Below are 72089 nucleotides of genomic sequence, written 5' to 3'. Positions count from 1 at the left end.
TATCAATAACAATGACTTGTTGATTTTGCATCTTATTATGAAAATCCAATAAACGCATCATTGGCTATAGTTTGAATGTTGTAACTTTATGTAGTGACATAAACAGGATCAAGTTGACAGTATATAGCCTAAATGGTCTAATAAGTATATAGATGAAATTGGGTATCTCATCCTGGTAACACTATTGGATGCGACCCACTCTATAGTTGTTACAAGAAGTTGTAAGGTGTTACAAACGATGTGATCCACAAATCGTTCATGTTGAGACATGAGAATGAAGGCATCCTATGCAATGAGTTTGCATATAGACTGGACCACAAAAATAGTCACTTTTCTTTATAACGATCGTTTACTGTTAAAACTGACTATTTCATTTATTATATAACCTAAGTTAACCCAATCTTAATCCCGAGTTAGCTGTGAACTCCTGTTTGTTCGGGATTATCCTTTGATTTGAAAACGGTGAGAGTAGTCCAACAGCACTGCTCAATAAGCTTACCATTTTGGGGATAAGACCGGGGAAAGAGATAGCAAGGGAAAGGCCTTACAACACAAAGTCTTTCTCTGGGGACATAGCTTTGCAAGATGGAATTCACTCCTACCCTATTTAGGGTTAGTAGATAGGTTATTCTCTTAAGTACTAACTCCAGGTCTTGAAAAATCGAAACCCCACCTTCTCATGATAGAGAAAGGTTTTGATTCATAGAGATTATGAATCAAAATTATTCATTAGAGGATCAATAGAAACTTAAGGAACAAGATGTAGTCACAGGGGTAAAACGATATTTTTGACCTAGCTGGGATTACGAACAACCTGTAAAGGATCGACTTACTGATTATGGTTATGAAGTGGACATAATATATCTACAGTGAAGGGAGTTCAATTTATGAACTATAGTGGAGTGTCCTATTAGTTAACGAATGAGGGTTAGATCGAACTAATGAGTTTAGCCAATTAATCTCGAATAGTTGGAGCCCATGATCTATAGGTCCACGAGGTCCCCCTACTAACTCATAAATGGATAAGATTTAGGGTAGCTTGAGAGAGTAATTTGAAATGTTCAAATTAAACGGAACAAGAGAATAAATATTTAAATATGATTTAAATATATAAAGATGATTATTGTGAAAAAATTAATTTAATATTTGATATTAAATTAATTTATGAAATTAATTTAAGAAAATCAAAATTTTAACTAAAATGATTTAATATCATTTTTTGTTTTAAAAAGAAAATGGAAATTCGTTTGCATGGTTCAGAAAATGGAAAAAGAGTTTTCTCCATTACCATCATCTTTATGCTCACACAAAATGCATTATCTTCTCTACTTTGATTCTCCAAGCATGAGCTGCAAGCCATGCACTCCACATCTTTGCATGTTCATCAAATATATATAAAGAAGATTGGAGTTGTTAGAGAAGGGATAATACAGAATTTCGAGAGAAATTGTTTTGAAGAAGAAGTTGTCTTCTTCAGTTGTGCTGCTGTGAGTTTTTCTGGTTTCTTCACATTTTCAAGCTGTTCTTGAGTCCCACAACTCTGCCTAAAGCTCCAAAAACATATTTGGAAAGGCTTTGAGGTGATTCACGTTGATATCAAGTGAAGACAGCAGCTGGACAGACATTTTCTTTGAGAGTTCATCAAAGGTATGTTCTGAAATCCCACTTTTTGAGAAGAGCATGTTTTAGTTTTTGCCAAAATTAGTGAATTAGAAAGCTTATGGATCCTTGATACTTTCGCTGTATGTTGTTTAGCTCTTTCAATTGGTATCAGGGCATCTTTTAAGCTTTCAATTCGGTCTAATTTTGGCAAGGTGGGTGTTTTTTCATGAAATATATGAAATTGATACACTGCTATGGTTTTCTCTGTTTTGGCATTTTAATTCTCTTTAATTTCTCAATTAAATTTGTAATAGGCTCTTGTTTGATGAACATTTATGTGTTAACAAGAGTTTGTGATTTATTTGGAGTCATTAGAGTTGAAATTAAGATGTAATTGAAGAAACAAGCAAAGGAGGTCACTGCTGTTCGAGCTTTTTCAGCTTCTGCTTAAATTTGTTACTGAGGTCCAGTTGCTAAACGATCGTTTAGCTCTAGACGTTACACGATGAGAAGTTACAGCATTCAAACTATAGCCAAGGATGCGTTTATTGGATTTTCATAATAAGATGTAAAATCAACAAGTCATTGTTATTGATAAAATAGTATGTTTAACACGAACTGCAAATTCTAGGACATTCCCAATAAAAAAACAGAGAGAATACTCATCGATTAGCATCGAGTCAAGATTAATACTCATCAAGTTGCATCGAGTAAACAACAGAAATTCATTGAGTTGCATCGAGTAAAGATTAATACTCATTGAATGACATCGAGTCAAGATTAATACTCACCAAGTAGCATCGAGGAAAGAACAAAAAAACATCAAGTAAAGAATAGAAACTCATCGAGTAAAGAAAAATACTAATCAAGTAAAGAGGAACAACTATCGAGTAAGAGAGAAAAATAGATAGAATTTCAGTGGAGAGAGAGAGAGAGAGAGAGAGAGTTCTTATCTGATTGAAAAAGTTTTCCTCAGCCTTTCTGATCAACAAAGCCTGAAAGAAGTTGTGCCATCAGCAGACATGGAGACAGAAATCAATTTGGCCATATATAAAGCAGAAGCTGCCTCTGCCCCGAATAATGGTTTCAAATTATTTGTAAATCTTCAAGCAATTTACAACAAAAATTTCAAATAAAATGTATAATGTCAAGCAAGCTAGGGTTCAAGTAGTCATCAAAATCATCGAAAGAAAATTCCAAATCACCTTTCTAAATCAGAGAAACAGCATTGATGAAGCAACAATGGCAGAGTTGTTACCCATGGAATACACTGGCGGAGTTGTTACCCACCTCCATCATTACAATTTCATCATGTCGTTGATGAAGAAGATGAAACTACAAAGGTTAGGGTTTGCGAATAACAAGAAGAATGATGAACAACAGATTTCATGATTTGCAGTAATGCTAAAGCAACATGAAATTAAAATTGAAGAGAGTAGCAGAAGATGATATACCTTTAGAGAACTAAGAGTGAGAAATGATTAAGAGATTAAGAATGAATGTCAATGGATGAAGGAAATCTAAAACAGAAATCTCCATGAGGAAGTGGATCGTTCAATATCCCATTCAAAATGAACACAACAATTACAGTCTAACCGAAAACAAACAAATTATGCATAAACAGAAGATATAGCATGCTACAAGAAAATACAAGGGATAGAGTATACATACCTTTTAAGAACTCTTCTTCAAGTATCCCTCGATCAATGTCCAATGCGTCCAACGATGCACTCGAATGCAACGAATGGAACAACCAACAACACGAATAACTTAATGCTCCTCGAACCCAATCGAGTCCAACTCGATCCATGAACAAATTTAGAATACCACCACAAGTGTTACTTTGGTATTCTCGGTGTGAGAATCCAGGAGTTGTGGGCTCTGTATGATCTTGGATTGAGAAAGATAGGAGGTATATGATCGAGTAGATGATCAAGTAAGTGGGAGATAAAGACTATCTATCATATAGACGATGTATTTCGATCGTTTAGAAGTTGAAGCCTATCGTATAGACTTTGTTACTCGATTGTGTAGCAACGGTCAAACGAGCAACTATCGTATAGTCAACTCTTAGCTCAATCGTATATGTTGTCAACGTTATCGCTTAGTAAAAATACTTTTTACTTGATAGCCTTTTTCGTGAGATTCTTCCAAGTGAATCAACTACTAATTTTGGAAAATAATTTTTCTTTTTATCTCATGGTTACCATAAAACTTCCAATAACCTCCCACTCAATTCGGTTATTAGAGAAAAAGAATTAATTATCATATAATTAATATATTTTAAATAAATATGACAACCAACTTATCATATTATATTTATAACCTATAATTTTAATATTTCATCATATGAAACATATGAACCATAGTTCTTTTTCTATTTTATAGTACTTAATATAAATCATATTTATATTAATTCCTCCAAATAATGTATCTAATACATCATATCAATTATATCACATATAATTGAATTTCCTCTTGTTAATTTGAACACTTCAAACTAGCCCAAAATCTGATTCTCAACTTGAACCCATTGAGCTACCAAGAGGACATCATGGACCTGTAACTTAAAGCTCCAATAGTACGTGAATAACTGGCTAAACTCTTTAGTCACGAGATCCACCATTCGTTAACTGTTGGTCACTCCACTAAAGACCGACAGCTGCACTCTTTGCACTATAGATATATTTCTGTGTCTGTATGACCAATCAACAGTGCGATAACCCTTCACAAATTGCTCGTAAGTACAATTGGGTCAATTTACCATTTTGCCCCTATAGTTACATTTAACTCCTTAAGTACCACTGATTCCTCTAATGAAGAACTATGACTGAGTCCTCTCTTCCAAAGAAAAGGTGTGGCCACTATGTTCAAGACCCTGAATCAGCCTTTAAAGGAGGAATTTATCTACTTACCCCTGCTTCGGGGAAAGAGTGAATTTCGTTTTGTGTAGCTGAGTTCCCAGCTCCCCAGTAAGACGAATCCCCAAAAAGGTAAGCTTATTAAGTTAATAATTTGGCCACTTTCACCCATACTAATCAAAGGACTGGTCTCATAGGCAAGAGTTCCCAACTCACTCAGGATTAAGGTCATGTCACCTATGGTCATTTTAGTGAAATGTAAGTCTCAATTATCAACGGTGTTATATAAAGAAACTAACCATTTTATGGTATGGGCCTGTCTCTTATACACATCTAGATGTGTATAAATCAACGGTGTTATATAAAGAAACTAACCATCTCGTGGTCCAGTCTTATACAAACTCTTTGTATAGGATACCCCCGCTCGCATGTCTCCACATGAATGGTTAGGATCAGACAATTTGTAGCACTTTACAACACTTGTAACATCTACAAAGCGGGTCGTATCCGTAGTGTCACCAGGATAAGATATCCTTCCTTTATCCTTATACTATAGACCATTTAGGTTATTACTTAAGGCATGATCTACTTGTATGTCTCACATACATGCTTAAGTTACATTAAATAACCACGGATCTTAGTTTATTGGATATGAGTAAATGCAAATAACATAACATTTATTTTATTAATAACAATGCGTACAAAATGTTTACAAACTACGAGACCACCGAGAGAATTAGGACACCAATTCCAACAGACGGCAAAACAGAAGAGCTTTGCTTTATTTTTCCATCAACATATGTAGCGTTGCAACACTATTTGCGTGAGGCGCGCGCGTTTTTCATTTTTCCATCAAAATTCGTAGCGTTGCAATGCTAATTTTCATCGTTGCATCGTTACCCTGTATATTCTAGTATTCTTGACATTTTTAAAACACGAGGTATTGTATTTTATGAAGGAAAATGAATAACCTCCGCTTTTCTAAAACAATTCTTGACATTTTTTCTTTAAAATCACCCATTTCTTGACATTTTTTCATAAAAATGTCAAGTATTTAAAATTGCAAACGTCAAGAAAGGTAGTTTTTCTTGTAATAGTAGTTCAGGTTGTCGAGTCATTTGAATACCCTTAATTCTTATATAACAACAAAAGTTTAAATTTTCCTTTACTCTTCCAACTTTTATACAAATCTTATGTGTCAAAGAGAGCATAGCTCAATCGGAGTATATATGTGTTAACTACCAAAATATATGTAATTTAAATATCACAGAGATTACAAATACTTGTAATGTTAGAACGACATAGAGTTATCAGGATCATTGGTGCTGGATTATTGAGAAATGCTCAGTGCAAGAGATAAGTAAGGTTATTATCATTGCTTGACAAATATGGTAGGCACAGAACAAGTTATTGTTTTGGAGCCTTGCGATAGATTTAGATTCCACTAGTCTTTGTATTGACAAATATATGCAGAAGCATCTAAATAATGTTGGGGACGTCATTGGTAAATAGTTAGCGGATCTTATGGTTCCTAGCCTGTCAATTGACCTTGCTAGTTGATTCCCTCGTCCGAGATAAAAATGGAAGTCGAATACGGGTGCTGCGTGGAATCCAATTAGTTATTCGGGGGGCTTGGATGGGTGATCTTGGATCACTTAAGGTATGTCTATCTTGCTAGTTTGCAACACACTTCCAATTGTAGTGTGGTCAAAGTCTTAAGGTACATGTGATTCGTGCAGGGCTTGATGAGGTCCTAACATTCAATTTAAGCTCAATTCTGGTTGAATCCGACTATTTAGAGGTGATTAAAGTGTTAAACAGGGTTGAGATTGATATCACTAAAGTATCTTTCTTTATTGATAGGGCTGAAGACTCGGCGTAAGTTTTTGGGGATGTCTCATTTTCCTACATTCATTGTGCTCACAATGCTCTCACACACCCTTGTGAAAAAAGGCTTTGAAAGAGATAATTTATTCTATATTACTCTCCCTTTACCTTGAATGGTTCTCATTGATTGTGGATCGTGATTCAGTTCTTTAGTATGTGATGTTATCTTTCTAAAAAAAATCGAGTTGGACCAAACTTAGGTTAAAATGACACAATAAAAATTAATGACAAAGACTAAAACAACCATTTCTATAAAGTTTGGGCAAAACACCAAATTTGAAAAAATAGAGATTGAAACATCATGTTAAAATATTGAAATATGTTAATGCGAGCATATTTCAAATGATATAAGATATACATTATTGATCAAGAAAGATTAGAGATCTGAGTCTTCTCACCTCAAATTATTTATACGATTATCATAAAAATGTAGAAATAGCTTTTTTTTTCTGAGTTAGATTTAACCTTTAATCAATTTCTTTAGATGCTAAATTTTCGAAGTTATAATTATATTCTTAAAGAAAGTTATACCACAAATAAGAGTGAATATTCAAATTTATCAAAAAATATCACAACCAAGGTACATGCAATTTGATATAAATCTATAACACTTTTTTAGTATAATGGAACATAGGAATTTAAACCACATGAGTCTTGGTCTCTAATGCATGCCAATGCAATAATTAAGGGGTATTTCGTCAAATCCATGGCCAATTAAGGAAAATCAAATCTTGAAGGTGAGAGAACCATTGGGATGTATGCCCTAAAACCTTGTAGTTATATGTTAGTTGAATCGATGGTTGATTAGGTTTATATAACTTGTGCAATAATCCATAAACTATGATCAAAAGTTGTTTGATGTAACTTAAACATGTATGTGGAAACATACAGATGAATCATGTTTAAGTGATAACCTAAATGGTATGTAGTATATAGATAAGGTTAGGTACCTTATTCTAGTGATACATATAGCTCGTTTTATAGTTGTTACAAATGTTGTAAAGTACTACAAATGATATGATCTTGATCATTCATGTAGAGACATGTGAGTGGGGGCGTTTTATACAAAGAGTTTGTATAATACCAGACCACGAAATGAATAGCCTCTCTATATAACACTGTTGATAGAAGAAACTTACATTTCACCAGGATGACCATAGGTGACTTGACCTGAATTCTGAGTAAGTCGTGAACTTCTACTTAGGAAGGCGGTCCTTTGATTTATATAGGTGAGAGTGGCCAATATCATCGACTCAATATGCCTTCCACTTTGAGGATTCGTCTAATTGCGGAGTTGGGAACACAACATCACAAGAAGGAATTCACTCCTTCCCCACTATTAGAGAAAGTAGAGAAATTGTTCCATTGGAGGGTTGATTCTAGGGCTCGAACAATGTGGCGCCACACCCTCTCCTGACCCGATAGAAGTTTAGTCATAGTTAGAATATGACTTATTGTTAGAGAGATTAGTAGTACTTAAGGGGTTAGATGTTGTTGAATGAGAAATTTTGGCCAATTAAATTTTGCCAAGTCATCAACGAAAGTCCAAGCCTATTGGGAAAATTATATGTTGGATCAGGCCAAATAATCAAAGTCCCTCAGGCCCAACTCATTTCAAGCCCATGGTGAAATTTTGGGCCAAATTAAAGAATGAGCTCAAGCTCAATATTTCAGCCCAACAACAAATGACCCTAAGCCCAACTTTACCCCAAGCCCAATTTGGGCCCAAATAAAGTAATTGGGTCAAAGACCATGTAAAGCCTATGAGAAACCCTTATAAATAGAGGCCCTATCTCTTGATTTTGGGGGTAATTGGAAGAATTGAAGGTCAAAGTTCTCTAAAGATCTAAAGTTATGAAGATTGAAGCTCTGAAGATCTAAAAAAATACAACTCCTCTCGAGCTCTAAAGACTAATGCTCTCAAGCTCTCAAGCTCTGAAGATTGAAACTCTAAAGCTCTTAAGATCTAAAGAATATAACTTCTCTCAAGCTTTGAAGACTAATTTTTAAAGCTCTCAAAATCTGAAGTCCATATGACTAAAGCTCTGGAGATCTAAAAAAAATAACTTTTGTAAAGTTTTAAGACCAATCCTCCCAGAAGATTAACAAACCCAAAGGTCGATTCTTTAAGAAGATCAATAAGCCCAAAGGTCCATTGATAAGAAGCTAACCATCATAGAAGAACATGAAACTTTACAAGAGAAAAATGAAGCTCAATAAACTCAATCCAGCTCAATCGAAGCTCATGTTAAAAATCCATGGGAGAAATTTTCAAGTGAATCTAATCATGAGACAATCATTATGCCCCAAAAACCAATGATGAGCTAGAGCTAAAAGATTTTTAGAAGGATTAAATACTTGCTTTGAAGATAAGTTTCTAGCCAATGGTCTAGAATTGCAACCATTGAAGCTCCAAGAGTCATTTGGTCATCCAAAAGCCATCATGAATCTAAAAATTCAGATTCATTTACATGGTTAACATCCCATGTATTTAATTAATGTTATGAATTTACATTTAATGAATGTAGCCAATATAAGTGAAAGGTTGCATCCTTTCATGATGTCTATTCAATTAGTTTAAATAGGGCTCTAATCTCCACATTTGAAAACAACACTTTGAATTTGAATGAAATTTCCTTAGAGTTTATGCTTTTTCTTTGTATTCATGTGTTTGGAATGCATGTTTTAAGACTTTCAATCTAGTTTGATCAATTAGATTGTGGAAAGTTCGAAATCTTGAAGTTAGGAATGAGTTTTTCTTTCTTCTTGATTATCGATCAAATTTTCAAGTCAAATCTGTTTAGCTTTCCTGAGGTTGCTTACTAAATAGTTACTTTGGGTTATTCTTATTACTGTTGTGGGGGTTTACCTTGTTTAGGGGGGAGTTCTCAAACATGATTGAGGTAGTGCCCTTTATCATTTGGTATCAGAGCTTTGGTTCTAAACCGATTATATCCTTACTTGTTTTCTTTTCCATGTCATCTTTATTTCTAATGATGGGCTAGCCCTTTATCATTTAGCTCTAGCCCATCATTGGTTATCTTCAAATAAGTCTTTTCCATGTCATCTTTATTTCAAAGTAAGCATTTCCATGTCAATCTAGTCTTACGTCACATCCTTACCTTCTAGCTAAATTAACATTGTTCTTGTATGATTCTCATAAGAATACTATAAGACTTGCTGAAGTTTGAGATATTTCTAGTCTTAGGAGTAATTCTATATATATTAAGTGCAAACACATCTTCTAAAGAGTAATCACGTGAGGGAGTGCTAGTGAGGTCCATTTTTATTTTACTTTGTTTTTTCTTTTGCAGGATGGCCAATCAAGATGATGTTAAAGTTAACGAAGTATTTTGAGAGAGGCACAACAAGGATCTATGGCGCGAATGATCCATACTATAGAAGTATTGACAGATCGTTTGGATAGGTTGGATCTTGAGCATCAGGCAAGGGAAAGAGTGCCGCCTTCTCCACCACAACCTGCATTAATTCACCATAATGATGACCAATATGAAGGTGATTGTTCTGACGCATTGGACGAGGACCAAGTTACATTACTTGGGGCGCCAAGAGGAGGAGAAAGACGTGTTGAACATAAGTAGTTAGAAGAAGAGGTCGAGGGAGAGGATATCAAAATTCCAAAGGCGAGCTCAACGAGAAACAACTCCAATTGATCTTAATATGGGGGGAATCAAATTTAAAATTCCAAAGTCCTTTGGAAAAACTGATCCATAGGAGTACATTAAATAGAAGAAGATTGGAAAATGTAGAATCTTGGGTTTTAAACCTTAGAAGCTTTTTAAGCTTTGTTTCTTGTGTGTTATAGGGAGATAATGCATAAATATTTGGAGCATTCAAGTGAAAATTGATTTAACTTGCTTGTGGAGTACTTTAAACATCAAGAGTTTGTGGGAGTTGTAAAACTTTGTCCGATCCTTGGTTTATTAGATCATCTAAGTAATTTTTCATCTATCCTATCTTAAGGGTTGAGATCAAATTGGTTTTGGGGTCTGTTGGGATTGAGTTCTTTGGGTCTTATTTTTCAACATGGTTTATAGATCCGACACTCACGGGTTTCTTAACATTTAAGAAAAGTGAAGACAATGTGAAGTCTAAGAAATTAGACAAGAGTGAGGAGAGAGAAAAGGGTAAAATAAGAGAGAAAAGTGAGACAAAAGAAACACCAAAGAATTGCTGTGGAAAAAAATCATTAAGTAAAGAAAATCATGCATGTCGGATTTATTCTCCAACTAATGTTCTTTCCAATTTTTTTCTTATGTTCTTAATGGCTCATTGAAGACATGGCGAAAGAAGCACATAACCCAATACATGAAATTCATATTCAATAAACATGAATATGTTACGATCCACTTGTTTGAACAAGCTTGACATGATGATTACAAAGTTGCTTTACAAGGTTATCCTAAAGATTCGAAGACGAATCTTCTTGAAGAAGGGGGGAATGATAAGAAGTTGACCATCATAAAAGAACATGAAGTTTTACAAGAGAAAAATGAAGCTCAACAAGCCCAATCCAACTCAATCAAAGCTCATGCTGAACATCCATGGGAGAGCTTTCCAAGTCAATCTAATCATGAGGCAATCATTATGCCCCAAAAACCAATGATGGGCTAGAGCTAAAAGACTTCTAGAAGGATTAAATGCTTACTTTGAAGATAAGTTTCCAGTCAATGGTGAAAAGTTGCAACTGTTGAAACTCCAAGAGTCATTTGGTCATCCAAAAGTCATTATGAATCTAAAAATTCAGATTCATTTACATTATTAACGTCTCACGTATTTAATTAATGTTATGAATTAACATTTATTAGAGAAGCTGAAAGGGTATTAGATGAATGTAGCCAATATAGGTGACTGTGAGATAAAAGAAAAATTATTTTCCTAATATTAAAAGTTACTTGATTCGGAAAGAACTCACGGTGACAAGCTATCAAGTGAAAGAGTTTCACTAAGCGATAATTATGCAGAGACTAAACGATCGTGCAACTTTGAATATACGATAGCCATTCAGCTGATCCTAGCTAAACGATTGAGCACATCGTCTATACGATAGACAGTGTAGAATTTTCCACTTGCTCGATCGTCTACTCGATCGTAGTCCTTCAATCTCTTCCTCAAGCCAAAATCATACAGAGCCCACAACTCCTGGATTCTCACACCGAGAATACCAAGGTAACCATTATGATGGTGTCCTCACTCAATTCGTGGATATAGTTAGACCCGATTGTTTTCAAGGAGTTGTTGGACGCATTTTTGTGTTCGTTGTATTCGCGCAGAGTTCTGTTCATTGTGTTCGAGGGATGTGTTGGACGCATTGTAGATTGATTGAGAGACACTTTGAAGAATGGTTCTTCAAAGGTACGCATACTCTATCCCTTAATTCCTATAGTAACATGCTGTAATTTCGTATATATGCATGACCTGTTAGTTTCCATTTTTAGATTGTAATTGATTGTGTTCACTCGAATGGAATTTGGAACGATCCCTTCCGCTGCTCATGGAAATCCTCATGTTTGATTTTCTTCACTTCCTGAGTCTAAATGATCAAAATAGATGCAAAAAATCGATGATCCAAATTGCTATAAATATCATCGAGTCATCTGTCATCCAATGGAAAAATGCTTCGTTCTAAAAAAGCTAATTTAAAGATTAGCTCAAGAAGGAAAAATTGAGCTTGAATTTGATGAAACTGTTGGGATTGATGCCCTAAAGTCTCGCCGTCCTGTAGTTTTTAAACAGTATGTACGAACGCTTGTGTTGTTAATATATGATATTTACTTCACATCTTGTATTTTGCTCGGTTAATTGTTTCATTTGCTTCACCACAAATCAATAAACATGAAATCCCTTGTTATCTGTATGTGACTCAAGCATGTATGTGGTGACATACAAGTAGATCATGTCTTGAGTGATAACCAAAATGGTCTGTAGTATATGGATAAAGGAGGGAAATATTATCCTGGTAACGCTACGGATGCGGCACGCTTCATAAAATAGTCACAAGTGTTGTGACTTGTCACATATGGTCTGATCTTAATCATTCGTGTTAGGGACATACGAGCGGGGTGTCCTATACAAAGATTTTGTATAAGACCTGACCACGAAGTGTTAACCTCTCGTCATATAACACCGTCCATGACAGAGATTTCACTTCACTTGATGACCATAGGTAACATGACCTCAATTCTTAGTGAGTTGGGAACTTCTGCCATTGAGGGCGGTCCTTTGATTGTGTATGGGTGTGAGTGGCCAGGTCGCTGATTCAAACCTACCATTTTTGGGGATTCGGCTGATTTGGGAGCTGGGAACTCAGCTACATAAGATAGAATTCACTCCTTCCCCGAGGTAGGGGTAAGTAGATAGATAGCTCCCTTAAGGATTGATTCCGAGGCTTGAACGATGTGGCGCCACACACCTTCTCTTGACCCGAGAGGTGTTCACACATAGTTGGACTATGTTTGTATTGTTCATTAGAGGAATCAATGGTACTTAAGGAGTGAGATGTAACTACATGGGCAAAACAGTAACTTGGCCTAGCTGTACTTACGAGCATCTGTGAAAGGTCATCGTACTCATGATTGGTTATATCTAATGGACACATAAATATATTTGTGGTAAGAAGAGTTCAGCTGTTGGTCTTTAGTGAAATCACTGACAGTTAACGGATGGTGGATCTCATGGCTAAAGAGTTTAGTCAGCTATTCACGTATCGTTGGAGCTTCGAGCCACAGGTCCATTAGGTCCCCTGGGTAGCTTGGATAAAGTTGAGAACCAGTGTTTGGGTTAATTTGAAATGTTCAAATTGACAATAGGAAGTTCGATTATATATGATAGAATTGGGCTGGTTAATTATATATGATATAATTGGCTAAATGTATGAGATACATTATTTTGGAGGAAATTAGATATAAATATGATTTATATCAAGTAGAGGAGAAAATACTATAGTAGATATGTGATATCAAACCATAGGATAAAAATATAATATGATTATATTTATTAATTAATTGATTGATTAATTATATGATAATTAATCCTTTTTTTCAAGTTCGGGTGTGGGTAGTGGGCAGCGTTGGTTATGGTAATCGATGGGTTAAAAATGAAAAAAGTTTTCATTTTGAATCATGCAATTGATAATCCATCAGATCGCCCAGAAGTTTTCGTGAAGCGCATGTTTGTGAAAGAAAACGATCGCTCGAGAGCCTATACGATAGTCGCTCTTCGTCTAGACAATCTTCTACCTCGCGCTAAACAATCGCACGTTATTTCCTACTTGATCGAATAGTTTCTCTAAATAATCGTATAGTGTGTCGGTTTTACTAAACGATCGTGTACCTTTTCCTAAACGATCATTTAGTAAATCCTACACAATCATGTAGCTCCTCTATGCGATAAGCACTTCTGCTATACGATAGCATTGTTTTCTCTCCCACTTGCTTATCTTCTACACAACTCGTATTTCTTCCGTCCTCTACCAAATTCACCAAAGCCCACCCTTTGGGTTTTCACTCCAAGAATACCTGGGGCTCTTTAGTGGTGGTGTCGTCCCCATTGTGGTCGTGAGTTCACGTTGTTCATGTCGTTGCAGTCGACGTTTTCCACCGGGCGTTGGTAGAACACTTGGAGGGTTTCCGCTGCGTTGGAGTTCCAGAGATTGAAGATAGTCTTCAACTGGTAAGGAACTCTTTCCCTTATGATATTGTTATTCATAGCATGCCGTTAATTAAGTTTTGATTGCATAACTGTATGTTGAATGTATATTGTATGTATTTCGGTCACGGTGAGATCGGAGCAATCCGAACATGCTCATGGAACTCATCGATATGAGATCATTCAGAAACAACTCAATCAAATTATGCTACAATAACAATAAATAGTTGCAATCAAATAAACTTTACAAGTTCATATCATATCAATTCGAATAAGCCAATGATTCAAAAGAAATCGAACAAAGAACTTTTGTCTTCGATCGTATTAAGCCAACAATTACTCGGTTTTCAATCTTCCAAAGATTGGGTATGACAATGAGAAAAGAAGAAAATCAATATTTAACGTCCGCTTCCACTAAAACTTCTTACGAAAGGCTAAGTGTCTCCACATCAAAGAGAGATCAAACTTCGTCATCTACTTTTGATCGTCTCAAAGTGAAAAGAGATCAAACTTCGCCATCTGCTTTCCAAAAATGATTTTAACCTAAGTTTGCATGCAAGTCTGAATTATTGATTTTAATTTTGAACTTCATTTAATTATAACTATTATAAAATAAATGAAACAAGTTAAAACCATACATTGCATTCAATGACATACTTAGTAAAATTATAACATTTATAAAATTATCTAAAATAGTGTCATGCTTCATGCAATCTCCATTTCATTACTTAACATACATAACAATTATCAAATAAAGTAATGAAATAAAAATGATAACATTCATACATACATCCAACTATATATTATAACTCTTATAATATAAATGAAGGATGACAATGTTATTATGCATGCAAGCATATATTATAACACTTATATTATATGATGCATGAGCATGCTATAAAATAAATTATGCAACTATGTTATAACATTTATAATATTCATGATGCATGATTAATGCATAACCTATGGTGGGATTTTACTATATGACATACATTATGACATATAAAATAATAAAATTAAACCATACATCAAATGCATAATTTAAAGAATAATTTATGGACCAGGATTAGACTTCTAAACCATTAATTAAATTAATAATTTAAAACTAACTATTACAACAAGAGAGCTACTTGAACCGAACCAAAAAACTCGAACCAAGCTGCAAACCGCTTAAACCAAACCATACGTGAACCAGTCAAACCACAAACTGAACCAGGCGCGAACCACGTCATTCTTTTCGTCTCAAAGCATTGTAACACTATGACCTAGTGTTGCAATGCTACGAAAAAATTCTTCCGTTCGTCTCTTCATAGCGTTGTAACGCTAGGGCACAACATTGCAACGCTGCTATACAGTCACCTACTGTACAATGTCGTTTTCCTCTTACTCTTCTCCGAGTTGGCCTTGATTTCTCCAGAGAATCACCAGAAAACTCACGGACGACACAAGACATAACAAATATGACTTGATTGCAACAGTTATGCCCAAAACACCAGGCCCTTACAAATTAAATTTGTAAAGAAAACAGTAAAACTATACATCCCAATCCTGAAACATCCAAAATTGCAAATAACATATATTTCATATACATTCATCAACATAAATGGATAAAATGTACAGACCTCAACGTCAATCTATAATTTAATTTTGAAAATTGAAAAATTGGGAACCAAAACACCACGCTGATACCAATTGAAGGATTGTGAGATCCATAGCGGAAGCGGGATCGGTCTCAATTTTAAAATTTACAGAGAACTAAAATTACAGAGAACAGAAATTATGCATAATATAAAATTTACAACATGTTATACAAGGAGAAAGAATTATGATTTGAATAATTAACTTACCCCTTGAAGAACCAAAAAAGTTTTCACGAATTTCCTCCCAATTGGTCATGAACTCTTCATACAGAAACACGAACAAAAAACAATAAACCCAACTTTGGACACCACCACAAGAGAGCTTCTTGTATTCTTCGTTGGGGTTGAGAATTAGTAGGAGTGCGTGGGCTCTAGTATGATTTTGAGAGAGAGAGAGATAAAATTTGAGAGAGGAGAATTTTTTTCTGTGTGTTTCTTGGGAGAGAACCAGCGCACTGTGTAAAACACAACAAGAGGAAGAAGATAAAAGAACTTCTGCCAACTGTCCACTCCCACGCTTGATTAAGAGAAAAACCAAGGGAGAGTTATCCTTAAATTAAATATAAGATTTAATTTACTAAATAATATAATATATATGATAATTAACTTATCATATATTATATGTTATATCGAATATAACACATAACTATAATTTTATATTGTATCAAATACAATATAACCTATAGTTTAAATTTCTCTCAATAATGCATGGTATTTAATATAATTCTAATTCATATTAAATTTAATTATATAAATCTCATTCGTACAATTAGTATTTGAATCATATTCAAATATTTAATTACTCTCAAAATAATCTTTATATTATAATGTATCAAATACATTATATTAATTATATATGATATATTAATTTAAATTAATTATATCATATATAATTAATTCACTCGATTGATTTGATCAAATTAATTCTCAATAATCCTTGTTGAGTTACAGAGGGAACCTTATGGACCTGTAGATTGAAGCTCCAGTGGTACTTGGATAATTAATTAAACTCTTTTAATTAAATTATCCAACATCCATTAACTGTCAGTCACTCCACTAAAGATCGACAGCTGCACTCTTCACACCACAGATATTTTTCTGTGTTCGTTAGATATAACCAGTCAACGATGCGATGACCCTTCACAAATTGCTCATAAGTACAGTTGGGTCAAAATCACTGTTTTGCCCATGTAGTTACATCTAACTTCTTAAGTACCACTGATCCATCTAATGAAGAGTAAGTCATAGTCCAACTATGACCAAACCCCTTTTGGCCCATGAGAGGGTGTGGCGCCACATTATTCATGCCTCAGAATCAGCCCTTAAATGAGCAATTTATCTATTTACCCTAACATTAGGGAATGAGCGGTTTCCATCTTGTGTAGTTGTGTTCCCAGCTCCCTAATTAGATGAATCGCCAAATTTGTAGGCTTATTCAGTCGACGATCTAGCCACTCTCACCCATACAAATCAAATGACCACCTTCATAAGTAGGAGTTCACAACTCACTCAAGATTCAGGCCATATCACCTATGGTCATCCTGTTTGAAATATAAGTCTCTAGTATTAGTGACATTATATAATGAGACTATTCATTTCATGGTCCGATCTTATACAAACCTCTTTATTTAGAATACCCTCACTCACATGTCTCTACATGAATGATCAGGATCATATCATTTGTAGCATTTTACAATAATTGTAACGTCTACAAAGCGGACCGTATTCGTAGTGTCACAAGGATAAGGTATCCAACTTTATTCATCTTCTACAGACCATAAACATGATTGATCTACATGTCTCTACATACATGTTTAAGCTACAAAAAATAACATTGAGTTAATGATACTAAATGTCAAATAAAATACCTCATATTTTATTAAATAAATAAATTGTTTGTACAATACAATTACAAACTACAGGACTCACGAGATTTAGGGCATTAAACCTAACACATACTACCTTGCACGAGATTATACAAGGTAGAGGAATAGAAAAATGTCTTTGTTAAAAAGAATATTCAATATTCTCTTTGCTCTCTTAAATAAATAAGCTTCAAGTGTTCGACGTCGCCTACTTTAAGTTCAAGGCATTGCTCACCTAAAGTTCGACATTTCGTCTTCAACATTCAATATATCTTCAAATTCAAGTTTGGAGGCTTCGACGATGATATATCTTCAAAACTCAAGTGTGAAGGCTTCAATGACGCATTTTCAAAATCAAGTGCAGAGGATTCGATGATACTTCATCAAGTAAAGTGCAGAGAATTTGTTGGTGCTTCATCAATGTTCGAAGAGTTCATCGATGTTTCATCAAGCTCAAGCTCAGAGGATTTGTCAAGGCTTCTTCATGTTCAAATGCAAGGGATTCGTAAGTGTTGCATCATACTTAAGATTGGAGGTTCCACGAAGTCAGATCAGATGCTCAGGTCATGATGTCAAGTTTAATATAGAAGGCACAAATCCATGTCTGATGCAGGAGGTGAAAAGCCATATTTGGTGCAAAAGGTGAAAATTCAAGGTGAATAATTAAAATGTCCCTTTCTAATAAGGAGAACCATTATTTTGCAAAAAAAAATGTCAACGTAGAGAAGTAAGTCTTGACTACACAATCTAAAAGAAATAATGACGTGAAAGGCTTAAGAAAAATAGTGAACTTCATAAGGTTTGGACATATTCTGAGTCCAAGTAGATGGAGAATACTAAAATGTACATATGTCCAAGGTGTTGAACTTATAATGTCACTATCCTTAGACAACAACCAAACATTGGAATATAATCCAAACCTCTCAGAGTTTGACGTGGCTCGCTTCATCTCCCAGAGTTTGACATGGCCCACTTCATCTCCCATAGTCTGGTGTGGCTCGCTTCATCTCCCATAGTCTGGCGTTTTCTTCTCTGCCTTCTCCTCTCAAAAGACCAAGGGAGAAACAACATCTCTTAACTTCGGCGTGACTCACTTTATCTCTCATAGTATGGCGTGACTCGCTTCATCATCCCTATAGTCTGGCGTGACTCGCTTCATCCCCATAGTTTAGCGTGGCTCTCTTCATCCCCATAGTCTAGTGTGGCTAACTGCATCCCCACAGTATGATGTGGCTCACTTCATCTCCATAGTCTGATGTGGCTCGCTTCATCTCCCATCTTCAAAGCACAATGGTATTCACGCTTCATTTTTAAAGATAGATGGCGTTTCTGCTTCATCTTCAAAGCTTAATGACGTATTCACTTCATCTTCAAAGCTCGGCATCGATATTTTTGTTGTCCCCCTTTCTTTAAAGCTTGGGATCAATGACTTTGGACACCACCTTACTTTCAAGTTCATTTCTCATTTTCAGGATTGGTTGGATAACTTTGTTGTCGCCTCATTTTAAGCTTGATGATTAAAAAAAAAAAAAAAAAGTTGGGGCAAGTTATTTACCAAATAGTGAATTAAAAACAATTATATAGGCACAAAAAAATGTAGAGTTGCCAAAAATGTTAGATTCAATTCATTACCTGACTTTGATTTGTTTCTAAAAGGGTGAGAATAAAATAAGTTGAAAAAAAAGCCATTAAAAAAGGATATTGTAGAAAAGGTGGAAAAATAAATTATTAAAAAAAGAGTTTTCAAACAAACTAAGAAATAAAATACTTGTTTAAAAAAATTGAAAAGAAAAGTCCAAAAAAAGTGAACAAAAAAATGAAATTGAAAAGGCAAAAGTTATAAAACAAATTCTATAAAACTAAAGAAAATGGTAGAAAATTTAATGAAGAAAAATTAATTAAAAGAAAAAAAATGGTGAAAATAAAATTAAAAAGAAAAAAAGAAGGAAAATAGTTTGAAAACGTAAAGAAACAAAAAGTTTTAAAAAAAAACAGTTAAAAAAGAAAGAAGTAAAATAAAACCAAAGAAACAAAAAAAAAAGTGAAAACTGTAAAATTAAAAAGAAGAAAAAAATGTAAATATATTTTTTAAAAAAATTACAAAAAAAGTGGGAAAAAATAAAGAAAAAAAATTAAAAAATTTAAAGAAAAATCCCTAATTTCCCTCATCTTTTCTCTCTAGGCTCGCAACGCCCCCTAAACAAAAATTCCTCTCTTAAAATCACCCTTGCCGCTTGAAGTTTGTGTTGTGCTCCGTCCAACTCTTATTGGCCGATTGATTTGCAGATTGCACCGTCGTGTACTAATGCATCATCTTCCTTAACAGAAGCTTCAACCAAACAGCGACGATCCATAGCCTCCATTAGTAGCACTAAAAAAGGGAATGAGAAATAAAAGGAAACAAGAGTCAAAGATTAATTTGAATTGTTTAAATTAATTAAAGAGAATTGATTATATAAGATATAATAAATATAATGTATGTGATACATTATAATAATAAGTTTCATTTTAGAGAAAATAAATATTATTCAAATATTAATTATATGAATGTGATCCATATAAAAACTATATGTTAAAATTAATATGAATACGATTTATATTAATTCTATAGGTTGTTTGAGAGATTAAAAACTACAAGTTATATTTCAAAATTCAATTAAAATTAATGAGAGGGAGTTATTTTGATATTAATAACATAATGTACTTCATCTTCCTCGATTAAATTTTTTCGGTGGACTCTCAAAGAAGAAATTGCTCTCAGAATCAAAAGCTCTCTCCTTCAAAAAATTAATCTCCTGAAGCCCACACCTCTCGACAATTCTCTATCTTGAGAATAACGGGGAAGAACTTGTGGTAGTGTACGGGTTTTGAAGTTCAGTTGTTTTTTTTTTTTTTTTTGCGTTATGAGTTCGAGGTAAGAGTTCGAACCGTTCGTGTTCGTGCAGTGAGTTGGAGGAGAATCATGAAGAACTTGGTCTTCAAGGGTAAGTGGTACTTTAATCCCTTCTTCCTCTCAATATTATGTACAAAGAATGTTGTATGTGTTATATCCTAGTTTTCGTCCTCTGATTGTTCTGCAAAATTAAAATTGGGACACGATCTTTTGTTACGAGTAGTCACATACTCCTTTCAAGAACACCCTAAAAAAAACAAAAGTTCTATATTACTTCATAACAAAAAAGTTATTGTTACAACTCTAAAATAGTTATTTATAACTTTACAATAAAACAAACAATTAACCAATTAATTATAAAATAATAATTAACACTAATTAATATTAACAAATAAATAAATATTAAACTTAAATAAGCTAATTTTCTTTTTATTATTTCCATCACATACTACATTAATTGAGTTATGTTCACTTCAAGAATATAAATCTAGAGCATTACTCATCAATTCTTTCAATATAAAATATGTACATATATTGAGAAACATTATCAGTTGTATTTTATATAATTTAACTTCACTATATTTGTTAAAATGATCATAACTCAACTGTCATAATGAACTATCAATCTCGAAGTTAAAAATTGATCTTCCTACCCAAAAATTATTATTGCTTTTTAATTAAAATATATATACTTTTGTTTAATAAATATAAACCGGAAATTTCCAAGCCGTTGGGAGGAAAAAACGAAGAATGAATAAATAAATTAAAGAGGGGCCGTTTCATCGTGTGGTGTTCAATAAACGGGGCAGATGAATGAATCTGAATCCGCGTTGGGGGTGAAATTACAATTAAGGAAAAGTACGGATTCGCTTCCCAATGATTACAAAAGGGTTTCCTTTCAAGATTTTATTTTATTATTTTTATTTTTATTAATAATAAAAACAAGACACGGTAATTCATACTTGTTTGTGGGAAAATTCTTATAGATAGACAAAAACATTTTCGGAATTTTTTTGTTATAAAATTTAAATATTTTTAAATATTTTCAATTATTTTAAAATGATTATTAAATTACCATTTTAGTCATGCTATCTTTAAAAAATAACAAATATGTCAAACTCAAATATACTTCTTCTTTCTTTATTCTTTTTAGTTTGGTTTGGAAATTAAACAAATCATCTTTTACATATAATAATTTCACTAAACACTGAATTAAAATATACACTATTATTTTAATATTTAATAATAGAAATTAAATTACAAATTTAATCCATAAACATTTTCAAATTTGTGTCTAATAGTGGTTTGAAGTAAACAAAAGTATTCATGATGTTTCAATATTGTATCTAATAGATCAACTTTATTAAAAGAGTTTAATAAAATTTATTTCGTATCGTTCAAATTCTTTAGACCCCGTTTGATAATTATTTTGTTTGTTCTTTTTCTATTTAAAAATTAGGACAAAAAATTATCATAGTATGACTGTAGATACAATTATACCCTTAAACTTTCAATTTTAAAAATCAAACCCTCAAAATTATATAAATCTTAAAATTGTGTCAGCTTGGACTTTCAAACTTACATAATTGTATATAACATTTGTTAAGTTTAAGAGCCTAATTCCCGTCATTTGTGGGTCCAATATTTATAATTGAGGTAAGTTTTGGGTCCAATTTTAACATTTGTAGAAGTTCAGAGGTCCAATTTTTAGAGTGTAATTGTAACTATTACATACTTCAGGAGTGACTTTTGCAATTTACCATAAAAATTAAGTCTATAGTCATCACTTCCAACTCTAATTTGCTTACTTTCTTGTCTACTTTTTGCCAGTGGTTTTAAAAAACCAAACAAAAAAGTAGCTTTTAAATTTTGTTTTTGTTTTTGAAATTTAGTTAAGAATTCGACTATTATACTTAAAAAGATGCAAATCATGGTAAGAAATGAGGAGGAAATATGCTTAATTTTTTTTTAAAAAAAAAATGAAATGATTACCTAACGGAATTTTAACTTTTAGTTGTATATTTAATGAATTTCTGAAATATTCACCATTTTATTAAACTAGTAGATTTATTAATCATAAAATAAAATTATGGATTTACACATTTATATAGTCTATTAAAATTGGTTCAAAATTGTATTAAATTAAACTTGTAATTTAATGAAAAAAATGAAATACAAACATTGATCACGGAAGAAAAGTAGTTCAAAATTCAAACGTACGCCATTAGAAAAGAAAACAGCGTGGAATTTACGTTCAAAATGGGGGAAACGAGGTTTGGGAAATTGGGCATGTATCATTGTTATATTATTATTATAATCTAACGTAATCATATTGTTTCAAATTCCTAGCATCGCATTCACATTTTATTAGTGGATTTAATTTAATCAGCTATGGCTTATTGAAAAGAATCATAAAATCATCCACTTAAAACTTAATAGGTTAAAATGTCGTTTCATTTTGGCAAAAATATTAGAAGTACAGTTGTCATTTATTGAAGAAATTCAAAGAAGTGATGGATTTCAAATATTAAAAAATGAGTCTACGCCTTCGGTTTCAATTTGTCGCGGTTATAAACACTTATTAAGTGTGTTAATTTTAATTGAATTCTCTTTGCGTATTTTATAGTTTGAGAGTGAAAAAAAAGCGTGAATAATATAAAACCTTCGAGAGAGTGTTCTTATAATTTGGATTAAGAGAGAGAATTATTCTTTGTGGGTGTAATAAAATTTTCATATAGTAGAATTTTTTTGGTTCGTGATTTTTTTCTCAAGTTTGAAGTTTTTCAAGTTAAATCTTGTGTTTCCAGTTTTATTGCTTTCTTTTAACTTCTCAATTGTTTTTCTTCTTATTCTTGCAGTAGTAGTGGAAGATTTTTCCCACCAATAAATTTGTTCGATTTTAGTCATGTACTTTCAATTGTTTGATTTTAGTATTTGGATTTTCAGTTAATGTGAAATTTAGTCCCTCGATGTTAAATTTTGAAATTGATTAAATAATAATAATAGTTTTAAGAAAATTATTTTAAATGACAAATTGCTAAAGATATTTACAGATGATAGCAAAATATCATAGTTTTTCGGTGATAGACAGCTATAGATAGCGATAGATTACTATCTGAGTCTATGTCTATCATAACACAAACAGACACAAATAGATATTTTGCTATTATGTATAAATATTTTGGTTCATTTTTCTATATTTGAAAACAACATTAATTTTAATACGAAGAAAGATGGTACGTTTAATACGTTTTAAAATTTACAGGAAAATTATTATTTTAATTATTATATAAATTTTGGAAACATATTTACATGTTATATTTTTTCACGAAAAATATTATTATTATTTAACTAATTTTATTAAACTTGAGTTTTTTTAATGACTAAATTTAAGATTTATTGAAAATATGAAGACAAAAGTTGAACCAACGTTAAAGTATATAGATCAAAATGGTATTTAAAAAAATAAAATTATTGGGTAAAAAAAAGGAGATTTGATTTGAACTTCTAGAAAAATGCATAAATATATACCAACCTATAGGAAAATATCTCTCTAAATGTGAAGAAACAAAGGTTAGTGGAGGTAGATGCCCCCATTAACTTGACATGTTCCTTTATTGAGTGGGTTTAATGGATATTGTTTTAAGAAGCAAAATCATTGTGTAAAGATTATAAAATTAGCTTTTGAAAATATATTATGGTCAAATGACTTAATCATTACTTTATAGAAGAAAATAATTAATAAAGTTTTTTTAAAAACCTTTTTAAATTAATTAACACGTCATATTTTAGATAAATAGAAATTACTTTTTTTAAAAAAATTGAACTTCTTGATGTTGATAGCAAAATTTAGTCAAGAAGGCATGCTCATTTTATCTTTACGTATCTTTAACAATAAATTTGTATTTTGCAGATTGAATATAGCTTGCAAAACAAAGAAAAATGAGCATCAGTGTGGTGCTTGACACGAGAACTTCGATGCTTAAGTCAATATTTAACAAAGAGTTTGAGTAAGCTTTTAGGGGGAAAATAACTTACCTTTTTATGTTGTCATACGGTCTCTTATTTATAGAGAAGTGAACCCTAGGGTTTCTATTTTGAATAGGACTTGCATATGTTGGTTCTAATTGATCATGTCGGTTAAGATTGTGGCTCCTATGGTCGAGCCAGGTAATGGTATACTGGGTCCTTTCGTCCAATCACTTATCTTTCACTTGTTTTATCTCTCTTGGCTTGTTTCCTAGACTCTTATAATTCTAATACTACTATTGTATTCAAAATTTACCTTAGTTTTATGCTTCTTTCAAGCTTGTAACTCTTGGTCCAAAATGACCTATAACATTAATTATCGTTGAACTACACATATGTTAAAACAAAATTACATCTTTTAATGAATTTTCCTAAAGCATTATATGGAAAAAGTATATATATTCTTAGTCATTTTTATTTTTGTTTTCATTAATTATTTAATAGAGACAAATAAATATTTGGCATCTATTAAATAAAAAATTAGCAATTTGTAACAATCTAGTCTTGTATTTTACGATTTGTAACGTTTTAATTCCTATCTTGAAAAATACTAGTAAGATTTAATAATAAAATTTCTTATATATGTAAATTGATAAATTAATTAAAAGTCAAGCTTGATTATAAATGAGATAAAAAAAATTAGACCAAATCATTGCATAATCAAAATTGAAATTTAAGTTAGATGAGATTTAACTGATATGATATTAGCTATCAAGACATCTACGGTTCAAATCCTCTCATATCTTGATGGATACTAAAAAATAAAGTTTGCATTGTTTCCTTTTACCATAAGATCTAAATTGTTACAAATTTAAATTAAAGTTTAAGAACTAAATTTCTACTTATATAAAATTTCAATAACTAAAAGTGGTTTTTAACCTAAATAGATAGGTATAAAAGTAAAAAATTAGAGCTAAATATAACCAGTCGATGTCAATAGACGTTTTAATTAAATTTCGGTTGCAAAGTACAAAAGAGAGAAAATTACTTTTTTTAATAATAGGTATCGAGTTTTTATTTGTTTCAAAATATTACATTTTTACTTTGAATTTTGAGTTTTATTTAATTTGATCTCTAAATTTCAAGATTTATACATTTAACCTCAATTTTAAATAAATGTCAATTTTTGTCATTGACGATAATAGGCCATTAATTAATTTAAAATCATTATGAAGTGAAAATTTTAAATTAATTTTAATAGTCGTGAATAATAGTAAAATTTAATTAATTATAATTCTTTCAAAATAATTAATAGATATTAACCTTTAAAATTAAAAACGAGAATTTATTAAAAAATTAAGGTTAAAAATACAATTCTTAAAATCTAGGCACCAAATTATAACCAAACTCAAATCTAAAAGTATAATATTTTAAAATTTAAGAATTAAATGAGAGTGAAACTCAAAACTCGACTACTAAAAGTATATCATTTTGGATAAAGTTATTTATCAATAAATTATTAATAAACAAAAAGTTATAATTAATATAAAATCCAAAAAACAATATGCCTCATCTTGAATATTTCTTCATAATTGCGTACAATGTACCTTTCCCAACTTGTAAGCACATCGCCCTAGATGGTAGAAAATGGAATAAAACAACTCAGAGAATTTGTTTTAATCATATGAATTTTAATATTTACTTCCATCTTAATCTTAAATAACTTTATGATAATAATAAAATATCAACACGAGAAAGCACCATTTATTATTATTATTATTATTATTATTATTTTAATCAAAAAGTCAGACCTTAAAATCTCCAATCTCATAAATCATTGAATTAAAAAAAGGAAAAAAATATTTTGACAGTATAATTATACCCATTGTTTTAAATTTTTATTGAGATTTCTATATTTCACATGTGTATGGATTGATATAATGGCAAATTGAAATTTCTATTATATTATTAAAAAAGAAAAGAATTTTACAGATAAAAAAATGTGAAATTATTTACAAAAATATATATAAAAAAATTGATAAACACTTATAGACTTCTATTCGCGTCTATTGCATAGTATCAACGATTGACTTCCATCAATTTCTATAATTGATAGATATTAATAGACTTCTATCCGCTTTTATTTAAGAAGATTAAATTTTGTTATTTTGTATAAATAATTTCATTTTTTTTTTTTTTGAAAATTTCCCTTAAAAATGGTTTTTTTTTTTATAATTATTATAAGCAAACACTGTGAAAATTCCAACAAATTAAGGTTGTGTTTTGGATGGATCCTACACACACATGCCCAAGCACAGGGGTTTTTTTTTTTTTTTTTTTTTTTTTGTTTTTGATATATAAAAAATTAAAAAGTACAAAATCTCTCAAAACCCCAAATACAAAAATCCCAACTTGGGACTTATTTGATTTGATCAAACAATAATCAAATACAAAAAGATGTGAATTTTATAATCCATTTTTGCAGATTTGGAATAATGGGTTAATTGATTTGAAGATCAAATGCAATAATATTCATGAACTTGTGCTGGCTTCTAAGCTTTCATTAGCTGTAAAGGTTTAATTCATAATCAACTTGCAAAATTTCCCATGCTTTCATGGAATAATGTGCCATCTTTTCTTTTAACAATATTTCATGTGATTTCATCTCATCTAAGTTTCTACACTAAATTATGTTTTAAGTTTGGTAGGTTAGTTTAGTATTAATCCTAGTTTAATTTATAAGTTTATTCTATAAACTTTTATGTTCGAGTTTAATAAATTATGGAATTAAAAAAAAACTATTTAATAAGTATTTGTGTCTGAGAAATTCTTAGTATGTTCTACATTTTTCTTAAAATTAACAAATCTATTAGACATAATATTGAAAACTTTATATTTAATTAGGAATAAAATTTAAGTTAAGGTCTAATAGATTTATTTGTTTTTTTAAAATATTGAACATATCATATACATATGGAAGACAAAATTGAAAACTCGATGACATACTAAGATAGGAAAATTGAAAGTTTATAAATTAATTAAACACTTTTTAAACGTTAACAACCTATCAAACACACCCATCTGTATATACCATCTCGAAAGTAGGTAGTTTATTTTCCAAGCATTTAATAAATGTGTTACCAAAAAATTACCTAAATTGAAATACTACACTTGTACTTTAATAATCAAAGTGATCACAATTTAATTAACCTAATGTATTTACTTCTCTCAACTTAGGAAGGTAAAATCTCGTATACTTCCGTTTATTATACTAAAAAAAAAACTTGTAATACAACGGTTTAATAAATAAAAAGTCTATTCTAGCTAGACTAGTTAAAATGATCATTATTTATATTGTATTTACATCATTGTCAAAATAAACATAATTTGATATTTAAATGTGTTAATAATTACGAGACTTGTGGTTCGAATATATTTATTTAATTGTTGTATTAAAAAAAATATTGATGAAAATATAAGATATTATCTCCGTACAATGAATTAAAGTAGAATATAAACGTTAGAAAATATAAGGTTTAAACATGTGGTCAACCGACCAAAAATTTAAAAACGGAAGTCGACAGAAAAAAGAAACGGAGTTTGAGTTAAGACGGCACGGAAAGCACTAAATACGGAACTGAGTCGGGCTCTGAATCCGGGTTAAATTCATTGAATGGCGCGTGTACGTCAAACCCTTTTATTTTTATTTTTTCCAAATAAAATGCCACTTCAAATGTATGTACCATTTTATTTATTATTATTATTTTCTGGAACAATGTATTTACCGAATTTTATTTATTTTCATTTAATCTTCCTGAAAATAAAATAATTACAAATACATTATAAATATATATCATTCATGAAATTAACTATGTACATTGAATAGTTTCATCCTAAACTTCATAAGTTGAATGGACCGAAATTGATACCAAAGGTCAATTGGTATTTCGGTATATTGTATAAATAATGGTAGCTATATATTGAAAATAAAAAGTCAATTTATACAATAATTTTTTACTAGAATATTATTATGCAATAAGTTAGAATAGTCTATGTGAATATAGTTATGTAGATAAAATATAAATTATTATATTAAAAAAAGTTGACGATTCTTATTCAATGTAATTGTTAAACTAAAAATAATAAAATTGAAATAAGAACGACTATCATTCTGTTAGATAGATCATTAAACTTTAATAAGGGTATAATATATTTATATATTTTTAAAATTGTTTATTTAATAGATTTTTGAATTTTGAATTTTATATCTAATAGATTAATTTTTTTTACAAGGTTTATAAATTTATTGAATAAGGGTAAATGTCTTATTAATCACGATATTTAATTGATTTTTAATATATATATATTAAATGTTAAATAGATTAGGAGCTATTTGACATAATTTAAAAGCTTGACTTTTGTTTCTAAAGTAAAAAAGAAAATGTTTACCCCTTAAAAAAAATAATGGTTGTCAATTCAATCCTGCGCGCCAAATGCTTTTATACTAAACTAACAATTTAGGTATTGTTAGTTTAGTGTTTTAATTGACACGACTAAGAAATTGTTCATGCCTCCAATTCAAGTGGGTGAAATGAGTTATTATAGTTCACTCCACGTTTTTTGAGGCTTTAATTATAATAGTTGTGTTCTCGACTATTATAACTTACTATTAACTACAATATTACTATTTCATATCCATCTTTATTATGGTGTTTACTATTTTATACTCAAATTATCTCTCCATCTTTGTTAGTGTGTTTATCCTTCCTTATCAAAACTAAAATAATTTGCATCTCGACTATTATAACTCATATTAAAATAGTATATATCATAAATACAAACGGTTATAACTTCTAAATTACAATAACTATTTATTATAATAATCAATTCAACGTCTCGATACACCAATAGTTTAGAGTATAATTATAAGGTATTTTCACTAAAATTTAACAATGATATGAAAGACAAACTTTTCATTTCAGATAAAACAGAATTTTTTTCTTAAAAAAAAGTTTAATTTAAAATTATAAAGTTTATTTTTAGCTCCTTTGTACTCATTAGTCATTGCATATGCATATTATGTCACCAAAAGTTGAAAATAAAAATACAAATAAAAGGGTTAATTCCAAAGCTGACGCGACACCCAAACACTCATCACTTTGGTGGAAGGAACCACAAATTAAGAAACACAGAGAACTAAAATTAAATACGTCATTTACACTTATTATTATTTTAAATATTAATATGGATTGCACTCATCTTTATACATTTTATATGTGATAAATTAATTTTAATTTTTTAAAAAATTTTATTTACGTTTTTTTAACATAAATTTGATTGAAATGAGCATGGTATTACTCTTCATTTTAATTACTATGTTGTTTAGCATTTGAAATGTATATCATTATGTGCTATGATTTTTTTTCTACTGATTTTCTTTTTTAATGGAAATGGAGGATCGAACCATTGTATTTAAATAGTTAAAAATCATTTTTAGTCTCTAAACTTTCATAAAAATAATGATTTAGTTAATGAACTTTGATTTGTAATGATTTGGTCCATATATTTTTAATTTTGTAACAATTTAGTCCCTGAACTTTACTGTGTAACAGTTTAGTTTTTGTCATTTAGAATTTGTAACAATTTAGTTTTTGTTGTAAAAATTAGTGTTAAAATTTAATGAAATTATTTGGATAGATAAATCGATAAACTAATAAGAGAATTGATATTTTTTTATAAAATACAAAGTTTACATCATAAAATAATAAAAATTGACATTTAATCTTAATGATTTTTTTTTACGTGAGGGATTAACTTGTTATAAATTTAAAAGTATAAAGACCAAATTGTTACATGTCAAAGTTTAAAATACTTAATTGTTACAAAATTGAAAGTACAGGAACTAAATCATTACAAACTAAAGTTTATGTACTAAATTGTTACTTTCATAAAAATTTAGAGACCAAAAGTAAAATTTAACCTATTTAAAATGATAATTGGTGCCTTTATCCACTCACATGCGTTCATATTAATGAATTTTCGTTAATTATGTGTTTATAACTTTTTTATAATATGTAAGTTGGAGAATCGAACCTCTAAATTGATAGTATAAATTATAGTAAGCAACTATGCTTATTTTATAACTTAATTTCATAGTTAAAAAAATAATAAATTTATTTAATTTCAAACTCACTCTTTAGTTTAAATTATATTTTAAAAAACATACCGTATAAAAAATGAATCAAAATATTTATAAATATAATTTTAGCATAGAAAATGACTTGATAATTTAGTTTAAAAGATGTATATTAACTTTTTGAACCTATTTAGGTTCATTGTATTCTTTTTACTTTTAAATCATCCATTCCGAAATTTTAATATTTATTTATTTTAGTTTATGTACTTTACAAAGTTTATTTAAGTTCTCAATTTTCATTTTCATTTTTATCTTACTCATTTCTTTATGAAGTTTAAAATTACACTTCAATTACTGAACTGTATTAAAATGTAAAAGCAAATTTATACTATAAGATTTCAAAATTTTATAAAATTTTGTAATTAAAGATCAAAATAGCCCCATTTTGAAAATAAAGAGAAAAAAAAATAGATGTTTAAATATACATGACTAAAACGAATCAAAATAAAAAATAAATGAAGTAAAATATAAATATTTTAAAAGTATATTGATAAAAAAAATAAATGAAAGGTATATAAATTAAAATAGTATTCTAAAATAAATTTTAAATGATTTAAAATAACGTCTATTTTTAAAGTAGAACGATTAAGAATATAATTTATAAAGATTCGAACTTAGAAGAGAAACAATGCATGTCAACTATTATTGAAGTTTATTTGAAAAATATGATATTTATTAATAAAAAACACAAAAATACATTTAATGGAACACTATTTGGCAATTAATAACACCAAAAATAAGGAAAAGGAAAAGGAAAACAGAGTCTGGTTTTGGGTTTGTGGTTTTTTCTTTTCTTTTATTATTATTATTATTTTAAATTAAATTAAAATTGATTTATTTATTTGGTGGGAGAATATTACAATGAAACCCCACTTTGTGAACAAATACAATGCACTTGGGTTTTTATTCGGTGTATGTGCATGTACCGTAACTTTCTTGAACCCACCATAAAGCCTTTTTCTAGAGTAGACCGCTTCAAGCCTTCCATTTTTCCTCTCTCTTCTTCCATTTTTTCCCTATCTGATAGGGTTTCAACGATCTTCTTTGCCCGTTTTTCTCTCATGCATTCACAATCTCAGGCTGAATTCATCTTGATCGTGTTCATCATCTTCGTTTCCTCTCTTCTTTTTGCTCTCTTTCGAGGGTTTTTGGGTGCAAATCCGTGCAGATTCCACCTCCCGGGGTTTTTTGAGCTATACTCATGTCGAAGCTCTTTGCCTATTCCGGTAAGTTAATGGGTTTCTTCTGAATTTATATTTGGTTTCCCTGTTGTGTCATGGAGCTTGTGAATTGGACTGTGGAGGTTCTTTAGATTGTGAGAGGCAGATTGGATATGGTTTAGATTTTGAGTTTTAAGTGCCTTGTTTTGTATGGTTGTAGTAAATTTTTTTTGGGATGAAATTATGGATCGTAGGGAAAAATTTGGAATTATTGATTTAGTTATGCGGTTTCTCGATTCGCCAAGTGGCGGATCATGTCTTGGTATGAATTACGAGGGAGTATGGATGTGGGTTTCTTATCTTAGGATTGGATTTTGGTGTTGATTGGCCGTTTTATTGTCTTGAACAGTCCAAGCTAGATGTAACTTTCGGAATCGATCGGTTTATGTATCTTTTTTGAAAATAGAAATCAAAATTTGAAGATAGGTTTAGTTAAGTGATATGTATGTGTAGTTGATTTATCATCCCAATTCAACTTAGGGTTGATTTTATGTTTTAAATATTACCTTTAGATTTGAGTTTAGAAAAAAATAGCATATCAATAATAAATTTTGAAGGATCAAATCATGGATTTGCAGAGATTTCTTCCTGCCTTTCTCTCTTGATAAATTTTGAATAATTTAATCTGGAAGTTGAGCGGTATTTTTGATCTGAGGATTTTAATTGTGAAGTTGAACGATGTATCTAAGCTCTAGTTCTTGTTGTTGAAATTTCAGGTAGTGAAGATTTTTGCCCTGGAGGGTCAATATATCCAAATCCCAAGGACTCAAGTTTATTCTTGTCCCTTCCTTACCACGTCGATGTCTATTTTCCTCCTCGCAAGAAGTCTCGCATCATCGCTCCATTTGTGTTTGGTGGAGGAGTTGAATCAAAGGCAAATGTTTCCATCGAGATTCTTCCAGATGAGTGCTTGTTTGAGATTTTCAGACGATTGTCTGGTGGCAAAGAAAGGAGTGCCTGCGCAAGCGTTTCTAAGCGATGGCTTATGCTTTTGAGCAATATATCTTCCCACGAGTTGAAGTCCAAGGATGAGGTGACCTTGAAGGAGGTTGAGGACATTGAAATTGAGAGTGATGGATATCTGTCTAGGAGTTTGGAAGGGAAGAAGGCAACAGATCTCAGACTTGCTGCCATTTCGGTTGGAACTGCAAGTCGAGGGGGTTTAGGCAAGCTCGTGATCCGTGGAACTAATCATGTCAGCAAGGTTACAGACCTCGGACTCAAGACAATTGCTCGTGGGTGTCAATCTCTAAGGGCTCTTTCTTTGTGGAATCTGTCTTCAATTGGAGATGAAGGTCTTTGTGAGATTGCCAAGGCATCTCACCATTTGGAGAAGCTTGATCTCTGTCGATGTCCTGCTGTATCTGACAAGGCTGTGGTTGAGATAGCTAGGAGCTGCCCAAAGTTGACTGATATTACAATAGAATCTTGTGCGAAAATTGGAAATGGAAGTCTGCGAGCTATTGGGCAGTTCTGCCCCAAGCTGAAGTCTATTGTGATTAAAGATTGCCCGCTTGTTGGAGATCAAGGAATTGCAAGCTTATTGTCTTTGAACACTTGTGCTTTGAATAAGGTGAAGCTTCAGGCGTTGAAGGTTTCCGATGTGTCCCTTGCTGTTATTGGGCACTATGGCAAGGCTGTTACTGACCTTGTCCTCACCGATCTTAAGAATGTTAGTGAGAAAGGGTTCTGGGTCATGGGAAATGGTCATGGACTACAAAAGTTGAAGTCATTCACAGTTTCCTCCTGCAATGGAGTGACAGACATGGGGCTTGAATCTGTTGGAAAGGGTAGTCCAAATTTAAAGCATTTCTGTCTAAGGAAGTGTTCATTTTTATCTGATAATGGCTTAGTCTCTTTTGCAAAAGCTGCAAGGTCTCTTGAGTGCTTGCAATTGGAGGAGTGTCACAGGATTACTCAGTTTGGATTCTTTGGTGTCCTTTTAAACTGCAGTACAAGCTTGAAGGCTCTTTCTCTCATAAGCTGCTTGGGAATTAAGGACATGAACTCAGAATTGGCTATGCCGGCCTCTAGTGGATCCTTGCGGTCGTTGACCATCCGCAACTGCCATGGTTTTGGCAATAGAAACCTTGCTTTACTGGGCAAGCTGTGCCCCCAGCTACAAAATGTGGATTTTAGTGGACTTGTTGGAATTGACGATTGTGGGTTGCTAGCTTGGCTCCAAAACTGTCAGTCAGGTTTAATGAAGATCAATGTTAGTGGTTGTGTCAACCTGACCGACAAGGTTGTTTCATCCATGACCGAGCACCATGGTTGGACCCTTAAAATGCTTAATCTCGACGGTTGTAGGAAGATCACAGATGCTAGTTTGACTTCCATCGCAAACAACTGTCCGTCACTCAGTAATCTCGATGTCTCAAAATGCTCAATCACGGATTCAGGAGTTGCAGCTCTAGCTCATGCCAAGCAACTGAGTCTGCAGATCTTTTCGATTTCTGGTTGCTCATTCGTATCAGACAAAAGCTTGGCAGACTTGATAAATTTGGGTGATACTCTTGTGGGTCTGAACATCCAGCATTGTAATGCTATCAGCAGTAGCACTGTTGATCTGCTTGTGGAGCAGCTCTGGAGGTGTGACATTCTTTCATAAATTGATGGCACTCTGAAGCTAGTCGAAGAATTTTGAACCGTAACTTAACCGCGAATGTCCGTAACTCTAGCTAGCTGTTCCGAGTGAGGGCCAGTTCACAAAGTTTTGGGGTATATATATATATATATTTACCAAAGATCATCCCAGTCCATGCAGCATTTTGGTTCTTTTTTTTTTTCAGGGTATATGGCCATCTCCCTCTCATTTTTTGCAGATCTTCAATTCCTTGGCGATCTGTTGCCTAGTAGAGGGATGTGTACCTCTTTCGATGGCCAATTTTCCCCGAGAACGACAGTACCAGAATCTGTGTCGCTGGGTCTCGATGCCTGGATTCACCCTGCCCCTCGAAGATGCCACGTCATAGGTCCATGCTTTTCCCGGTTTGCTGATTTGGTTTTTTTTAAGGAGTCTAAGTTCTAGAAATTGCTCTTGCATGTCATGGTTTTGGCTTGTAGGATTTTCCTCATAAAGGGTATGGTTATATATATAATGTGAGTGTTTTGTAGTGTTCATGGGTCATTGTTGTGGTTGCTTTGGACAGTTCAAAAACTATGGTGCCTTGTGTTTCCATGGGCTTTGGCCATCACAGCTCTTTTGGGTTGTTTTTTTCCTTATTGCCTGCCAAGCCCTAGTGTTTGAGGTACCTCTTTTTTTTTCCCCTCATTGGAGAACTGTACATGCAACCTCCTCATTTTACATGTAATAAAATCTTCACTCTGCCCTGCCCATTTTGTTTTATGTTTTGCATCTTTTTGTGTTAATAATTAAACTTCAAAAACAAAACAAAACAAAACAAATTTGTTTACTTTTGCCCCAAGGATGGAAATAACTGGTATAAGAGTAGAGTTGGTAAGTTTGGAGTTCATATCTGTTTAAATTTTTTTTTTTTAATAATAATAATTATTATTATGATATGAACCAAAAGTGTAGATGGTAAGAAAAGAAGTTATTCGATAAATATAAAAAGTAGAAAAAATAGTTCAGCTGTCGTCGTATAATCTAATAATTATATAGCCTTACAAATATAAATTATATTTAGGTTCATTATTTTCAAAAATTATATTGGTTTTCTCATATTTTCTTTATCAGAAAAATTTTTGAAAATAAATTGAATAAAACTAATATTTTCCTCCAAAATTCAAACTTTATAAACTTAATATAAAAATAGTTTGATAATGGAGATTTAGGTTTTACATTAAATGGAGTTTTAGACAATGGGTTCGTACCTATCTACATTTTCATATTATCAATTAATACTTAAAAAGGCAAACGTAGAGGCGGGACAGCTCCATTTTAGATTAATAATTAATATTTTGATTTTGATTCTGATTTTTTTTTAATTTGTTATTTTCAATAATTGACATATCATCTACCTCCTTTATTGCTAAGTAGCTAACGTTGAAGTTGACCGAATAATTTGGTCCTAATGTTCATTTCACCTAATATTTCTAAAAATTCATACTGTATTTTCCCTACTTCAAATTTTAATCTCTTTAATTATAAAGATTTCTAACATTCATTTTTTCAAATTACTGGGAAACGCTTCTTTATTCACTTATAATTTATTAACATTTTATATTATACTTTTAAATAGATTTTTTTTAATCAAAATCGGTTTTGAATGATTAAAAGATATTTTAGAGTGATTTTGAAAATAGTAATAGTGATTAAAGAAGAATATAAAATTTTATTAATTAAAGAAAATTGTCTATAGTCTTTATATTTTGTGGAGAAGGGGTCGATAGTACGAGTTCTCTTGTTAACAAAAGAAAAAGAATTATAAGAAACTCTTGTTCATGAAGTAAATGAAAAAAAAAAAAAAAAAGTGTATAAACAAACCATATGTGTTAAAATGAAAAATGTTATTTTTTGAAAAAAAACGCCAACAGTTGTTGGAAATGTCAATTTATCAATTGATATATCAATAAAAGACAAATGAATTAGTAGATATTTAATTGAAAAGATATTTCTAATTTTGTAAGACCACAAAAGAGACTTTTGCTATCCCTTTTTCTTTCATTTTTTAAAGTAACCAAATCACAATAAATTAAAAAGAAAAAATAAAAATAAAAAAAATAAAAATAGAAAGTAAAGAAAAAGATGATATATTTGAATATGGAGTTCTTTTTTCTTTAAAAACTTTTTCTAAAACGTATCTTTTTGTACTAAATTTAATCAAAAGAAAGAAAGAAAAAACGTTAAATTACAAATTTAATCTTTTAATTTTCAACTATTATAGATCTTAAGCTTTCAATTTTGTGTCGGTTAAATCTTTTACAAGCTTTATATTTTGTATCTAATAGATTTTTAACATTGACATATTCAACAATATTTTAAAAAATCAAGATCATGTTTGATAATCATTTTGTTTTTTGTTTTGAAATTTTGAAAATTAAGCCTAATTTTTCCCTATCTTTTACGATGATATACATATTTCTTAAGTACAATAGTTAAATTCTTAGTTCCAAAACCAAAAACAAATTTTTAAAAGCTACTTTATTTTAGTTTTCAAAATTTGACTTGGTTTTTTAAACCATTGATAAGGAAAGATAAAAATGGAAGAAATTTGGAGGTAGAAGTAGTGTTTTATAAACTAAATTTTCAAAAATAAAAAATAAAAAACTAAATGGTTACCAAACGAGGTGTGCATATTTATTAAAATAAAATTGAAGTTTGTGTTCTAATAAAATTCTAATTTGTATGGCTAATAAAATCATAAACTTTTTTGAAAGAATATCAAACACGAATAAATACTTATTAGATATAAAATTGAAAGTTCAAAGACAACAAAATGAACAGTTAAATGACTTTTTGAACAATTTTTAAAATTAAACAACATATTAGACACATGTATACAATTTTAGAAGAAATTATAATTGGCTAAATTTCAAATTTGTTCTCTAAAGCTTTAGATTTGTGTCAAATATGCAAAATTAAAAGAATTTTAATAAATCCATAAGCTTTCAATTTTGTAATAGATACGTCTCTAAATTTAGAAAAATATCTAATATGACCCCAAATTTAAAAAACATTAAGTTCAAAAACTTTCAATTTGTATCTAATAAATTCTTGAGTTATTTAATATTTCTTCACTGCTCACATAATTATGAACATAAATTTAACTTTATGCATAATAGAATCATTATTTTATTTTAAAACCCGTTGAAATATTAGATACATAACTCACAGTCAACTGTTTATTTAGACATTTTAAAATCGAGAAACATATTAGATACAAAATTAAAAATATAAAGACCCATTAGATATTGTTTAAACTTAAAAAAAAAACTATTTCTAACACAAACATGAAATTCTCATAAGAGTAATATATTGGATGCATCATGAAATGCACCTATCTCAGTCTCGTTATGTAAGATAAATAAATAAATAACATATTTAAAGAGAGATGAAGGAAGAATTTACCACATGACAAACTATAATTGAACAACATGATGGGATGCACAAAAAATGAGTGTAATGTTGGATGATACACCTAAATATTTTTCTTCCCATAATATCTTCATTTATTTTTACTTTCCATAATTGTACTAGTTAATAATAAGGTTTAAATATTATTTTAGACAATATACTTTTGGTTTTTGATTTATTTTGGTCCTTATACTTTCAAAATGTTTATTTTGGTTCCTATATTTTTTGTTTTGATTCATTTTAGTCATTGTACTTAAAATTTTTCATTTTGGTCTTTGTAATTGAAACTCTGGTTCATTTTTTTCTCTCTACTTATAAAATGTTCATTTTTTCTTTGGACTCTTAACTTTTGGTTTATTTTCGTCCTTGTATTTTTAAAAAATAACTATTATTTATCACTTCATTTTTTTAAGGGATCAAAATAGTCAATATTTGAAAGTTCAATAACCTAAAATGAACAAAAGTTAAAAGTATAAAGACTAACATACCCATTCTAAAAGTACATAAACGAAAATGAACCAAAACTTGAAAATATAAGACCAAGACTAACATTTTGAATATACAATGACTAAAATGAAATAAAGCCAAAATTATAGTAACCAAAGTAGTATTTAAACCTAATAATAATATGCAGTCTAGCAAGTAAATTGATAGTAAAATAATATATCATTTATTGACATGTTAAATTATGAATGAGAATAATGATATATTACTTTAAATTTTCTCGTATTCAAATAAGTTGGACCGGCGACGGGAGTACTAGCAAGTACAACGTAATTTACATTAGTAATTTAAATAAGATAAAAAATTACTTTTGGTCCTTAAACTTTTAGTAAAGTAACAATTTAGTCCCTAAATTTTAGTTAATAATAATTTAGTCTCTACATTTTTAAATTTGTAACAATTTAGTCCCTAAATTTTAGTTAATAATAATTTAGTCTCTACATTTTTAAATTTGTAACAATTTAGTCCCTAAACTTTATTAAGTAACAATTTAGTACTTATGTTTTGAAAATGGTATAATTTAGTCTCTATTATGAAATTAAGTGTTGAATTTTACTATGTAACGATCTAATCTTTATAGTTTATAAAAAAATTGATTTTCATCAATATAACGATCTACATCTAAGAAATTTCATTAAATCTTAAGAATATTTTCATAAAAATGACTAATTTGTTACACATGGTAAAGTATAATATCAAATTATTATTTATTAAAATTCAATGATTAAATTGTTACAAATCTAGAAGTAAGACCAAATTGTTATAAATTTAAAAGTTATAAATATAAGTTAAGTTAACTAAATCAGTATTTTAACGGAAGTTGAGGGAACAAAAGTGGTTTTTTATGCTACGTGTCGTAATATTGTAAGCCCACTCAAGGGATCACACGTGTGAATGCCCGTACTTAATCATCGCCTCGTCTCACCTCTTTTTTTCTCTCAACGAAAAAGTAAGAACCGATCGGAAACGGAGCATTTTACCCAAAACCCAAAATCTTTCTCTCTCTCTGTGTTTTGACGAATCATAGAGATGAAGATTTTCACCTTCCTCCGCCGTCTCCGCCATCTCCGATGATTCGTCGTCAACCGCCGTTATGATTCTACCGAATATGCTTCCGCCAACTTATTCGGCTATGAACTCGAAGTTATGTATTCATCGATCATCGCCGGGATTTGATCTGGTTCCGATTTCTCGGTTTCAGATTATCAGAGTCGCGTCTATGTCCGTCTCGTGCGGCTCACTAACATGTAGAGCCTCTATGTGTACGCCTTTTAATTCTGGAAAATCGTTCTCGTTGCCGATTATGGTGGAGAGGAAAGGAGGAGAGATTGAGGTTAAGGTTTCATCAGAGAAGTCGAAATTCGAGAAGTGTGTGATGAAAAAAGAGATGATGATGGAGGAGAAAGAGGCGTGTGGAGATTTTGAGGTGGAATCCGTGCCGGAGGTTCCGGTCGGCGGTGGAGTTGGAAGCGGAGGTGGCGGTGGTGAAAATTGGTTCGGTGATAGCAATGGAGATTCAGGTCGGGGAAGTGGAAGTATGGATGAGTATTATCAGAAGATGATCGAAGCTTATCCTGGCGATGCTCTAATCTTAAGCAATTACGCGAGGTTTCTGAAAGAGGTAAGGATTAAAGAATCATCTAGACTAAATCTGAATATTTAAGCTTCGTTTAATCTAAGAAAAACGCATAAATATGATCTGTGCAGGTGAAAAAGGATGCAGTGAAAGCTGAAGAATATTGTGAGAGAGCGATCTTGGCGAAGCCAAATGATGGAAATGTTTTATCTCTCTATGGAGATTTGATATGGCAAACTCATAGAGATGAAGATCGTGCTCGTACTTACTTTCATCAAGCTGTTAATTCATCCCCTAATGACTGGTAAATCTCCGTTCTAAACAGTCTGTATTTTCTTTCTCATTCGTGATGCAGAATGATACGATATGATCATGTTCTTCATTTTCTAGGGAATTCAGAATCATGACTGGTAATAAAATTCCATTTCAGACTGTTTTAAGTTCATGATTAGGGTTTCTTTGATTCCTTGGGATGCAATAATCAATGCAGAGTGTTCTGTAGATGAAGTTTTAGAAATCCAATCAACTAAGGAACTAAACTCAATAATTCAAAAGATTAATTCGAAATGATTTGAAATATTGCAGTTATGTTCTGGCTTCATATGCTAAGTTTCTGTAGGATGCTGGAGATGAAGATGAGTCTGAAGAAGAAGAAGTAGAGATTACTTAAAACAAAAGCAAACCCTTCTCAACCAGATTCCAATATGAAAGCAAGAATGTCAAAGTATGAACTCCATGAATTAGATCTAAAGATGACCCTTTATTAGCTGAACCCTAATTGGACATTTTGTAATAATGTCTCCTTTTTGTAACATGTTTCTAAAATTCCAATGTTATTAATAGTTTACTAATTTGGTACTGTGTTTTCATAGGTTCAATTTGGTCGCTTTTAAATTTGGTTTAGTTTGAACTTTCATACTTTTAATAAGTTTACTTCCATTTCAGTAGTTTTCAAAGGAGAATTATTATAATTTCAATTGGTAAAATCTTAATTTAGGAAAGAAAAACATGTTAAAGAATGAAAATTAAGATCCAAAATGAACAATTTAAAAGTATAGTGAGCACGAAGACCACGTATTTTAAGAATTATAAAGAGATTTTAAAGTCTTTTCAAGTTTTAGCCCTTTCTCTAATTCATATCCCTTGCATGATGAGATGGAGATGAGATGGGGTCATAGATTTATAAATCACAATAAGCTTGAAATCGCATCAAGTCCTATCATCTTCCATTATCACGTCGGGGTGGATTTTTTTTTTTCTAAATAAAGTAATATTTAAATTATAAATTCAATCCCATAACTTTGAGAATGCCATCTTTTAATTTCCAAGTTTCAAAACTACAGATTTAATCTTTGAACTAATATTTCTTACCACTCAGAGAAATGATAAGTTGAAAAACCTATTGATTTACTAACCTTCTTTCTAAAATTCTAGGATATATATATTGTAAAATATGCTCTAAAAAGATAGAATGGCTAGATTTTCAGATGATATCATCGTACAAAGATAACAAGGAAAAGGGTTAGGGAATTTGGAAGCTCATCTAGATTAAGTTCCCATTAGAAGAAGCACAAAATTGTAAGAAAGAAAGAATAAAAGAGAGGATTGATATCACAAATAATTTTTTTTTTTGGGGGGGGAATATTATAATGAAAAAAGAGGCAAAAACATAAATTAGATCAAAAAAAGGAAGTGACAAGAGAAGTTACATACAAATGGCAAATCCCTTCTTCAGTGAGGCAACCGGCAACTGTGAGAAGTTGAAAGGCACACAAAGTGAGAGAGAACTAATTGCTGCTATAGACAGAAAACACATAATAATACATAATAACAATCACAAAAGGCAAATCCCTTCAGTTCACTTCTTAAAATGTCAAAATAATTCATTCAGGTCTCATACCATTTTTTTTGTTTTTTGCCATTTCTCTCTTCTTTTTTTTTGTTTTTCCAAAATGGCATCACGATCACGGCACCCGTGGTTGGCTGCTACTGTTTCAAACGGTGTTTGATGACTGCTCCAATTCTGCACCTTCTTCTGCCGAGCTCTGATGCTGATCTTGTTCTTCATTTTCTGGTTCGTCGTCTGTCTGATTCTCTGTTTCGCTAGGCTCAACTCCATTCTCCTCCTGGCTGAGATTGACGACGTCGTTTGTTGCGTTCGATGGAGCAGTTTTCTCTTCTATTGATCTTAAACTGGCAGACTTCTTTGTTGTTGCTGCATCAGATGACACTCTTTTTTCTTCTTTCTTTCCATTTGTAGTAGATGCTGCTGCTGCTGCAGCAGGCTTCTCCACATTTTTCACCTTGGTCGCGGAGGATTTTCCTGCATTTGTTACGACACCAGGTATCGTAGTTCTCTCAGAAGGCAGATTAGGAAGAGACCTGCGTTTCGGCTTTTCTGAACGGGCAGGATAAACCCCCTTAGAATTGTTATTCAGAGCCACATTCTCGTCGAGACTTAAGCGAGCTGATCGCACATCACCGCCATCATTACTTGAAGAGTCTGCTGGGGTTGAACTCTTCTTTCGGCCAAGTTTGGGAGACTTGGCTCTTGTAGGAGGTATCTACACCAACGATTTGTTGTTACCATTAGCCACCTTTAGATCAACTCAATAAATTCATAAAAAGGATCAAAATGCCCACGTTTGCTTCTAAACCATTATTCTACAAGAAATCTTCAAAAATGCCACGAAACTAAAATCAAGAATGAAAATATCCGTCAACATGTCGATATATCCATAAATCAAAGGATTCGACATCAAATATTTAATATCCATAGATATCTCTAACGTCTTTTATAAATGCTTGTAAAACTTAAATAATGTCATCTATTTAGTCCGGAGTAATAATAACATATCCATAACTTAGTTTGAGAGTAAAAACAACTTAATTATCAATCTAAATAAATTGTATCAATTTCATACTTCGAGAAATATACGTTGATATCGTATATTCGTAAAATTGTAATCTGATATCGATGTCATCGTTGAAATCATGTAATGTAAAAACCAGTCACATGATATGCAGATGAGTGACAGCTAGAATGCAAAAGACCTACAAGGTCCACACACCATGGTAGATATTTTATAAAAGACACTGGTAAATCTACCCAGTGCCTTCTTGAGACATAATTATAATTCAGACTGAGCAGCAAAAATACAAAAAATTGTCTCCACAAGTTCATGAGAGAAGCAATCACAATTTAGAAACCGATATTAAAGAATTCCAAACTCAAACCTTCTTTTCAAACGTTGTTACCTTTTTCAGTTCTACTTTGGGAGGAGGTGGTTCCTGATAAAAGCTCGGCATGGGAGTTGCTTTAAAGTTCAAGCTCTTTCTAAGCATTTTAATCTCAGCCTCTTGAGTTTCCTGTAACAGGCGACTTTCTCACAATATGAATCAAATGCTGAACAAATTAAAGTGACAATATAGACAGTGATACCTTGGATTTTGCCTGTAAAGTGTTCTTCTCTACTTCCTTAGCTTGTATCTTTTCCTCAAGTTTCGAATAGAACTGCCCCACATTGATTATGATAACATGATGATGACAAAAATTTCAACACGGAAATCATTGGAGAAGAGTAGCAGTAAAAATAACAAGAAAGAAGTGTCCGAAAACAAACCTCTTTTCTTTTCTCAGCACGCTCATTGCATCTAAAACTAAAACCATAGTTAGGAAGTCTCCCAACCCTGTTTGGTTTTTCATCTCCTGCTCTGGGACTTCTATTAACAATTCAAGGATAAACACTTGGATCCAACAAACAACAACAAAAAAGATAACGTGAAGCAATGTCTAAATATTACCACTTTTTTTTATTTATATTTCAGGAATATCTATGTAATAGTAGGGTAAGAAACGAAGGATACATAGAAGATTCCGATTCTCCTTCTGATTTACTAGGTTGACCTTTCTTCAAAGGTTTCAGGTTCGTATTCTCCCTGCACAAAATGGGGCACAACTTAGTGATCTCTGGAGTATTAATTATATTCACTTTCAATAATTTAGTGGAAAGTTAAAGCTATCTCCATTCATTATATACGCAAAAGTAGATCTCAAATTAGATATAAAACTAAAAAAATATTTAAACCAACCAAGAAGAGAATAAAATCATAAAAGCAGGCAGAACATACTTGGAGCCTTCCCCATCAGACTTCTCAGGTTGCTGCTTGAAACAGACGAAAAGATTATGAGAACGAGACCCACAAGCAGATTAAGAAATAATCAAAACTACAACCTGCCCACGGGGGGATTCGGGGGCATAGGCAAGTCAAGAAGGCAATGTACAGAAACTATTACCTTTGGTACTTGAGGTTGCCTCTCATTGAATGATCTACTCTTACTAGGCTGCTTTGGGTGTGGATGTGATGTACCTGTACCAGAACCATTTAAAAGAGCAGCAGTCTGTTCTGCATCTTTTCCATCTTTATTCTTATTCATCCCAGTCGAAGAAATGTGTTTAGGGCCTGATGACTTTTCATTCTTGCTCTTGATTTGACCCTTCTCTGGTTTCACTTTCTTGGGAGGATCGACATTCTTTTCCTCTCCTTCCTAAAAAGAAGGCAATCAAAGAATAAATTGCACCTGTCAGAGTCGAATCAGATAAACTACTTCGTCTAAAGAAATAGATTAAACAAAGTAGGCTGCCTTAGAAAGGGTTGATATATCGCTTTCTGCCAGAAAATCTGATCCCTCTGTGAGTTCCCTTGTGGTCGATTCATTAGCTGCACTGCCACTCAATTTGATATCATTTTCGATATTTTCTTGCTGCATCGTATCCCCTGTGTCTTTGGTTATGCCCTCACTCACAATCACTTCAGGAACAATTTCCTCTGAGGAGCCAGAAACAGGCTCATGAAACCCATTTTGAAGGGTCAGTTTGAGCCCATCAGCAGGTACAAGGATTTCCGATTCCATCATTTGGTGTAAACTACAACAGATCAATGAAATATATGCCCCAGAGCATATAGAAGAAGAAACAAGCATTACAAGACATCAAACCAAATCAAGTAGCATTGCATAAGTTTTCAACCAAAACCATTACGACTTGGGAAATAATTTTCTGATATATCCTCCATAACATAAATTAGAATTACGTCAAAATTAACAGTCTTATAACACATGAGAATTCTCAATTGCAAAAATTTTGCCATTCATCAGGTCGTTGCCATACATTTACATTGAACTTACAGAAATTGTCAATTGAAAGACAAACAAAGAAAATCATTCGCCCATTTCATCGTCTTCAAGATTTATACGACAACGGAAGAGCACGTCCAAATAAACAGAATTTATTAACAGCAAGTTAGTTCCAAAATAATTTAAAGAACAAGTGAACAACACATTTCTAGAACTAGGACACGTGGTATAGAATGGTTTGAAAACCGTCAACCATTTCTTCCCAAAGAAACCGTGAACAAAGACATAGGCAATGATTTAAATAACTTCCCGTCGACTTCGTCATTCAACCATAAACCGAAAAAAAATATTAATTAGCAACACTCACTCATCAATCAATCACATTACAGAAATTCCGTCACCAAACAGCCAAGCGAAATCAAGAAAATCCAAGCATCGCCACACACACCTCCGATTTGCAGATTGAGGTAACAAATGCCAAAATCAGAATTTCACCATTTTCATTCCATTATCCAGATTCAAGCATAGATAACAAATGAAAAACATTATTCCAACTCGATCTATTCGTACAATAAGCATGCGGCAAATCAATCCATCTCAAAATAAACCACACACACAAAAGACATCTACCCTTCCGCTCAACCGCAGTAAAAAGAAACCACAAGAAACATACACTAAAACTTTCCTCTCACAAACACAATCACACAAAAACGATAAGATTCATCACTACCATCAACCACTCCATCTCCTCCTCAACCACAACAAGCTCAAAAACAAACAAAACAACACCAACACACTCACTCACTCACTCACCTCGAGAACCGCGCAAACGATCAGAACTTCATGAAAAACAAAACCGCGTAAGCTTGGATTTGAGTTGGCGAGATTGAAGAAAACAGCGGAAAAGATCTGCAACAGAAGAGAAAACAGATAATGCCGGAACAAAGATCCACGGATCCGAAACAAGATCTAGCGATTCCAACAATGGAAGAACAAATTGAAGAGGATTGAAAAGGAATTGAAAGAGAAAAATGAGAGGGAAATGGAAATCTCAGAAGCGGGGAGTGGAGAGAGCTAAGCATTCAAATCCATTTCCAGGTCAAGTCCGCTTTCTATCAAAGAAGAAAGAGAGGAAAAAAAAAAGATGAAGAAGGCACAGAATTTTGTTTCTTAAATTATTTATGGTGTAGATAAAAAAAAATTAAAAATAGAAAAATAGAGAGAGGGGGAAAGAAAAAGAAAAAAAGGGGAAAATATATATACGGTTAAAAAAAAAAGAAGGAAGATATTTACGGTTGCACGATTTTACCGGGGTAAAAAAATGTTAACACGGTTAATTAACTGACGGGCCTAGCCCACTCTTCTTCCTCATCCAATCATCCCAAAACTGAATTTCTGTTTTATCTTTTAACATATATATAAAATTTATTTTTGGTTAAATTGCAATAAGTATGGTAGTAGTCATAATTCCACCTTCAAACATTCAATTATCAAAATTAGGTCCCAAACTTCTACAAATGTTAAGATGGACCCCAAACTTACAATAATTTTAGAAATTAGACATACATATAATAAAATAGAATTCTCAAACTTATGTAAATGTTTATACCATTATGTTAGTTTGAGGGTTTAATTTTAACACTTATATAATTCTGAGAGCTTATTTAAAATGGAAGGTTTAAGGGTATAACTGCAATTACCACTATTCTTTATGGGTGATTTTTGCGATTTTTCCCTTATTTTTTTAAACCAAACATTGCATTCCAAGTTTAATAGTTGAATTTTTAGTGTTGTGTTGGATAAGTTCATAGGGTTTTTTTTTTTCAAATACTATTTTTTGTTTTTGTACTCTCAATGTTGGTTCACATTAATTAATGTATTTTCAAAATGAATATTAAAAAGTGGGGGAGTTTGTACGAACGACCCAAAATTTGAGAAAGATTTGAAATTTCCCCTCCTTTTTTAATTGAGATTTAAAAAAAAAAAAAATTTTACTCTTTACTAATGTCCAATTCGGATAAAATCACCAAAACGAACTTGCACACGTGGAAAAACCCATCTCGCTCTCATTCTCGTTCCTCTATTACTTCCTTTCTTTACTCATAGATCGCTCTCATCTCTCCCATTCTCTCCCACTTTCGCTCTCGCACTCTGGTTTTATCAAAGTTGGTTGGAGTTGCTCTCCTCTTTCATGGCCGGAGCTGCTTTTGTGGACTCATTGGAGCTAGTGCGTAGTTTCGTTAAAGTTAGTTGCGTTGGAGAAGTTGTGGTCACGTTAGTGAAGAAGAATAAGGAAGGAGGAAAAAAAAAAGAGAAAGAAATCTAAAGAAAGAGCAAATATGTGACTTTACTCGTTCATGACATCAACAACAGGTCAATTAACATTATTTTTAAAAAAGTGGAGCATTCTTCATTTTGGGCCTCTAAAATAGGTCACATGTGGAATTTTCTCTAAAAAGTTACAATTGTAGTGGTCCATTTTCACTTTTATTTCATTTTAAAAATCAAAATAGTCACTTTCTCGTAAGTACATATATCAAAATGATCTAGAGTGAAAAAAAGATAAGGATAAAATGAATATTTTGAAAGTACAGATATCAAAATGAACAAAAATTAAAAACACAAATACTAAAATGAACATTTTAAAATCGTAAGAACCAAAGTTAACTAAGAACCAAAAAATATAGGGACCATAGATATACTTAACTTTTTTCTTCAATTCGAGCATAGCTCGTGGATAAGGCACCATATATAATCTTCATAATTTTTTTCCAACATCAAAGAAATTAACAACTATAGTTTCAAAAGTTGACGATTCTATCTTTCACTTCACAATTGTTGAGGTAAAAAAAAAATAGTAAAATTTAATTTGTCTAACATATCTTTTATTGGATATGAAAGTAAAAATATAAATATTTATTTAATATTTTAAAGTTTAGAGACTTATTGAATACGGATTTCAAAGTGTATGAGCCTAATAAACAATATTTTAAATTTAAAAATGGATGTTGTTGTAGTTTAACCTAGATACGGTTTAGGATCTCTAAAAAATATGTAAAGTATCTTAATAGATTGAATTCTCAAGTTGAATATTAATTCTTAAGCTTACAACAAAAATATAGTCATTTCATTACCTTTATATTGTCGTGTAACCTTATATTTTTGTATCACATTACAAAAAACAATATAAACTTAAAAATATGATCGGAACATATCTTCAAAATACCTAATAATTATATATATATGTATCGGAGACATCTCAAATTTATATAGTAATATATATACAAATCAAACTTTCGTTTGTGAATAGACAAAAATAGACATGTCAAAATTTAAAAACTAAAGTGAAACAACAGGGAGTAGACCTTAAGTAAATATTATATTTGTACTCCAAATCTAAGTACAAAAATATTTGTTATTGATATTATTAAAATTATATAAAGTAGTTTTACAATATATGACCATGTGTTTGCTGATTGCTAACAACCATTTTTTTTTCCAGCTTGTAAAAACATCTCTGAAATATGACTAAATTTATTAAACAAAAAAACAGAAGGTTTGAAAGGTACCTTTTTGTGTTTTTTAAATTTTGTTTTTTATTTTAAAAATATAAAAATATAGAAAACAATTCAAATTGATTATGTTTCACATTTTTCATTCAAACATTCTTTAGTACAATAATTGTAAAAGTGAAGGATTGAACTTCAACTTCATAAAAGAGTATGTCAATTACTATTGAATGAAGGTCACATTTATCCCAGGTGAAATATTATCCATCAATAGTAATCCGAAAAGATGGGCTCTATTTGATTACAAGTATGTTGGGAAGTGATTCAAAAATTGTTAAAATAACTTTTATGTTGGGAAGTGATTCAAAAATTGTTAAAATAACTTTTGTCATTTCTAAAATCATTGTAAAACATGTTTTTATTCATTAAAAACTAATTTTGATGATATGAAAATTGTATTTAATAGTGTAAATTTTAATATTAATTAATTAATTTTGAGCGATTAAGAGCATGATTCATAGTGATTTTAGAAATGACAATAGTGATTTTCACGATATTAAAATCACTCAAAACATACATTACGTTATTATTGTCCGTAGTCGTAATGAACTGCGAGACCCAATTTCTAAGATATAATCCAAACATGCAATCTGATGAACAGATGGTGCACAATTTGATTGTATTTGAAAATTATGTGGGGTCCACTACCTTTACCGTTAATGCTATCGTTATTGTTACAGTAGGAAAATTATGAATATGCCACTGCTACTATTACCTTCACATTTACCATGTCCTATTGACCCTAAACAGAAAAAGTAAGCGTAACGATAAGAAGAAAATGCAAAGTAAACAATCTCAAGCATGATTAGATTACCTTGGCAAAATGCTTCAGTAAACGCGATCAAAAGCAATCCAATTATATTTGCGATTGACACCCATTTACGATTGATTTATTAATGGAATTTCATTGCAATTACACCAATTTTGATTACGAATTGGTAAACATGACCTAAGTTCGCTTGGACTTAATGTTGGGGTTAATGCTTAAATCTCGTGGGTTTCATAATTTGTAAATTATTTGTACAAAAATTATTTATTTAATGAAATAAAGTGTTATTTTATTCGACATTTGGTCTACATTAACTCAATCCAATGAACTAAGATCCACTGCTATTTAATATAACTTAAAAATGTATATCGTTGACATACAAGTGGATCATGTTTAAGTGATAACCTTAAGGCACTGTAATATACGTATATGGTTGGATATCTTATCTTGGAATTATATTTGCGATTGACACCCATTTACGATTGATTTATTACTGGAATTTCATTGCAATTACACCAATTTTGATTACGAATTGGTAAACATGACCTAAGTTCGCTTGGACTTAATGTTGGGGTTAATACCTAAATCTCGTGGGTTTCATAATTTGTAAATTATTTGTACAAAAATTATTTATTTAATAAAATAAAGGGTTATTTTATTCGACATTTGGTTTACATTAACTCAATCCAATGAACTAAGATCCACTGCTATTTAATATAACTTAAAAATGTATACAAGTGGATCATGTTTAAGTAATAACCTTAAAGCTCTGTAATATACGTATATGGTTGGATATCTTATCTTGGTGACACTACGGATACGACTTACCTTGTAATTGTTACAATAGTTATAAAGTATTACAAATGATATGATCTTGATTATTCATGTGGAGACATGTGAGTGAAGGTATCCTATACAAAGAGTTTCGTATAAGACCGAATCATGGAATGATTAGTCTTTCTTTATAATGTCGTTACTTGAAAAGACTTACATTTCACTAGGATGACCATAGGTAACTTGATATTAATTTTGAGTGAGTTGTGAACTCTTGCCTATGAGGGCAATCCTTTGATCTGTATGGGTGAGAATGACCGAATTCGGCAACTCAATAAGCCTACCATTTTGAGATTTATCTGAGTGGGAAGCTGGGAACATATGTACACAAGATAGGATTCACTTCTTCCTTTCTTGATAGTAAGTAGATGAACTGCTTCCTTAAGGGCTGATTTCGGGGCTTGAACAATGAGGCGCTTCACTATCTCACTAACCAAAGAGAGGTCTAGTTTATAGTTGGACTATAACTTATTGTTCATTAAAGGAATAAGTGATACTTAAGGAGTTAGATTTAACTACAGAGGTAAAACGATAATTTGATCCAACTGTAGTTATGAGCGATTTGTGAATGGTCAACTTATTATTGATTGGTTATATCCATAGATACAAAAATATATCTATAATGCGAAGAGTGCAGTCGTCGATTTTTACTGGAATGGCCGACAATTAATGAATGTTGGTTAATTTAATTAAAGAGCTTAATTAATTAATCTCGTATCAGTGGAACTTCTAATCGGTAAGTTCATAAGGTCCCCTTGCTAGCTCACACAGGATAAACACAATGGATAAGTGTTTTTAGAATAATTTGAATTGTTCAAATTATTTGAGAGAATTAATGTGTTAATTATATTAATATGATTAATATAAAGTATATATTGATACATTATAGTATATAGTTAATTATAAATATGATTTATAATTAAAAAAAACTATATAATATGTGAGAGATAAATATTTTCATTAGATTTGAATATTATTTATATGGATTAGATTCATATTGGCCGGTTAAATCCCAAGTGCAACAGAAAAAATTTCAGACCATTTTCAGATTTTAATAACAAATTAACAGAGAAAATAAAAATCTAGAAATCCTTACTCTCGTTAATGACTGTGGAGAGTTTCACCTACATTTTAGATATACGAACTCGATTCCTCTGCTGCACGAACTCGATTCCTCTGCTGCAAAGTAAGTGAACACCACCCAAATGATTTCACCAGTATTCTCCTTGGGCTAGTGAGGTAGAAGCTGGTGGGATTTTTGAAGTAAATTTTCTTAAGAGAAAAATCTCAGAAGACCAAAAACTAGTGAGATCAACAACTAATTTTGTGATACAAAGATAACTAGGAGAGAGAGGGAAGTTAAGGAGAACACCTATCCCACTCCCAAATCTCCCCACATTGGAGAGTTTGTTATAATTAATTTATTTAAAATCATTCTATTTAATTAATGAATTAAATCAAATTTAATTTATTTAGTTAAATAACGATAAGTTTATCTAATTTAAAAAATAAACTAAATCAAATATTAATTTATTAAAATAAATTAAATAGTTATTAATTAATAATAATCAAATATGTCATATTTAATTAATTGTGCATTAGAATCATATTCTAATACATCCATCTTTCATAACCTATAGTTTTAATTCAATTAATTTAATTAAATAAAATAAATAATTAATTCTCCAATTAATTGATCATCAAATTAAATATTACATGTTTAATTTAACCTTATAATTGAATCACAAATTATTTTTATCTCGTATTACCTATAGTTTTACTGTGCTTCTAATATACATTAATTTTAATATATAGTTTTAATATGAATTCTATTCGTATTAAATTTAATATTTGAACTCTTTCAAATATTTCATTCTCCCATTAAATTAATATTTGAATTAAATTCAAAATAAATTTATATTATAAAGTAATATTAAAATATAAACTTTATATTATAATATATCACCATACATTATATTCTTTCTCTTAGTAAATTTGAACATTTCAAATTACTTTAATTACTTCAAAACCCTTTATGAGCTACCAGTGGGACCTAATGGACTTACAGATCAGAAGCTCCAACGATATGAGATTAATTGACTAAACTCATTAACCAAATTAATCAATATGTGTTAACTTTGGGTATACTCCACTATAGACCCACAGTTGCATTCTTCTTACTACAAATATATTTATGTGTCTATGGATATTGACCAATAATAACAAGTTAGTCCTTCATGAGTGTTCATAATACTAGCTGGGTCAAATTACTATTTTACCTCTATGTTATCCTTAAATACCAGTGCTCCTCTAATGAACATCCTGCTTGTGGTCTAACCATCAAATAGAAACCCTTTCGGGCCAGTGAGAGGGTAGAGCGCTTTGTTCAATTCTCAGAGACACCACTTAAGGGAACACCCATCTACTTATCCTAAAGTCAAGAAAGAGTAAATTCCATCTCGTGAAATTATGTTCCCAACTCCACACTCGGTATTGCCCCCAAAATGGTAGGCTTATTGAGTCGGTGAACTGGCCTTTCACCATACAAATCAAAGGACAATCCTTCATGAATAGAAGTCCATAACTCACTCAGGATTAAGATTAAGTTGCCTAGATCATCCTAATGAAATAGAAACCTAACTAATCAATGGAGTTACATCTAGTGGTTACTATTTCGTGGTCTGATCTTATGCAAGCTCATTGCATATGATACCCCCACTCGCATGTCCCCTACACGAATGTGTTAGATCATTGTATTTGTATCAAATACAAAGTGGGTCATATCCATAGTGTTACTAAGATAAGGTACCCAGCCTTATCCATAAACTATAGACCCTTTAGGTTGTATTTGTTGGGGTTAATGCCCTAAATCCCATGAGATCCCTTTGGTAGCTCAATAGAATTAATTGAGAATCAGTTTTTGGATTAATTTGAATTGTTCAAATTAGTAGAGGGATTTAAATATATATGATATAATTAAGTTGTATTAATTATATGTGATATAATTATTATAATATATTTGATCCATTATAACTTTAGTGAGAGGAAATAAATATTTGAATAAGATTCAAATATAGGTTCTATGAATTGGATTCATAGTTGTTAAATTTAATATAAATTGATTTATATTAAATGTCATATAAGAGAGAAAATAATCTATAGTTTATATTGTATATGATACAATATTAAAACTATAGATTATATGTTATATTTGATATAACATATAATTTAATATATATATAATATGATAAGTTAGTTATCATATTTATATTTATATTAATTATTTTTTTAATAATAAGGGGGGAGTTACAACTCCCTTCCCATTTTTTCTCTCTCCACGTAAGTGGGTGGTTGTTAGTTTTTTTGGCATGTAGAAAAAGAAAAGGTTTCTTCTTGTTTGCATGAAGTTGTTTGATTGAGCAAGAAAGAGAAAAGGGGCAGAGGAGTTATGGGTTGTGAAATTGTTTTAGAACAATCTCCATATCTCTTTTCTTCTTTCTACACAAAATTCCCTCTTATTCCAAAATAGTCAGGGCCCACCACTCCTGGGTTCTCACCTTGAGAATATCAAGGAATTCTTTGTGGTCGTGTTTGAACTTGTTCGAGGTTATTCTTGAAGAAAGTCTTCAAGTGGTTCGTGTGCTGTTCAAGGAAATTCTTGAAGAAAGATCTTCAAAGGTAAGGTTTCTAAAACCTTTTGTTGAACATGTTGTAATTTACATATAAATGCATATCTTGTTTATTGCTTTACTGTAAAATTATTCAATGAAAAATAGAATTTGGGTTGATATTGTTTCCGCTTACGGTTCCCTCCCATTAGGGATCCTTCAATTGGTATCAGAGCCAGGTTGTAGGCTTTCTGATCCCAAATTTCATTTTTTTATTGAATTGATTTTACAGTAATAGTGGGTTTTATAAATTCTGCATTCTGTTTCATGTGAAATTGTTGTGAATGTGGTTTTCTTGATGGATATTTCGGGATAGGATACTTTGTTTTAAGGGTTTCTTTGTTTATTGGTTTGTAAAGGCCACTGTATTTTTGGGCATTATCTTGCTATATATTCTGTAATTCGTAAGTTTGAGTCACTCGTGCTGTTTCTGAGAAGCTTCAAAGAAGAGTTGCAAAGCACTGCTTTGAAGAAGAAGAATAAGCAATTCTACAAGATCGTATAGCTTGTGCTAAACGATCTTGTAGCTTTTGTTGCACAATCATATAGCATTTGTTAAACGATCGTGTAGCTAATGCTACAAGATCGTGTAGAATTTGCTACACGATCAGGTAGCATTTGCTACAAGATCGCACACCAGCTTGCTACATGATCACTGCAAGATGGTTCGTTGAAGGGCGGTTCGGTTCGAGCAGTTCAAGGCCTGGTTCACCTGTTTCGAACTAGAGGACTCTTGCTTATGTAATAGTTAACCTTTTAAATTTCCTTTTAGGTGTCCTATCTCAGTCCTCAACTATTAGTATTAAATATACATATGATGTATGTTTATTGTTATATGTCATATTGTATGCCATATAGTTTTTAAATCCACCATAGGTTATGCATTTATATTCATGCATCATTTTATATTATAAATGTTATAATATATGATTATGCATGATTTAAATTACATATAGCATACTCATGCATCATATAGTATAAATGTTATAGTATATGTATGCATGCATTATAGCATATCCATGCATCATTTATATTATAATTATTATAATATAAGGTTGAATGAATGTATGGAAAGGATGCTATAACATGATTCATTACTTAGTTATATAATTGTTATATATTAGTAATGAATAGAGATTGCATGTAGCATGACATTACCTTAGGTTAATTTATAAATGTTATGATTAATTGAAGTATGTCAAGCATGTAATGGTTGTTTTTAATTGTTTCATTTATTTATAATCGTTATAACTAAATGAAATTAGAATTAAAATCAATAATTAAGAGTTGCATACAAACCTTAGGCTATAATCATTTTTTTAAAAAAATTATTTTAAAATATGATTGAGATAGACCTAAGATCACATTTCTAATGAGATTAGAAATCTAAGTTTAATTTTTTAATCGATTGAATAGGATTAAATTGATTCTTGATAAAAGACTAAATATGTAACAAATGTATCTATAAGAGACCTTTTGACTAAGGTGGCTTCTGGCTAAGTTGGGGTATTCAAGTTGATGGAAACGTCGTACCCTTACATGGGAACCTACCTAGAAAGGTGAATTAGATAGTTTTGTTACATGCATGCAAATTTGATCAAAGTCTATTAAAGAGTTTAATGATACTTAAATCAAAATTGTTTAATCATCAAAGACAAGAGTTGATTTTTAGCAAATTAAACAAACACACTTAGATAAAATCAGTAGCCGAATTTTTTCTAAGTTAATTAACACTAGGTAAAACACTCAGTGGGAGGAAAATGAGTATATGATACTTCATTTTAGCCTCTACACGTTTCTTCTTATAAGTTCACATCGTGAGATCTACACTCGGCCTCGAGGCACCATGGGTGTAACACCCCTGATTTATTTTGTAATTAAGCTTTAATTTATTTTGTAATTAAGCTTTAATTTATGTTGGACTATTTGGATAAATCGGAATTTGAGATTTAAGTATTTGGCTAAGTTAAATTTAATTTAATTATTTGGAATTAATTGGGTTTTAATTTGACTTGCAATTGGAGATTTGATTATTTTATTGAGATAATTCAATTTGATTTTTTTTAATGGAAGATTTAAAATATTTTGGAAAATATGTGAGTTATTAAATTTGAATTTATCCGTGAAGAGGTTTTACTGGGTTTTATTTGGCTTTGGTTTATTTGGATAGATTTTTTTGACGTAATAAAAGAATGTGGAATTCGGAATTTAAAAGGAAAAAGGAAAGAGGTTTAAATGTTATATATTTACATAAGTGGAAAAAAAAAGGAAAAAAAGTTAATTAGAATTTCTCTCTCTTTCTTTTCAACCCACGCGTAGACCCCCCCAAAACCCTATTTCGTTTCGCATGCGTTTAACTCTCCTTACCGCCGCTGCTCACACTCAAGCGAAGAAGTCGTCGCCTCATATCGTCACTGTCATCGAAGTCATCGTCTGGGTTAGCCGCGAGCCAGCCAACATCATCGTCTTCTAGCTGGGTCGCCTGACACCATCTCGTTCGGATCTTCGTCAAACGCCGCTGCCATCTCGCGCCGCCGACTCAAAGCTGCCAGCGATCGATTCTATTCGCGAGCCGCCAGATCGGATGAAGCCCTGCTGTACGCCGCTTCTCGTTTGGTCAGTTGTCGGCGTCAGACTACCCTTCGTTCGCGCCAGTCTGCTTTTTTTTTTTTTCAACCAACCGCCGTTTTTTGGTTTGTAAGTAAGGTTTTTGTGGTTATTGGATTAATTGTTGGGATGTCTCTAATGCCCATTAATTCTTGGTTTCAAACTAACATTAACGTTGACATTTCGGCTTCTAGGTCGAGGATTTTGAGTACTTAAGAAAGTTGTCCAACACCTTAAGCGTGAATTTGGGTAAGTTTTATGAGGATTATGGAATAGGTTGTGAACACTTTGGAGTTGTGCCTAAAAGTTTTAAAATTGAAGTTTTGGGGTCGAAATTGAAGGCTGTGTTTATGAGTTAGGAACTTTAATTAAAGTTGTCGTTGGTGATTCATTTCTTGAATTACTCTTGGACTCGTGACTTGAGGTAAGTGGTACTATTATCGATGCCTTCATGCCAAGCGGCCTAGATTAGTTTTATTAAGTTAATTAATGAACTCTAGAAGCATGATTTTGTTTTTGTGACACACTTGTTGCATGACAGTTATGGGTATTATGAGCATGTTTGAACTTCAATGTTATGCTATGATTTGTGCGGTGGGGACAATACTGAAATTATGTATGTGATGCATGATTAGACCAGTAGGGGTGATTTACTGTCTCGCTTTGACGCATGTTATTTCAGAGGACCTACAAGTCTAGTTTCATGTCTTGACGGTGAGCCATTAGGTTCATTTGCATGTTACGATTTTGTGAACTGACAGGTTCACTTTCATGTTTATTTCTATATTTTGACGGTGTGTCATCAGGCCATTAGACATGTAAGGGCACCAAAAAGTGGTACCCTTGGTTTGTCGAGGCAAGATAAGTAGTACCCTTGGTTTGTCTTTTAGAAACAGTTATAGTTGTTTGAATCACGGGCCTAAACATTCTCTGCTTGTGGATGCATAGCTTGATCTCGGTAATTGGACCACTTACTGAGTATTTTATACTCATCCTTTATCTTTATATGTTTTTCAGGTAAGGGCAAGGATACTCGAGCGACTGACAAGAGGAATCCGTGACAGTGCCAAAGGAACTAGGAATGCTTCCGCATTTGAACTTATATGTCTTCTCATTTTTTTTATATAGTTTTCTTTTCACAAACCTTCCATGACTGGGTCTAGAAGATAGAGATTTCTTTTTTAGTTAATATTTTTCCCTCCCTTTTTATTTTCATGTTTAAGGGGTACCCCCGATTCAAACGATTTGAAATCTTGAGTTAAAGTCCAAATAGTTTCTTTATACACTTAATCAGTCCAAAAACCTATTAACTTATTTTATTTATTTCTTTTTCTTCAATGTGAAAATTTATGTCTACATGTAGTAACGATCCCCTTTTTAGTTGTCCTGAGGGGAATGTTCAGACAATCGTCTGCACAACTCAGGCATGATGCTCTAAAACACATCTTCAATGCCCGTATGCAAGAAAGGGCATCTGTTCGAGAACATGTTCTCAACATGATGGTCCACTTTAACGTGGCGGAGATGAATGGGTCGAGCGTCGATGAAGCTAGTTAGGTTAGCATTATACTGGAATCTTTACCTAAAAGTTTCCTGCATTTCCATAGCAATGTTGTTTTGAACAAAATTGACTACAACTTGACCACTCTGCTCAATGAGCTATAGACCTTCCAATCCTTGTTGAAAAACAAGGAGTAGAAGGGTGAAGCAAATGTTGCTTCATCTTCTAAGAAGTTCCATAAATGTTCGACCTCTGAAACTAAGTCTGTACCTTCTTCCTCCGGCACCAAAAAGTGGAAGAAGAAGAAGGGTAAAAAGGGGAAAGCTAACCCCGTAGTTGCTGCTCATAGGGGTAGAAAACCCATCAAGGCTGCAAAGGGAATATGTTTCCATTGCAACCAAGATGGTCATTGGAAAAGGAACTACCCCAAATATTTGGTAGAAAAGAACAAAACCAAACAAGGTAAATATTATTTACTTGTATTGAAAACATTTTTAGTGAAGAATGATGATTCTGCCTGGATTATTGACTTTGGGACCACAAACCATATTTGTTCTTCATTTCAGGAAATTAGTTCCTGGCGGCAACTAGATGCTGTTGAGATGACGATGCGGGGTGGAACTGGACACGTTGTCTCAGCTGTGGCAGTGGGAGGTCTCTGGTTGACTTTATAGAACAAATTTCTTGTATTAAAAGATGTATATGTAGTTCTTGATTTAAAAAGGAACTTAGTTTCTATAAAGTGTTTGCTTGAACATTCTTATAATATCAACTTTCTTTTTAATAAAGCATTTATTTCTAAGAATGGTGTTGATATTTGTTCTGCAAAATTGGAAAATAATCTTTATGTGCTAAGACTGTTAGCAACTAATGCCCTCCATAACATAGAGATGTTTAAAACTGCAGTAACTCAACATAAAAGACTTAAAATTTCTTCTAAAGAAAATGCCAAACTTTGACACCTAAGAATAGGACACATCAATCTCAATAGGATTGAGAGGTTGGTGAAGAATGGAGTTCTAATCGAGTTAGAAGAAAATTCTTTACCTGTATATGAGTCATGCCTTGAGGGCAAGATGATTAAAAGACCTTTTACTGGAAAGGGTCATAAGGCCAAAAAACCTTTAGAGCTAGTGCATTCAGACCTTTGTGGTCCGATGAATATAAAAGCTAGGGGAAGTTATGAATATTTCATCACTTTTGCTGATGATTATTCAAGATATATGTACGTTTATTTAATGCAATATAAGTCTAAATCTTTTGAAAAGTTCAAAGAATTCAAGGTTGAAGTTGGAAATGCATTAAATAGAACGATTAAAATATTTTGATCTGATCGAGGTAGAGAATTTATGGATTTAAAATTCTAGAACCATACGATAAATCATGGAATTATATCCCAACTCTAAGCACCTGGTACACCTCAGTAAAATGGTGTATCAGAAAGGAGGAATCGAACCTTGTTGGACATGGTTTGGTCTATGATGAATTACACTTCCTAACCTAAGTTGTTTTGGGGTTATGCAGTAAAGACTGCAACGTACATCTTGAACTGCGTTCCATCCAAAAGTATTGCTAGAACACATTTGGAGTTATGGAATGGTCGTAAAGCTAGTTTATGACATTTCAGAATCTGGGGTTGTCCAACACAAGTGCTTAAGGCTAATCCTAAGAAATTGGAACCACGTTCAAGATTGTGCCTATTTGTAGGCTATCCCAAAGGAATAAGAGGTGGTTACTTCTTTGATCCTAAAGAAAGCAAAGTGTTTGTATCGACAAACGCTTCTTTTCTTGAAGAAGACAACATAAGGGAGCACAGACCCAGAAGTAAGATTGTGTTGAATGAAATTTCCAAAGAAACTACTAAATCTTCAACAAGAGTTGTTGAAGAACCTAATACCTCAACAAAAGTTGTTGAAGTAGGATCATCTAGTTGGTCAAATCCACCTCAAGTGTTGAGGGAACCTCGACGTAGTGGTTGCGAACCCACCTATTTGCTATATGGGTTTAACAGAAATCCTGGCTATGGTAGCTGATGGAAAAGTTGAGGATCAATTATATTACAAGAAGGCAATGGAAGATATTGACAAAGATGATTGGATTAAAGCGATGGATCTCGAAATGGAGTCTATGTATTTCAATTTCGTATGGGATCTTGTAGATCAACCTGATGAGGTTAAACCTATAGGTTATAAATGGATCTATAAGAGAAAACAGGTTGCTGATGGGAAGGTGCAAACCTTCAAGGCTAGACTAGTGGAAAAGGGTTATATCTAAGTAGAGGGAACTGACTATGAAAAGACTTTCTCACCTGTTGCCATGCTTAAGTCTATCCGGATCCTCCTGTCCATTGACTCATATTATGACTATGAGATTTGGCAAATGGATGTCAAGAATGCTTTTCTAAATGACAATCTTGAGGAAACCATTTACATGGTGCAATACGAGAGATTTATAACCAAGGTCAAGAGCTAAAGGTTTACAAGTTTAATCAGTCCATTTATGGACTGAAGCAAGCATTTTTTGGAACATAAGGTTTGATACTACGATAAAACCTTATGGCTTTGATCAAAATGTTGATGAACCTTGTGTATACAAAAAGATCATCAATGGTTTAATAGTTTTTCTAGTGTTATATGTAGATGATATCCTACTCATTGGGAATGATGTAGGTTTATTGACTGCAGTTAAGAACTGGCTAGCGACCTAATTCCAAATGAAATATTTGGAAAAGGCTCAGTTTGTTCTAGGTATTAAGATCTTTAGAGATCGAAACAACAAAATGCGAGCTCTATCTTAAGCATCGTATTTGACAAGATGCTTGTCAAATATTCAATGCAGAACTCCAAGAGGGGCTTATTGCCTTACAGGCACATAGTTACATTGTCTAAGGAATAATGTCCTAAGACACTTCAAGAGGTTGAGGAGATGAGATGGATCCTCAATGCATCTGCTGTGGGCAGCTTGGTATATGCGATGTTATGTACAAGACCTGACATTTGCTATGCAGTGGGGATAGTCAATAAATATCAATCTAATCCAGGATTAGATCACTGGACCGTCGTTAAAAACATCCTCAAGTATCTACGGAAGAAAAGGGACTACATGCTTGTATATGGTTCTAAGGATTTGATCCTTATAGGATACACGAACTCTGATTTTTAGATTGATAAGGATTCTAGGAAATCCACATCATGATCAGTGTTTACTCTTAACAGAGAGGCAGTAGTATAGAGAAGCACTAAGCAAGGGTGCATCGCTGATTCCACCATGGAGGCTGAGTATATAGCGGCTTGTGAAACTGCTAAATAAGCTGTTTGCCTCACGAAATTCTTGACTAATCTGGAAGTTATTTCAGACATGTCAAAGCCCATCACACTTTATTGTGATAATAGTGGTGTTGTGGCTAATTCCCGAAAGCCTAGGAGTCACAAGCATGGGAAGCATATAGAGTGGAAGTATCATCTCATCCAAGAGATTTTTCATTGAGAAGATGTGATTGTCACGCAGATAGCTTTGGAGCACAATGTTGTTGACCGTTTACAAAGACCCTGACGGCTAAGGTGTTTGAGGGTCATCTGTAGAGTATGGGTCTATGGGGCACGCCACGTCTAGACTAGGGCAAGTGGGAGATTTGTACTGGGCGCGTATTACGCACTAGTTTCTTATTTGTGTACTTTGTATTTTGACTATATTGTACATCCCACTAGCTTTAGGTCAAGTGGAAGATTATTTGGTTGATGCTCTAAATCTCATAGGGTTCTATAGTTTGTAAAAATTATTGAACAAACTCATTGTTATTTAATAAAATATATGATAGTTTATTCAAACTCATTGTCTATAAAATATGTGATATTTTAGTTGCATTAACCACAAACCAATAAACTAACATCCAAAGTTATCTTTGTAACTTGAACATGTATGTAGAGACATACGGGTGGATCACGTTTAAGTGATAATCTAAATGGTCTGTAGTATATGGATAAGGTTGAGTATCTTATCCTGATAACACTACGAGTATGGCCCGCTTTGTAGGTGTTTCAGTTGTTGTAAAGTACTACAAATGATTTGATCTTGATCATTCATGTATAGCCATGTGAGCAGGGATATTCTATACAAAGGAGTTTGTATAAGATCGGACCATGAAATGTTTAGTCTCATTATATAACGTCATTCATAATAGAGACTTACATTTCACCAGGATAACCATAGGTAACATGACCTGAATCTTGAGTGAGTTATGAACTCTTGCCTATGAGGGCGGTTCTTTGATTTGTATAGATGAGAGTGGCCAGATCACCACCTCAACAAGCTTACCATTTTGGGTATTCGTCTGGTTGGGGAGATGGGAACACAACTACACAAGAAGGAATTCACTCCTTCCCCGAGGTCAGGTTAAGTAGATAAATTGCTTCTTTAAGGGCCAATTCCCGATCTTGAATAATGTGACGCCACATCCTCTCTTAGTTCGATAGGGGTTTAGTCATAGTTGGACTATGATCTATTGTTCATTAGAGGGATCAATGGCACTTAAGGACTTACATGTAACTACAGAGGCAAAACAATATTTTTGGCCTAGTTGTACTTACGAGCAATTTGTGAAGGGTCGTCGTACTGTTGATTGGTTATATCCAATGGATACAAAAATATATCTATAGTGCGAAGAATGTAGTTGTCGGTCTTTAGTGGAGTGCTCGACAGTTAACGGATAGTGAATAATTTAATTAAAGAGTTTAATTAATTATTCATGTACCGTTGGAACTTCAAGCTACAGGTCCATGAGGTCCCCTTGGTAGTTCAATAGGATTAATTGAGAATCAATTTTTGGATTAATTTGAATTGTTCAAATTAGTAGAGAGATTTAAATATATATGATATAATTAAGTTGTATTAATTATATGTGATATAATTATTATAATGTATTTGACACATTATAACTTTAGTGAGAGGAAATAAATATTTGAATAAGATTCAAATATAGGTTCTATGAATTGGATTCATAGTTGTTAAAATTAATATAAATATGATTTATATTAAATACCATATAAAAGAGAAAAGAAACTATAGTTTATATTGTATGTGATACAATATTAAAACTATAGGTTATATGTTATATTTGATATAACATATAGTTTAATATATATATATATATAAATAATATGATAACTATTATATTAAGTATTATTTTAACAATAAGGGAGGGAGTTACAACTCCCTTCCCCTTCTTTTCTCTCCACCCACGTAAATGGGTGGTTGTTATTTTTTTGGCATGTAGAAAAAGAAAAGTTTTTTTTTCTTTGCATGAAGTTGTTCGATTAAGCAAGAAAGAGAAAAGAGACAGAAGAGTTATGGGTTGTGAAATTATTGTTGAACAATCTCCATATCTCTTTTCTTCTCTCTACACAAAATTCCCTCTTAATCCAAAATAGTCAGAGCTCACCACTCCTGGGTTCTCACCTTGAGAATACCGAGAAAGTCTTTGTGGTCTTGTTCAAACTTTTTCAAGGTTATTCTTGAAGAAAGCATTTAAGTGGTTCGTGTTTTGTTCGAGGGAATTTTTGAAGAAAGATCTTCAAAGGTAAGGTTTCTAAAACCTTTTTTTGAGCATGCTGTAATTTATATATAAATGCATATCTTGTTTATTGCTTTACTGTAAAATTTATATTCAACGAAAAATGGAATTTGGGTCGATCTTGCTTCTGCTTACGGTTCCCTCCCATTAGGGATCCTTCAGTATCTTGAACGCTGATCCCCATATGTCTCCACATAAAGTTCAAGACTCATACAACAGTCTAGAATGTTAGTTTATTGGATTAGGGTTATTTAGGCAAGATAAATACAAGATGAACAATAACTATGTATTATAATAAACATTATTAACACTTTACTAATGATCGGTCAAATGTTACATTTACCATCTACGAGTTTCAGGGCATTAAACCCAACACATATAAATATGATAGGTTAAAATTAATATGATATTATTAATTATATTAACTATAGGTTACACGAGAAGTTGTATTTTGAATATCATTCAAATCATATTAAATATATAGTATTTAAATGGTTGGTTAATTAAATATTGATTAACCTTCTTAATTTAGTTATATATTAAAGTAGTTTTATGTGTAGTCTAAATTAATTAGAATAACTCCCACATGAGGCGAGGATTATATTTTTTTTATAACTTCCACTCTATCTCTCTCGTTTAAACAAAAGGGTTTTTTTTTTCTTGCAGAGCACGAATCAATCACAAAAATTAAAAATAAAAAATTTAGAGAAAAAAATTCTCTTAAAGTCTCTTACTCGCTCTCAAATCTCTCTGCCTTTCCCTTATCCCAAAAGCAAAAAGGATACCACACTTCCCATCTCTTATCCTAAGAATAGGAGAGACTCCAAGTGATGGTGTCTTGTTCGTTGGAGAAGTTGTTGTGTGCGGGCGTTGCTGTATTCAAGCTTTGGAGAGGATTTTTGTGAAGAAGGACAATTCTACAAAGGTAAGTCTACTTCTTCATTTCCTCTTTAGAGCACCATGCTTATAGATTATACAATGTTTATCCTATTCTACATTTTGAATATATGTAATTTCTCCATATTTTATGTTTTTCAAATTAGAAACCAATTATAAGATATTCACACGGTTCCGCAAAGGAATTTCATTCCTTCACTGAGATCAACCATTTAATCATTACACATGAAATAAATTTCATGATCTATATGTTAGTATGAATTTTTCGTGTCGATGAGAAAGGGACTTTTAACTTTCATTGACCTACCAATAAAGTTTCTTGTTTGTTAATAGTAAATAGAGATTATTCGACCATGAAATTGGCAAGTGAGTTGCTTCCAACTTAAAGATTCTTTTTTTTTTTTTAGATATCTAATATCTAATATCTAATAAAGTAATTTCAAGTTTGTGTTTTCTTTTTTAAATATAAGTTTTTCATTATCGGTTTAACTTCCTTCACTTATACATAAATAGAAAGAAGGTATCATAACGAGCATAGCTCAACTACAAAATTTCTTATTTACCAAATTTGGAGCTTGATATGTAATTTTTTAATGTATTTCCTTCTCTCATATTTCTAGACTGTGCAATAATGTAGTCGATTGTGCTACTAAGCATGAACAGGAGTCCATAACTCACTTAGAATTAAGACTAAGTTACTTAGATCATCCTAATAAAATAGGAACCTAACTAGTCAACGGAGTTACACCTAGTGGTTATTATTTTGTGGCTCGGTCTTATGCAAACTTATTGCATAGGATACCCTCACTAGCATATCCCCTACACGAACGTGTTGGATCATTGCATTTGTATCAAATACAAAGTGGGTCGTACCCATAGTGTTACCAAGATAAGGTATCCAGCCTTATCCATATACTATAGACCCTTTAGGTTGTATCTTGAACGCTAATCTCTGTATGTCTCTACATACAGTTCAAGACTCATCAAACAGTCTAGAATGTTAGCTTATTGGATTAGGGTTATTTAGGTAAGATAAATACAAGATAAGCAATAACTATTTATTATAATAAACATTAATAACACTTTATTAATGATTAGTCAAATGCTACATTTATTATCTACGAGTTTTAGGGCATAAAACCCAATACATATAAATACTATAGATTAAAATTAATATGAATATTATTAATTATATTAAAACTATCGGTTACACCAGAAGTTTTATTTTGAATATGATTCAAATCATATTAAATATATGGTATTTAAATGGTTGGTTAATTAAATATTGATTAACCTTATTAATTTAGTTATATATTAAAGTAGTTTTATGTATAGTCTAAATTAATTAGAATAACTCCCACGTGAGGTGAGATTTATTTTTTTTAATAACTTCCACTCCATCTCTCTCGTTTAAACAAAGGGAGTTTTTTTTCTGCAGAGCACGAATCGATCACAAAAAAAAAAACTTACGAGAAAAAAAATTCTCTCAAGGTCTCTTACTCACTAGCAAAAAGGAGACCACACTTACTATCTCTTGTCCTGAGAATAGAGAAGGCTCCAAATGATGGTGTCTTGTTTGTTGGAGAAGTTGTTGTGTACGGGCGTTGCTATGTTCGAGCTTTTGAGAGGATTTTCGTGAAGAAGGGCAATTATACAAGGATAAGTCTACTTCTTCACTTCCTTTTTAGAGCAACATACTTATAGGTTATACAACGTTTATCCTGTTCTACATTTTGAATATATGTAATTTCTTTGTATTTTACGTTTTTTAGATTAGAAACCAATTATATGAAATTCGCACGGTTCCGCAAATGAATTTCATTCATTCACTGAGATCAACCATTTAATCATTCCACATGAAATAAATTTCATGATCTATATGTTAATATGAATTTTTCGTGTCAATGAGAAAGGGACTTTTAACTTTCATTGACCTACGAATAAAGTTTCTTGTTTGTTGATAGTAAATAGAGATTATTCGACCAAGAAATTGGAAAGTGAGTTGCTTAACCAACTTAAAGTTTTTTTTTTTTAGATATCTAATATCTAATATCTAATAAAGTAATTTCAAATTTGTGTTTTCTTTTTTTAAATATAAGTTTTTTCATTACATGTTTAACTTCCTTCACTTATACCTAATAGAAAGAAGGTATCATAACGAGCATAACTCAACTATAAAATTTCTTATTTACCAAATTCGGAGCTTGATATGTAATTTTTTAATGTATTTTCTTCTCTCATATTCCTAGATTGTGCAATAATGTAGTCGATCGTGCTACTAAGCATGCAAGGAGATAAGGTTTCTTTGTCGAGTGGTTTCACTCTTTTCGCAAGTGGCTTTGTCTTGCTTCTATATTCGACTTAATTTTTGTTTTGTGGTGTTATAAAGGTTTCCTTTCTAAAAAAAAAAAAAAAAAAAAAGAAGAAGAAACAATTGAACTTTTACTTTTGTATCTAGTATGTCATTAACATATTTGGCATTTTTAACATTCATAAACTTATTTGACATAAATGGAAAGTTTAATGTCTTTTTTAGAGAAACCCCCAAGGGCTAATTCATTAGGGGATATTTAACAAATCCTTCTCAACCCCAACAAGATAGAAAATCTAATCAGGAAAATCCTTACACCAAGTACTATAGGAAGAAGAGACAAACACGTAGTTGGCCAAGTCTTGAGTCATCCTATTACAACCACGAGGGATGTAATGAAAACTCTCGATTCTCAATCTTTGCAACAGTGAATAAACCTCAGCATAAATGACCCCAAAAGGGGAAAGAACAAAGGACATAAAATGAATTTTTCTCTCTGCACTCTTAACATTAGTTTCCATCCAAAAATTGTCAAACCCACACACATCAGTAAGCTTTAAAACCTATCAGAATTGCCAGCACCTCCCTTGTCTCTACATTCAATCGACCCAGATGAGCAATAATCTGAGCGACAACTGCATCTTCCCAATCATATAGGATAACAATGCTCAACCCAACTCCTTCATTTGCTCGATTGACACATAGTATCAACATTCAACTTTAAAGAACCTCTCGCCTTCAGACCCCACACAAACACACAGATCTAGGCACCCATACTCGTTGGGTGATGACCATCCAAATACAAGCACATCAAGACCGCCCCACTCCTAGCACTTCGACCACCACCCTGAACTTCAGAGGTATAGTTCAAAATCCATTCTAGCTTATTGTCAATAAGGGTTATCTATTACACGCAAAATTCAAGTTTATTATACAAAAGACCCGTTAAAAATATGTTAAATATATCACAGAGTTATTAGATATACAATTACAAGTTTTAGAACTTATTCAATGCATTTTAAATGTTGATGACGTATATTTAAATACAAACATAAAAGTTCAAATATCAAATAAGCATAGTTCAAGGCATACGAGAGTGTTATGATTACGAAGATTGTGATTCAAATCTCGATATCCTTATTCTACTTTTAAAAAACGTTACGAAAATGGACTAAATGCATTATTGAGATTTATTGTAACTAATTAGAAATGGACATATTCGAAAAAGAAATTATGATACCAAATAAAACTACTCAAAAAAAGTGAACATAATTAATTATGTTATTATCTAAAACTTTATCTTCCCAATTTGTTGGTTGTTTACAATAATTTTCCAACTGCAAAACAATGATTGGTCTCATTTACAATAATGTTGTTTGAATCCTTCATATCACATCATTTGAATTTGTTTGGAGTAAATAAAAAATTCCAAAAAAGAAAAAAGTTGACCAATTTTCAAAGCATCTTAATTTAACCATTTATTCTCAACTTTGTGCAAATTAATGGATGAATGTAAATATCTTAAAAATTATATATTAATGGTATAAATTACTTTAGATTATATTAATTTCATTTTTTTTTCTGCATTTTTTCGTCGTAAGTTTGAATCTCTCTCTTTATTTATTATAATTTTAAACCCAATTTATTGAGAATCGATTTGAAAAACTAATATGATACATAAAGTTAACAACAAATAATTATAAAGTAAAAGTTCATAATAGTAGGCATTAGGTTTTCAACAAATTCCTTTATTTCTTATTTACTAAATGATAATCATAATTTCCTTAAAAAAATATAATAAATAAATCAAAATACCATTTTGGTCAGTTCTATTTTAGTCCATATATTTTTAAATATTTAATTTAGTCTCTATACTTTTAAAAAATCTTTAATTTAGTCCATTACTACTGGTTTATTTTTTATTAAAAAAAACATTTAGTTATTTATCAACATTTTTCAATCTAATTTTTGAAAACATTTTACACCTATTATATTGTATTGTATGAACATTATTTTTAAGACCATTTCCAAATATAGGAAAATGAGCCAATTTGTTTATAAATATAGGAAAACGTCTTGACATCGAGATGTCTATTAGTCTCTATCACTAATAGACAATAACATTTTGCTATATTTAAAAATATTTTCAAAAGTTTTGCTATAATCAATTATCATTATTTTTGTTATTTAGCCAACTTCGATAAAAAGAAAAAAAAAATTAATTTTAAAGAATTGAATTTAAGATTTATTAAAAATAAAGAGTAAAATATATGGACTAAAATTAAAAAAAAACGATAACTAAAATAGTACTTTTTAAGTTAAGAGAATAAAATGGTTTATCTCTTTCCTTACCACAAAATGAAAAAAGACAACATTAATTATGCGTAGTAAATTATATTGCATGTCCATCCAAAACCATTAATGACAAATTGATTTTCAATTCATTTCAAACCACTTAAAAAATCACGAGAAGCTAGTATTGTTTGAAAACTATTTCTAACTTAGAGAAAAGGGGAAAAAACAATAAAAATCAATTTAGGTATATCCTCATGTTATTTGTCAATAGGATTTCAACGTGGCATAATGACATTAATTTGTATAATCAATTCAATCACCCACTTTTAAAATAATTTTGAAGATGACAACACAAAATAAAACCATAATGAAAATTAATGTAATCATAATGAACTTTTATTGATGGATGAATTGTAATAGACTTGAATTGCGAATACAATTGAATTACTTTTCAATGCATTTACCTATAATTATGAATCCATCACATTTTACTATTATTGTTACCATTACTGTCACTGTTTGACCTTAATGGTAATAGTAACAGTAACGATAAATGTGAATATCTATAATGGTTAAATGTGAATATCTATAATGGTAACAATAATGGTTAAGGTAAAGGTAGTAGGTCCCACATAATTTTCAGATTTAACACCTTTTATTCATCAATTAGATTACACTTATTACAAATTTCAAGGTGGACCCCACATCTGAAAGCACAAACAACAATAAAAATAATAAACTGGGATCCACTTTTTACATTACTATTGATGAATTACTTCCAACCGGTGTGGACGTAGCCTTAGTTCGCTGGTAATTATATGCATTCTTTTTTTGACGTCAGAAGCTCAATCTTCTATTTATACAATTGTTGTCCTAGATTTTTTTTTTTTTTTTTTTTTTAAATATGATGAAAAATAGATTATTTTTCAAAATACCATAAAAATGTCATGTTTTAAACCACATTATCTTCTTAAAAATTTAGACCTATATAAGAGTGAAGATTTAAACTTTTAACTTTTTGATCGAGTTTATAATGGTTTGACCAATAAAATTATGCTCACCTAAAATTTAAATAATATAAATTAATAATAAATTCAATTATTTCTATAGAATGCAACTGGGACAAAAGGAATAAAATTTAAATTACACATGTGTTCTCTATAGTTTGGACATGGTTTTATTTTATCCCCTAACTTGTATTTTTACAAGTTTCAATGTTGACATCAATATAATAATTGAACCTTACTAATTTTGTATATAAATGATTAATAACTTTAATGGAACTAAATAAATCCAACTAAGAAAAAGCTATAAATATCAAATTAAAACGTTTGAAATCACACCATATGAGATAAAAATTAAATCGCAAATACTAAATCCATAAAGTATCAATAGAGTTGCTTATTGAAGATCACCTTGTTTCCTCTGTTATCCCCTTGAATTTTTGGGCTTAATTAATGAAGTTATTTGTTTTTGTTTTTTTTTTTTTAAAAAATTAACCATCGAAATAAAAAAAAATTGAAAATACTGTTTAGATCACTAAATTTTGGATCTAGTTTTCATTTGGTCTCTAAATTTTAAAATGTTATACATTTACTCAATAAATTTTAAGTTTTCTTAAGTTTCAAAATGTTATAATTTTAACTTTGAGATTTTAGTTTGTTTCAATTTGGTTCAAAGATTTGCACTTTTTAACTTCAATTTTTCACTAAATAATTACATTTTATTTTTAGTATTAATATCTATTAATTAACTTAAAAGAATTAAAGGAATTGCAATTAATTAAGCTTCGCTAATATTTATCACTAGGGAAGATAATCAGTTTGGTTTTGTCGATTTTGGGGTTAATCAAGAACCAAACCAAACAAATAGTTTTATGAGGAATGAATCCAAACCAATGTCCAATAAAGAACAAAGGCAATGAATTGCTTTTTATTTGGTTTGATTTATTATCGATTTGGTTCTCGAGTTTTGGTATTTCTTGTTTTCTTCATAATTTTTATTTTTATTTTTGCTTTTATTTTGAGTTGGTTCTTTTTGGTAATTTTAAGTTAAAATAGGATCTATTTCTTACATCTATCTATACATTGAAATTTAATTTTTTTTCATGCCACTTTTTTAAATTAAAAACATACCAGCGTCATAATAATTGGTCTTTTTTTTTTTTTTTTAAATAACAAATATATATGTACCATAATAATTAAAATATTAAAAAATACCTAATGTTAGAGTTTATTTTTAAGTATATTACCCTCAAAAACCGATTTAAATCATTACCTTTCTATTTTATCGAAATACAAATCAATATGTTTAATTTTATATTAAAAAACCAAATCAAACCATTGGATCGGATCGGATCGGATCGATTTGATTTTTTAATTTTTGTTAGTACTCCTATTCATCCTTATTAAAATTTTCCTTTATTATTATTTTAAATCTCGAAACCTAATTGAATCGAAAATAAAAATTTAAGTACTAAATGCTTTAACATTTCAAGATTTAATAATCAAATAAAAATTATACAAAAAAATTTAGGAACGTAGAAGGTAATTTATTTTGGAAAAAACATATTTAATTAAAATTTATAAAATTAAGTAAAGAAAGAGGAGAAGCGCCCTATTTATTAGGAACGCCACCTGACGGTAACAACCGCTCCATTTCATGTTTCCGTAAATGACCCCACCGCAATCGCCGTTCAACGTTCACATCTGAGGTCAATTTGGTCAAAGCACTTGCCACCACTTCACATTAAAAGCTACTACTTTTCCCGCCGGTGGTCGCTATGGATTTTTGTATTTTCCGTTTTGAATTTGAATTCGTAATTCTCATTCAATAATAATTTTCTTCTATTATTTTATTTTATTTTATTTGAGGAGACTATTGGTCAATGGAAATTCAATTTTAATAGATAAAATATTTCCAGCACGGAGTTAGAGAGTTTAACAATTATTATTATGTATATCAAACAAAATATATTAATATTAATTATACAAACTAATATATAAACGTCA

General features: G+C 31.4%; 3 protein-coding genes across 4 annotated transcripts; 2 read left to right on the top strand and 1 right to left on the bottom strand.

Annotated features, from left to right (window-relative positions):
- The first annotated feature begins 31547 nt into the window (after window positions 1–31547).
- LOC120085583 (EIN3-binding F-box protein 1) lies at window positions 31548–35150 on the top strand. Its single transcript, XM_039041635.1, has 2 exons — window positions 31548–31807; window positions 32518–35150. Exons 1-2 carry the CDS (start codon window positions 31783–31785, stop codon window positions 34410–34412), a joined length of 1920 nt encoding a protein of 639 aa, XP_038897563.1. The 5' UTR covers window positions 31548–31782; the 3' UTR covers window positions 34413–35150.
- Window positions 35151–39282: 4132 nt separating this feature from the next.
- LOC120084935 lies at window positions 39283–40772 on the top strand. 2 transcript variants are annotated; one of them, XM_039040747.1, is made up of 3 exons: window positions 39283–39966; window positions 40053–40225; window positions 40507–40772. In XM_039040747.1, the coding sequence occupies exons 1-3, from the start codon at window positions 39439–39441 to the stop codon at window positions 40538–40540; spliced, it is 735 nt and encodes a 244-aa protein (XP_038896675.1). In that variant the 5' UTR covers window positions 39283–39438; the 3' UTR covers window positions 40541–40772. The 2 variants fall into 2 exon arrangements, with proteins under 2 accessions (XP_038896675.1, XP_038896674.1); XM_039040746.1 differs by having other exon boundaries at window positions 39284–39966; window positions 40541–40772.
- An 805-nt stretch (window positions 40773–41577) lies between these two features.
- LOC120086039 (protein WVD2-like 5) lies at window positions 41578–46220 on the bottom strand. The gene is made up of 9 exons (XM_039042455.1): window positions 45872–46220; window positions 44567–44849; window positions 44219–44470; window positions 44053–44084; window positions 43789–43860; window positions 43545–43644; window positions 43364–43435; window positions 43180–43290; window positions 41578–42485 (listed from the first exon to the last, which is right to left on the bottom strand). The coding sequence occupies exons 2-9, from the start codon at window positions 44837–44839 to the stop codon at window positions 41916–41918; spliced, it is 1482 nt and encodes a 493-aa protein (XP_038898383.1). The 5' UTR covers window positions 44840–44849; window positions 45872–46220; the 3' UTR covers window positions 41578–41915.
- Between the last annotated feature and the right edge of the window lie 25869 nt (window positions 46221–72089).

Source organism: Benincasa hispida, chromosome 9, assembly GCF_009727055.1.
Source record: "Benincasa hispida cultivar B227 chromosome 9, ASM972705v1, whole genome shotgun sequence".
NCBI classification, from domain to species: Eukaryota; Viridiplantae; Streptophyta; class Magnoliopsida; order Cucurbitales; family Cucurbitaceae; genus Benincasa; species Benincasa hispida.
Note: the sequence above shows the minus strand (reverse complement) of the source record. Positions and strands in the feature narration are given on the sequence as shown.

Coding starts and splice junctions, on each gene's coding strand:
- LOC120085583 (XM_039041635.1), top strand. CDS start 31,783: ATGTCGAAGCTCTTTGCCTATTCCG. Junction 31,808..32,517: donor GAAGCTCTTTGCCTATTCCG/GTAAGTTAATGG, acceptor TTGAAATTTCAG/GTAGTGAAGATTTTTGCCCT.
- LOC120086039 (XM_039042455.1), bottom strand. CDS start 44,839: ATGATGGAATCGGAAATCCTTGTACCTGCTGATGGGCTCAAACTGACC. Junction 44,085..44,218: donor GGCAACCTCAAGTACCAAAG/GTAATAGTTTCT, acceptor TGTTTCAAGCAG/CAACCTGAGAAGTCTGATGG. Junction 43,645..43,788: donor GGAGAATCGGAATCTTCTAT/GTATCCTTCGTT, acceptor AATTGTTAATAG/AAGTCCCAGAGCAGGAGATG.
- LOC120084935 (XM_039040746.1), top strand. CDS start 39,439: ATGATTCTACCGAATATGCTTCCGCCAACTTATTCGGCTATGAACTCG. Junction 39,967..40,052: donor ACGCGAGGTTTCTGAAAGAG/GTAAGGATTAAA, acceptor TGATCTGTGCAG/GTGAAAAAGGATGCAGTGAA. Junction 40,226..40,540: donor AATTCATCCCCTAATGACTG/GTAAATCTCCGT, acceptor AAGTTTCTGTAG/GATGCTGGAGATGAAGATGA.